At 38.0% G+C, this 72,089-nt stretch overlaps 2 protein-coding genes and 1 pseudogene across 4 annotated transcripts; 1 reads left to right on the top strand and 2 right to left on the bottom strand.

The window, feature by feature from the left end:
* Positions 1-25,622: 25,622 nt before the first annotated feature.
* LOC143617878 (uncharacterized) lies at positions 25,623-27,822 on the bottom strand. Of its 2 annotated transcripts, none has more exons than XM_077090284.1 (2): positions 26,460-27,822; positions 25,623-26,391 (listed from the first exon to the last, which is right to left on the bottom strand). In XM_077090284.1, the coding sequence occupies exons 1-2, from the start codon at positions 26,564-26,566 to the stop codon at positions 25,833-25,835; spliced, it is 666 nt and encodes a 221-aa protein (XP_076946399.1). In that variant the 5' UTR covers positions 26,567-27,822; the 3' UTR covers positions 25,623-25,832. Both variants share the same exon structure in this region; 1 of them encodes a protein (XP_076946399.1).
* A 9,264-nt stretch (positions 27,823-37,086) lies between these two features.
* LOC143617877 (uncharacterized) lies at positions 37,087-41,902 on the bottom strand. Its single transcript, XM_077090283.1, has 3 exons — positions 41,681-41,902; positions 41,404-41,598; positions 37,087-37,182 (listed from the first exon to the last, which is right to left on the bottom strand). Exons 1-3 carry the CDS (start codon positions 41,900-41,902, stop codon positions 37,087-37,089), a joined length of 513 nt encoding a protein of 170 aa, XP_076946398.1.
* A 3,077-nt stretch (positions 41,903-44,979) lies between these two features.
* On the top strand, positions 44,980-47,076 carry LOC143617879 (uncharacterized; annotated as a pseudogene). Its single transcript, XR_013150909.1, has 2 exons — positions 44,980-45,643; positions 46,046-47,076. The product of XR_013150909.1 is annotated as an uncharacterized LOC143617879 (transcript).
* The last annotated feature ends 25,013 nt before the right edge of the window (positions 47,077-72,089 follow it).

Raw genomic sequence — 72,089 nt, 5'->3', positions numbered from 1 at the left:
AATCTTTGGTCGAATTACTTTAGTCAATGATCGACAAGGTAACCTTTGGTCGATAAGTATATGGTTATCGTGGTCTCCGGCACAAAAACCCCCGGACGGTGAAAACTATCACCGTCGATTATATTAATAAGCAAAAGGTGTTTACAAATGCGGTGGAGAATATGATCGAGATTACAAAGTATGCTAGTGTGTAGAGAGAGTATTAATTTCTGCTCTAGTGTGTGTGTAAGTACATGTGTTTTCTAACTGATCATAATCTCCATTATATATCAAAGATAATAACTCAATGGAGTTATTAATATTAATGACTATTAACTAATTTTCCTAAAAATCCGCCTTTATCTTGAATGTAAACGTAACAGCAACTTTGACCACGTGCTCCATCACTCAGGCTGCGAAATAGGTGGTAGACCAGGTCTTCTAGCCATTACACTTGATAAATATCAGCCTTCATATAAGAAACAATCGTTAACAGCACCAAATACCGAGGATTCATGATCCTGACATAGCTGTGGAACTCTTCAGAAGGATAATTGATCCAGACATGTCTTCAAGAATAACATATCCTCAGTACTCAGTTATTTGTGACACAACAAGAAGTCCTATAAATCCGCCACTTCTACCACTAAACGTGTTACAACCATTTGACCACGTGTTTGACATGTCCAATAGCGAGATATCCGGTGGAATAAGTCTTGGAGCCGTTATACTTATTAAATAACAACCTACACACAAGAAAAAATTGTTAATAATACCAAGTACTGAGGACCACCAATCCTGACAGGATCTGTCTAAGGATAACTGATCCAAGAACATATGTCAGGATAACGTATCCACAGTGTCAAATTTTCGTGCCCTAACAAGAAGAGTTAGCGATAGGAGTTGGTCCTCCAGATTCTATGGTCTGAACGGGGATTATGTCTCCTTCGTTTACTTCGGAGGATCGTTGATGTTGGATTTCTAAGGATCCTTGATTTTGAAAGAAGGATCCTTGAGTTTGAGAACTATAGGATCAATGAGGATATGCCCCAGTGGATCCTGGTGGACGGATGGTTGATCCTTGTCGATAATATGAGGATCCTTGATTCTGCTGAGTCATGGATCCTTGAGGGAAGGTAGATGACATTAGCTGATCTAACGAGAATCCTTGAGCCTGTTGACTCATGGACCTCTGTTGAAGGATAGATAATCCTGACTGAAATAGCGAGGATCCTTGAGCCTGTTGACCCATGGACCCTTGTTGAAGGATAGATGATCCTGGTTGAAATAGCAAGGATCCTTGAGCCTGTTGACCCATGGACCCCGGTTGAAGGATAGATGATCCTTGCGGAAGCTGAGCCATGGATCCTGGACTGGTGAAATCCAGCATCTTGGGCATTAGGGGAGTGAGATCCTCTACTGGCCTCTTGTTCTTCTTAAGATCTTCTATCTCACGGAGGATCCTCTGGTTGGTCTTGTTCTGCTGCTCCATATATGCTTTAACCTGCGAAAACATAGATGAAACATCACTGTTAGTATTAACCACCGGGGCAGCAACAACGGTTTTCGAGCTCTGGAAGACTGGTAGTTGCGTCTTGCTTCCAGCAGCAGCAGTTCGTTGTGCTCCCGTGATTGGCGGAGGCATCGGTGGCAAAGTCCTTGATGAGAGAGAAACTGATGATGGCATGGTTGATGAAGCAGAGGTTGATTGAGAGGCCATTGATAGTGATTTGGGTACGAAAATTCGGGAATTGATAGGAATAATATAGATTATAGCACCAATTGTCCCACGGTGGGGCCGAATTGTTTTGGACAAAAATCTGCTAAGGATCGAGTATCTAAATCTGTTAAGTGAGGTAAGGTGCTAACTCGATAATGACAAGTGTGTAATCGTAATATTGGTGAACACAAAGGTTTGATCACGAGGGAAAAAGCCCTTAACCAAGATAGTCTTACTTCGGTCAAAACTTATCAAGGTAATCTTTGGTCAAATCTCTTCAATCAAGGATTAATTAAGTAATCGTTGGTTGAATCTTTTCGGTCAAGGATCAACAAGGTAACCTTTGGTCGATGAGTATGTGATTATCGTGATCTCCGGCACAAAAAACCCTCGGATGGTGAAAACTATCACCGTCGAGTTTATTAATGGTGAAAACGGGTTACAATGGTGGAGTTTTATGATCAAAGAGTACAAAATATCTAAGTGTGTGTGTGTATGAACTGCTAGAGAGAGTTCTTGAGATAGTTTATGAATGTGTGCAGCCGTCAATGAGTGTATCTATGTGTCCCCTAATATTGATCATAAACTCAATATAAATAATAAAAGAAAATAACAACTAGCTCCTATTTTTAAGGAACTACTCCACTAGCTGCTCCCATAACTTTGACCCCGTGCATAAAGAAGTCTTGTAGCGAAAGTTTAGGCAGACTTGGTCATACAGCCGTTATACATAGCTCTGGAACTCTTCTGGAGGATAACTGATCCAGACAAATCTTCAAGGATAACATATCCTCAGTACTCAGTTATTTGTGTCTCAACAAGAAATCCTATAAATCCGCCACTTCTCCCACTAACTTAGTCTTCAGCTTTGACCACGTGTTGCAGGTGTCTTGTAGCGAAATATTAGGTAAACCACGTCCTATAGCCGTTATACCTATCAAATATTAACCTACACATGAGAAACAATCGTTAGTAATACCAACTACTGAGGATCCTTGATATTGACAGGATCTGTCTAAGGATAAATGATCCTAGAACATATGTCAGGATAACTTATCCACAGTGTCAAATTTCTGTGCCCTAACATGAATAGTTGGTGAATTTTCCACAAGTTTGATGTAATATAATATGAGTCAAAATCCATACAAATCTAGGAGACAAGTATGATAATTCAAGCATAGATGAATTATGTAATAATAACAAATGAGACCCTTTTATAACTGACACTAAATCAAAATAGTAAGGGTAGCATATGATCATACTTATTGAGGATGAGAAAGAGGATGATATACCAACCAACCATAAAAACTGTAAACACATAAGCATATAACATTTAGCAAGTAATTAACACAAAAGTCCATGTATGAAGTGTAGTTTTTGAGGCAATAAGGCTAAAATAAAGTGTTTTTCTAGGTTATATATGCTACCCCAAAAATATGTAATATAGTAAAAAGGGGTGTGAGAACTCACATGTTAAATAAGCGAGACGAACAAATAAGCGAAAAATGTCTTTAAGAAAGTGAACCGACAAAGTTCGGTTCAATGAGCAACCCTGAAGATCGATACTCGAACAAAAAAGAAAGGGTTCTTGAACGGCTGACTTTAAAAGTGAAACTAAGACTTTAGCAAAAGTCCATTAGCAAGAGAGCAATTGAATGTGAATTGGGTTGACGTAAAGGCTTTTGCATAATCTTAGAGGTGGTTTATATAGGCCAATAATCATTAATAACAAGGCTAGAGAGAGTTAATTACAAAGCTAGTCATAAAGGTAGTATTTGGGGAATGGATCAAGGGAATTTAATAACATTTGAACAATTGGTTGATCAATGAAGGTTCTAGCAAGAGGCAAAAGAGTCCATGTTCAAAATACATGAAATGAAACTTGGGATAAATTTTGTAACATCACAAATAATAGAGTTAAGTGCCATTTTAATACTTGTGGTTTGCCAAATTACGCAACTTTAGTATCGATTTTAAATTTATTGCAAATGACCACTTCACTTTTCAAAAACTTGCAATTTTAATACTTTTTTTTAACCCTGTCTATTTTTTTCTTTTCTGTTAAACGGCTTTCCCTTTTAATTCCTTCACAATCCCAAAATTTGTAACACCTGACATCATTTCTTAAAATATACTATCAAAAAACACCAATTTACGGTGACGTCAATGATTTCATATACATTCTTTTAACCATCAAGAAAATCGAAATAAAGATTCACCAAAGCCCTAAAAGAATAACCTTTCCTCACTCTTTACACACCTCGCCTAAATCTTGACGGAGTTGCATCGTAATCGATGACCGACTGACCAAAACCCAACTCCCAAAAACAACCTTTTGACTTTGCCGACAAAAAAAATAAAATCCTTAGGCATGCCCATCTCCAAAATCCTAAATTATCAATTACAAATATTTTGATTCAATAGTTGAACTCTTTAACTCATTTGATGTTTTCTTGGCTTACCAGGTTATAATTGATAATTTGATATGTTTCCGGAGATATTTGGTAAGACGTTTTACAAAAAGAAGAAAATGATTCTAGTGGATTTACGGTAAGATGGGGATTAAAAAGAGGATTTTGAGATGGGTTTTTGTTCTTTGTTGTGGCCAAGTAAGGGGACTTGTAGTGTGGTGAAAGTTGGGACATTTGAAGGGGTGAAAGTGGAAAGCATAAAGGAAATTTTTTTTGAGATGGGGTTATTTCATGTCCGATTGGTTTGAATTAGGTTTATTATAGATGCTTGGTCATTGATAATGGTGAAATATCATTTTTTCGGTTTATGTTTGGTAGAGCTTGATTTTGTTGCAGGTGCATCCATGGAGGATTGAGCTTGTGGAAGAAGGAAGCTCGAAATTCGAGGCTGATCATGAGTTCTCTACTTGGGTTGACCGAGAACCCATGGTCAACCAGAGAACACATAGTTCTCGGTCTGGTTTGATCGAGAACTCATGGTCAGATCAAGAACACATATAGATGACCGAAAACTCTTATTATTGACCGAAAACTCTACTTATTGACCGAAAACGTTCACTTTGGATAACAAAATTCATTTAATAGATTAAAATAATTATTATTTGGACTAAATTTTAATAAGGGGTTTATAGTTTCATCATTTTAAGTTTTGATCATTTTAAGTTTTGGTCCCTATAATATCATTAGGTTATAAAACTTAAAAGAAAATCAAATCTAAAAGAAGATTGATCATGGACATAATTTAATAAGTATCTAAGTTGACTCGTTTGTTGCAGTCATGGCTGATCAAGCACCTCTCAAGTTTGTTGACTCGCACAATATCGTTGGATGCATGTTTGATCTTCCTCCACCACACAAAGAATTCAAATCCATGATCGTTGGGCTGAACACACGCAGGATTTCTCACGCATTACGAGAAAAACCCGTAATCTGCAAGAACATTGTGACGGATTTCTGGAACAAGGCTTCTATAAATCAACGAGTTGCAGGGGGGTTGTTTCTATCGAGTCGACGATTCAGATGCTATCTGTGGCGATTACTAAGGCAATAATACGTGATGTCCTTCTGTTTGGTGATAAACATGAATACCCTAAAGAGTATTCAAGCGAAGCGGTGGCTGGAATTGCTAGAAAATTGGGATACATGAAAGACTATCCACCAGCTATCAAGAAACTGTTTCATCCCTACTGTAGGTTTAATTCACACGTTCTTTACGTGTAGATCCGACGAGATTAGACACACTCAAATGTCGGTTGTAGTTGCTTTGATCATGTATTGGAATTACAATTACTCGAAGTTCGTGTTCAATGAGATGATAAGCAACCTGATGGGGAAGAAAAAAGAGATGTTTTTAATGTATTCGAGGTTTCAACACATTTATTTACTTATATTATTTAATTAATACGTTACATATTATATTTAATTAGTTATGCATTATTATTAAAATAATTTATTTATTTATATATTCGTATTTTGTTTATTCGAATAATTATAAGCATATCTTTTATCTTAATTGTTTAAAATTATTTTAGTATTTAATTATATATTTTATCATGAATAATTAATGGTGATTTATAATTAATAAGACTAATGATTCTAACAATTGATTTAATCGTTCGATCAATAACATTATAATCTCAAACATAACTCAAATCGCATCTAAATCATAATTCATTAGATCATGTTATATCTTTTCTAATTAATTTATGTTGTATTATATTTAAATAGGAAATACTTGTTGGTGCTTTCCGAAAGGTTTAACTGATTACTATGTATGGCCCCGGTCCCGGTGCCCTACTTTGACGTTGGATTTACTCGTAAAAACAGTTATAAATATCAGAGTTAATTAAACTTTTCGCGGAATAGATATAAAGGTCAACCATTCATTACATAAGTCTTAATTTAAAATAATATAAAACATGTCTTTTAGTTAAAACATTATTATAGAAGTCTTCTGATGCCAACTTCTTTATTCATCTTCCATGTGTCCCTCTTCAAGCCAACTATCTCATCTTACTCACCTACGTGCATATTTAAAGTCAGCTACGCTGAGTGAGTTCTAGTTAATAAAACAACATACATTCATACACTTACTTTCATATACGTATCCGAAGATACATATTATATACTTTACGTGTTACCTTTCTTTCGTACTTTCATACATTCATTCATACGTTCTTTCATACCATCACACTTTCATACTTTCATACTACATGCATAACTATCAATACCATCTCATTTATTAGTAGGGTATGGTCCCTTTCTTTTCTATCTCAGATATTATTAGGGTCTGGTCCCTCCTGTCTCAGATATTATTAGAGCCTGGTCCCTTCTATCTTAGATATTATTAGGGTCTGGTCCATTCCTTCCATAAGACCACACATACGTTTCTTTACATACACATTTCGTTATATACTTTCGTACATACTCTTAACCTCTTACATATATCGTTCATACACATTTACAAATTGTACACATTCACATATCATACACACTCACATATCATACACTTACCACTTAAGGTAAGTGTATTAACTATTCACATTGAGTATGCACACAGCCCCAAAAACATAACAAGGAAATGGGACTAGAAACTCACCTGAACTCAGTTCCTCTCAGAGTCAATGGTAACTCCTTTCTTTAACTGGGCACGACTAACTGTATAACAATTACACGTATCAATTAACTATCACTGCCCATATTGAATTTCTAGTTCAATATAACCCTCCACGAACAGCGGTCCGGGGAAGCGCCCCTGGCAGCGGGGTCTAGGGGCGGCAGCCCCTAGCAGGGTCCAAGGGGCAGAGCCCCTGGATGGGGTAATACGGGTCATTAACTGGCTATTCGTTCATTAGAATTCTTAAATTATTATTTTATTCACTATCCTATTCGTTATACCGAATGGTCTTTGGTTAAGCCTTATTCGCTACATCATTCGTAATAACGAATGGTTCCTTTCGTTATCTCATTAGGGCGAATGATGAATAACGAATGAGTAGTCCATTCATGACCTCTATTAGACGAATGAAGGGTTCATTCGTTATAAAGGCATTCGAGTGTATCTTATAGCGAATGGCATTGATTCGTTGTTTTTAACATGGCGAATGAGTGTGTAACGAATGACGGAAACCATTCGTGACTTCTATAAGACGAATGAGTGGTCCATTCGTTACAAGGTACGCAAATGTTGTTAGAAAGATACACGTAATAATAATAAATAAATAAATTAAAAGATCACTCAACATCATTTCCATATATGAAGGATTTCACTATGTCAATGCCAGCAAGAAAGATCAGACCATTAGAGCTAAATCAAAGGAGCAATATCTTTTTATTCTCTTTTCCATGTATAAGTCAATAATGCTTGTTATTTATTAGTTTCTTCTTGCTCTTGTACAATATACAAAAAGAACAGCAGATCAATAAACCTTTTATGTGAAATTCATCAATTCCTACTACCAATTGAAAACATGGTATCAGAGCAGTGTATACGGTCTTAGATCAGCCTGCCCAAACCGCTCGTCCTCTTATCAATCTCAAACCTGTTTTCTCAGACCGTTCAAACCTTTATCCAAACCTTCAATACCTGTGAACGAATATCATGGCTGGGAAAAATACCACCAGTGATGAACTCGCTTTACAGATTACCAATCTACTCAAAAACAGCCTCAACAACCAAAATCAAAGTAAAAAACAAAATCTCTCTGATAGCTTGAAAATCAGTATCAAACTTAACAGTCAAAACTACGCCTTGTGGGCTCGAATGATTCAAGTAGCCATCGGGGGGAAATCCAAGTTACTTTTGGGCCACTTATCGGGAAACCCGGCGCTACCGAAACCAACAGATGAAGCATACGAACAATGGGAACAAGATGACTTGGTCGTGTTCTCGTGGTTAATACAAAATATCGAACCCGCTCTAGCAAGCAACTTGACTGAATTTCCCACAACCAAAACTTTGTGGGACGCTTTGGTGGTCACGTATAGTAGAGAAAAAGATAAATTGCAAACTTTCGATTTACACATGAAGACAAACGAACACGAAGGCTTAGGATTTCTGTCTAAAGGTCGGTCGGGTCATAAGAGCACGAGTAGTTCATCATCTCTGGTTAATAAAACCAAATTAAAATGCAATCATTGTGGAATGATGAAACATACCAGAGAAAAATGTTTCAAACTCGTAGGCTTCCCCGATTGGTGGAATGACGGGCATAAAAAGGATTACAAAGAAGGGGCAAAAGCGGCTGCCGCTGTCCGCAAGTCAGAGGTTACCGAAGACGACGACAACCAACACAATATTAGACAAGAAGATGGTGGATTTGGCGGCATGGCATCCGCCGGAGAAGACATCGTCGAACAGTTAGGAGACGGCAGAGGAGGTAACGGGGTTGAGAACTTATCCTCAAACCCCATTATTTGCAATCCTTTATTTATTAACCCATTAGTTTTAAAACTATTAAATTATACCTTTAAAGAAACTATAAATTCAAAAAACCATTCTAAAGGCCATGGCAATTACGATACTGGCCAAAAAAGGGTTGGGTTTGTAACAAATAAAGTGTCTCAAGATTCCATTTCTTTTCAAAATAATACAAATAAAATTATAAGAGAGGTTAATATGGCCGAAACATGTGAAAAAAATAAATAAATCATGGATTTTTGATTGTGGTGCTACCGACACCATGACTTTTGAATTATCCGATATAATTTCAGAATCTAAGCCTAAAATTAACTATATAAAAACTGCTAATGGTGGAACAGTTCCTGTAAAGGGAGGGGGAACTATTGAAATATCACCCACTTTAAAACTTTCAAACTGTCTTTACGTTCCGTTACTATCACATAAATTATTATCTATTAGTCATGTGACAAAGGAATTAAACTGCTCAGTTTTAATGCACCCAACCTTTTGTATACTACAAGATATCAGGACGGGAGTGATTATTGGGCGTGGCACTGAACGTCACAGATTGTAGTATGTGGAAGAAGTGACTCAACATGGTACTGTGATGCTAGCTCATGGAACTATCAATAGAGAGGCTTGGTTGTGGCATAGAAGATTGGGACACCCATCTGTCGGTTATCTCCACCTTTTATTTCCAAAATTATTTCTTATAAATAAAAATTTAAGTTGTGAAACTTGCTTTTTAGCTAAAAGTCATAGACATGCTTTTAAACCAAATAAAACAAGAGTTAAGTTACCATTTTCCCTTATCCATTCGGATGTATGGGGACCGGCAAAAGTTGTCGGTGGACAAAATTATCGTTTTTTCGTACTCTTTGTTGATGACTGCACTCGTATGACATGGATTTATTTTTTAAAACATAAATATGAAGTTTTTGATAAATTCTCTATGTTTTATGCGATGATACAAACACAATTCAAAACAAATATTCAAATTCTCCGATCCGATAATGGTGGGGAATTCATAAACGATTCAATGAAACTTTTTTGTCAAACAAAAGGAATTACTCACCAAACGTCATGCTCACACACTCCAGAACATAACGGCACTGTCGAACGAAAAAACCGAATCCTTTTAGAAATAATCGTGCCCTAGTAATTGAATCTCAAGTCCCTACTTCTTTCTGGCCCGAAGCTCTTGCTACTGCTACGTATCTTATCAACCGACTACCAACAAAAGCTCTTGACCTAAAAACCCCTCTTCAAGCCTTTCAGAATTTACCAATATACCACCCGCCCTTACATTAAAACCACGAATATTTGGTTGCTCTGTGTTTGTCCACATACCAAAAAACAATCGAACAAAACTTGATCCATGTGCTGAGAAGTGTGTATTCGTGGGCTACGGTGTCAACCAAAAAGGGTATCGTTGCTATAGTCCAAAAACTCGTCATATGCATACTACCATGAATTGTGACTTCCTCGAAGCCGAGTTCTTTTATACCTCCCAAAACAGTGGTCAGGGGGAGAGAGAAAAAGACACACTGAGTTGGTTAGAATGGGTTCCAAAATGGGTTGCATCATCCGAAGAAGTCAATCACGGTACCCAAGATGAGTCACTCACTTCACAACAATCTAGTGGACCAACCATTAGTGCTCCAGACCAAAATCCTCCTGACCTAACTTCTGAGGTAAGTAATTCTCAAACATCAAAAGATATAGTAGATAAAGGATCTCATGAAAATATAAATATTAACACATCTGACAATGATGAGATAGTAGTAGAGCAAACAGTGCAGGAGGAACAAGAAGAACCAATACAAGAAAGGATAAGACAAGAAGGAACGACCAAGAGGTATGTTCTTCCCCCAAGAGTCAACAGAGGCATCCCACCAAAACGATACTCTCCAGAAAAACAGTCTAAAAGCTCTAGGTATCCCATAGCAAATATAGCCAAAGGGAATTTTTCCAAAGAAGCTAAGGCCTTTACTTCATCTATATACCCTGAAGAAATACCAAATTCTATGGAACAAGCATTAGAATCAACGAAATGGAAGAATGCAATGGATACCGAAATGAAGGCATTAATAAAAAACAACACATGGGAAAAATGTGATCTTCCTACAGGGAAGAAACCAGTGGGATGTCGTTGGGTATTTACAATCAAACACAAACCTGATGGAACTATTGAAAGGTATAAAGCGTGGTTAGTAGCTAAAGGCTATACTCACACATACGGGGTTGACTACTCAGAAACGTTCTCCCTGGTAGCAAAAACTGGCACAATCAGAGTACTTTTCTCAATCGCTGCAAATGAAGGATGGCCTCTTCACCAGTTTGATGTAAAAAATGCATTCCTACATGGAGAATTAGAAGAAGAAGTTTACATGGAAGCTCCTCCCGGATTTACAAGAAATTTCAAGTCAAAAGAAGTATGTCGGTTAAAGAAAACTCTCTATGGGCTCAAACAATCTCCTCGAGCTTGGTTTGGTAGATTCACTTTAGCAATGAAGAAATATGGATACCAACAAAGAAACTCTGATCATACATTGTTTCTTAAACGAAGAGGTAAGCTTGTAACTTGTTTAATTATATATGTTGATGACATGATCATGACAGGAAACAATGAAGAAGAAATGATAAAGTTAAAAGCAAACTTATTCATGGAATTTGAAATGAAGGACCTGGGAAGACTCAAGTACTTCCTTGGAATTGAGGTACTAAGGTCAAAACAAGGGATTTCCATATGTTAAAAAAAGTATATTCTTGATCTTCTAGCCGAAACGGGGATGGTTGATTGCAAGCCTGCTAACCACAAACTTCGCATGGAAGAAAAATCCGAGCTAACAAACAAAGAAAGATACCAACGCCTTGTAGGTAAACTAATATATCTTTCACATACTCGTCCTGACATCTCATACGCAGTTGGAGTGGTTAGCAAGTTCATGCACCAACCTCAAGTTACGCACATAGAGGTAGTAATGGAGATTATCAGATACCTCAAAGGAACAACAGGCCATGGAGTTCTCTTTTAGCAAAACAAACATCTAAATGTCCAGCTATATACCGATGCGGACTGGGCGGAGATCAAGACGATCGAAGATCTACACCGGGATACTTCACTTTGGTTGGCGGAAACTTGGTGACCTGGAGAAGCAAAAAACAAAAGGTAGTAGCGTTATCTAGTGCTGAGGCTGAATTCAGAGGGATTGCACGAGGCTTATCAGAGGTCATATGGATCAACAAACTCCTAACTGAGATCGGGTTCCCTCCAAGTGAAGCAAGCAAGATTATGTGTGACAACAAAACTGCTATACAAATCTCAGAGAATCCTGTCCAACATGATCGTACAAAACACATAGAGGTTGACCGGAACATCATCAAAGAGAAACTCGAAGCCAGAATTATAGAGTTACCGTTTATTCGATCAGAAGACCAATTGGCAGATATATTAACAAAAGCTGTCAACAGAAGAATATTCAACAAATGTCTTGCCAAGTTGGGCATCGGAGATCCGACTACTCAACTTGAGGGGGATTGTTAGAAAGATACACGTAATAATAATAAATAAATAAATTAAAAGATCACTCAACATCATTTCCATATATGAAGGATTTCACAATGTCAATGCCAGCAAGAAAGATCAGACCGTTAGAGCTAAATCAAAGGAGCAATATCTTTTTATTCTCTTTTCCATGTATAAGTCAATAATGCTTGTTATTTATTAGTTTCTTCTTCCTCTTGTACAATATACAAAAAGAACAGCAGATCAGTAAACCTTTTATGTGAAATTCATCAATTCCTACTACCAATTGAAAACAAATGTGTCTTATTCGCTATGACTGCCTAACGAATTGTTAGCCATTCGTTTGACATAAAGAATGAACGTCATGCTTATCCAATCTTTGACCTAAGAGGTCAAACTCAAAATCGTCAAGAACATAAGTATTAGATATCATAGTCATAGTCCATTATTAACTCCAACCATATCCTATGTCTCATGTTCAACTCTTTCTGCTCGAAGAAGTACTTCAAACTCTTACGATAGGTGTAAATAGTACACTTGGTACAATATAGGTAATGTCTCCATATCTTGAGAGCATGCACTACTGCTTCTAGCTCTAAGTCATGCGTCGGGTAGGTACTCTCATGAACCTTCAACTGTCTGGACTCATAACCTATCACTTTGCCTCGTTGCAAAGTCAACCCTAAGAAGCTGCGTATATTAGTCAGGTTTTGCGGAGTTTTCCAATTCATTACCGCCTCGATCTTAGTTGGTTCCACAGTAATTCCTTCAGGATTGATTACGTGACCTAGAAACTATTCCTCGCGCAACCAGAACGCGCACTTCAAAAACATAGCATACAACTTCTCTTCATTCAGTTTCTCTAATACTTCTCGTAGATGTTCCATGTGGTCAGACTCACTTTTTGAATAAATCAATCTAGCGTCAATGAACACGATAACTGATTTATCTAACATCTGCCGACATACCCTATTCATCATGTCCATAAATGTTGCTAGAGCATTCGTTAGACCGAACGGCATCACGAGGAACTCGTAGTGTCCATACCACGTCCGAAACGCTGTCTTAGGGATGTCTGCCTCTTTCACCTTCAGCTGATGATAGCCTAATCTAAGGTCTATTCGTGAGAATGAACTCGAACCTTGTAGTTGATCAAACAAATCATCAATTCGTGGCAACAGATATCGGTTTTTCACCATAAGCTTTTTCAACTTACGATAGTCTATAAACATTCTTATACTTCCATCCTTCTTCTTAACAAACAACACCGGTGCGCCCCACGGGGAAACACTCGGTCTTATAAAACCTTTATCACGGAGTTCTTATAGTTGGGATATTAATTCCTTCATCTCAGATGGCGCCAGGAGGTAAGGTGCTTTCGCGACGAGCTGTGCTCCTGGCATTAAGTCTATATGAAATTCTACCTCTCGCTCCGCTGGCAACCCTGGAAGGTCCTCAGGGAACACTTCTAGGTAGTTGCACACAATAGGAACATCATTCATTTCTTTCATCTCAGCCGTAGCTTTGACAACATACGGCAGGTAGGCACCGCACCCTCTCCTTAACAAACTTTCGGCTTTTATCATCGAAATGACATTAAGCCCTGAACTTTCTTTATCACCATAAATCTTCACTGTAACACCATCCAAGGAATTTAACCTTATCAGCCTACTCTTACAGGCTATCTGAGCCTCGAACTCAGATAGCCAATCCATCCCCAAAACCACATCGAATCCTCCAAAGGTCATAACATACATGGTAACAGGGAACTCACGTCCCTTTAGCTCTATCTTACAATCCTTAACCATTCTCATTATCCTAACCGAGGTCTGATCACTCACAGTTTCTACTTTAAAGGTTTCAGGCACACGAAAACATTTCGTTTTTGCTAACATACTAAATGTCGTAGCTACAAAACTCCTATTTGCACCTGAATCAAACAAAACAGGGGTGGAAATACCGATTACTAGAAATGTACCAATCACAACATCTGGAATCTGTTTGGCTTGCTCCTGAGTCAGTATGTAGGCCCTAGTCCTTGGCCTTGCTTGCTCAGCATCTTTCCCTCCTCTTCCTCCTGCTTCATCAGTGCACTCTCTAGCCATATGACCCGTATTACCACATTTATAACATGCGGGCTTTGTAGTGCAATCTGGAGCATAGTGCCCTATTTTTCCACACTTGTAACATGCATTCGCCCCAAACCTGCACTATCCACCATGAGCTTTACCACACTTGTGACAAACATCTGTACCCTTACCCCATTTGCACTCACCACCGTGCATCCTACCACATGTCTTACATGATCTCTTCTCCCACACACTCTGCTTCTTATCCCTAGGGTTCCACAACTGAGTACCGGGTCGTTTAGTATGAAAAACCCATTTCTTCTCTTTCTTCTCTTCCACCACCACCTCATCCACAGCTAGATCATCGTAAACCATCTCTGCGAGTTTAGCCTCATAATCGAAAGAAGCAGGTTTACCTGTGTTGACAAAAGTGCAGACGTTTTGTGGTAGTCCTCTTATATAACACTTGATCCTTTTGGCTTCAGTATTCACCATGTCAGGAACCAACCTAGACATGCGATTGAATTTAGTCGTGTACTCGCGGTGTGTCATCTTTCCCGCCTTTAAATTTAGAAACTTCATCTCCACCCTTTCAAATTCAGCATCAGCACAGAATCACTTCATCACCAACTCTTTCAGATCTCAGCCTTAATCTCTTCTCGACTCTTTCTTTGTTCCACAGTCTCCCACCAATACATAGCCTCTTCACCAAATGATTGGGTGGCATAACCCACTGCTTGGTCGGGACGGCAATCGCTAATTCGGATAACCTTGTCGGACAAGGTTTTCTGAATTATCGAATGCCTTCTCCTAAAACAGTCAGCTTCGGCGGGTCTCAACCTTTGAACGACTTGGAGTTACACCCCCTCGGCCTCTCTTCCTCTCATTAACTTTCACAGATCAAACCTCACTCGAATCACCTTCCCCATCATCAGCTTTCTTACCGTCATCCCCTGCCCTCTCAGCGGTCCTCACATGGGTTCCAGCAACCTTTTCAGGTTGTAATTTTTTCACAACAGCAGCCACAGCCTGACCAATGGCAGCTTGAATAGCAGGGTCGAGTTGATACCCTTCATTGTTGCTCGGATTTCGTTTAGCTGCACTTTCTTCTTCCCTTGTGTTGGTAACGGGTTCTACAAAAGGTTCTCGAACCGTACGTTGCCTACTACGACGTCCCGTACGACCTCCTTGACCAACAACCTTTTTTCTCCAGCCATTCGTATTCTATAAGAAAACAAAAACGTCATCACTCAAGGAAATATTTAGTACAAGGATAGTATGGTGAACAGGTAATAACAGTGGCCAGCTGTGATTAGCTGATCACCTTACTCTCCATGTCCTATACACTTCCCTTTGTGAGTCCACTTGTACTAGCTTTTACTTTTAAACAATTAATCATGCATTCAAACAATCCACAAACAATCAATAGATCTTATCTCTAGAAATTAAGCTAACTTTCTTACATTATACATGAAATTAATCAAGTACCTTACCCATACTTAGCTTGCTTGAGTGACACTTGGCTTTCTTGAACTGACATGTTCTTTCTTTTCTTACTTTAAGTCCCATTCTCTGTTCGAGTCTAAGCATGTAGGATGCTTATTTCTCTCTAATTTATGCTCTGATACCAACTTGTAAGGCCCCAGTCCCGGTGCCCTACTTTGACGTTGGATTTACCCGTAAACACAGTTCTATATATCAGAATTAAATTAAACTTTTCACGAAATAGATATAAAGGTCAACCATTCATTACATAAGCATTAATTTAAAACAATATAAAACATGTCTTTTAGGTCAAACATTATATGCCAACTTCTTTATTCATCTGTCATGTGTCCCTCTTCAAGCGAACTGTCTCATCCTACTCACATGCGTGCATACTAAAAGTCAGCTACGCTGAGCGAGTTCTAATTAATCAGGCAACATACATTTATACACTTACTTTCATATACACATCCGAAGATACATATTATATACTTTACTTCGTACCTTTCTTTCGTACTTTCATACTTTCATTCATACCATCACACTTTCAAGCTTTCATACTACATACATAACTATCATTACCATGCAGATATTAGTAGGATCTGGTCCCTTTCTTTTTTTATCTCAGATATTATTAGGTTTTGGTCCCTCATGTCTCAGATATTATTAGAGTATGGTCTCTTCTATCTCAGATACTATTATGACCATACATAGTTTTCTTTACATACATATATCGTTATATACTTTCATACATACTCTTAACCTCTTACATATATTCATACACATTTACAAATCGTACACATTCACATATCATACACTTACCACTTAAGGTAAGTGTGTTAACTATTCACATTGAGTATGTACACGGCCCTAAAAACATAACAAGAAAATGGGGCTAGAAACTCACTGGAACTCAGCTCCTCTCAGAGTTAATGGTAACTCCTTTCTTTAACTGGGCATGGCTAACTGTATAACAATTACACGTATAAATTAACTATTACTACCCCTATCTAATTTCTAGTTTTATATAACCCTCCACGAACGGGGTCCGGTGGCAGCGCCCCTGGCAGCAGGGTCTAGGGGCGGTGGCCCCTAGCAGGGTCTAAGGAGCAGGATCCATTGCTAGGGTCGAGCTACCAAATCAGCTTGAAAATGATTAATAAGTAGACCATTCGTGACCTCTATTAGACGAACGAAGGGTTCATTCGTTATAAAGGCATGCGAGTGTATCTTATAGCAAATGAAATTGATTTGTTGTCTTAACATGGCGAGTGAGTGGGTAACGAAAGATGGAAACCATTCGTGACTTCTATAAGACGAATGAGTGGTTCATTCGTTACAAGGCACACGAATGTGTCTTATTAGCTATGACTGCCTAACGAATGGTTAGCGATTCGTTTGACATAATGAATGAACATTGGGCTTATCCAATCTTTGACCCAAAAGGTCAAAGTCAAAATCGTCAAGAACAGAAGTAGTCAACAGACACCAGATGCTCAATTAAACCTCAAATCTGGATGAAATAACACGAAATTGGTATCATAAGGATCATATACTCATGGCATACAAACCCCAATCATCCAAACATCAAAACATTTCGTTTAAATGGTGCGTTTGATCTATATATATATATATATAGAGATCAAACGCACTATATATATGTGTGGCTTATTGTTTGATTAATTAACCCATTAAACGTTAACGAATTTCAACAAGAGTCGTAGTGTTTGATTCATTTTTACCATTTATATATAGATTTAAGGATTATTAAACAAACCGAGTATAAACGAACAAGTTTCCGTTATAAACGTACCTTTACCGAATCATTTCACGAACCCGATCTAATCTTGATGGCGGTTTCGGCTCGTTACGACGTCCTAGCACCAACAAGCTCGGGTTTTCACCTTCGGGTCTTGGCTCGGGATATAGGAGGGTGTTTGTGTGTGTTTTTGATACTGTAGGCTATGGTGTGGAGATGAATAAAAATGGAAAGGTTTAGGGTTTAAGGGGTATTTATACTCCCTTAAGCCCATGGACCTAAGGCCCATTCCATCCCTTATTCCATCCTTTAATATCTAAGCCCACTCTCTAATATTTTATTCATTAAACTAATTAACGGAACGCCAATGATGACCGAAATTTCTTTTATTAATATTATCGAAAGTAGGATGTTACATACTATCCCATCATCATCATCACTTGTACTTCGTTCATCTAATCATGTGAGTATCTCACTCCCCTTCTTTTACTCGTTTTCAATGTTTTGGGTACATATGCGTATTTACAGTACTTTATTATTATTATTATTGTTGTTGTTGTTGTTGTTATTATTCACTTTAGCAACTGTTATCCTTGTGTGTATATCAGTTTATGCCTAACTTGCTATTTGCTTACTTGCTTTATATTCCGCATTCATAGAGGTCCATACTAATAGTATGATCATACGACCGTCGTAGTGGCCGACGTCCAATCGCATGATATTGGTTTCATCGCGAACTCATTTTTATTAACGAATGCCCGATTCGCATGGCAACGGTTTAGCCCTTTCTTTATTATTTGTTTGAATTGTGTATATGCTAGGGTTAAGTTGTTATCTCACATGAACAGTTTGTACTTTCTTTATATATTATATTATATCTCACTGTACTGGTGTTCTACTCACTCAACCCCGTGTTGACAAAAATTCTTTTTATTTTGTATGCATATGAAGGTTACCGTTTAAACTGATTTGTTAAGATTTATTGAAGAACTTAGGAATTGCTATGCTAGAGAAATATTATCAATATTGAAATTTAATTTGGATTATTTATTTCAGTGTTTGCTTTTTTGTGAATGATGTACTTGCTTTATTTGAATTTTGTTTGAATATTTAAATTAAATAAACAGATATTGTCATTTTAGTTCTTGCATGATAGTATATTGAGAGTTGTGAGCAATCAGCTCACGCCCCAACATTTTTGCTTTAGGTTGGGGGTGTGATAGAGACCGATTCAAGATGGTCAATCTCCCAATAGACCCGTAGAGTGGGTTAGGCTCCAAGAACAAAAGAGAAGAAGAGAAACTAAACTTGAGACTATTTTTCTTGATTATTTTTCTTCTTAAAACGATTACAATTTATAGGAAAAGAAAACACATAAAATAGGAAAAGATAAACAATAAGGAAACATAATTAAACTATAATAAGGAAACTAAATAATAGATAAATTTAATAGATATTTATTAAACTCAATTAATATTTTGTTATGATCGTATCAATTCTTCGTCCCTTCAAAACATTCTTGTCCTCAAGAACGGAGCTATTTCACCATGGTGGTCGCCACTCTCGTCTCGTTGTGGTACATGCAACTGTTGTCTTAGCATCACGGTGTCGTTTGGCCGAAGCACAATGTGTTGTAATATTTGACGACATATGCATGGTAAAATCTTTGATTGAGAATATGGATATCAAATGTTGAGAACCCTTGTAACGCTATAATTTTTGAAAATATGTGACAAAAATCAAAGGTAACAATGGCGTGCGTTTCTTTTTGATGTAAACACATTATAGCCTTTGTTAGGGAAGGTCCATGTATGGGATGGAAATAAAGGGTTTGGCTAGTGATGTGGGTTTTGGGGTTGGGGCTGCATCATAATCTGTAAGAGGAGATGATGGTGACTGTGGTTTTTCTGGTTTCGGTGTTGGGATTATAGGTGGAAGATCTAGTTTTGTGTCGGTTATCGGCGTGGAGGTGTTAGAAATTTTGGTGAGGGCGGCGGTAAGGTTAGCGGTGATTTGGTTCATGGTGGTAGTGAGGGAGTCAAACTACAACTTGGTAAGGGCGGCACTTGATTCTTGTTGGATCAATAGCCGATCAATTTTGTCAACCAAGGCCATGATCATGTCTTCACGCGACGAAGGAGGCATGAGGACGATTGATGAAAGAACCAAATTGATAGAGACCGATTCGAGATGGTCAATCTCCCAGTAGACCTGTAAAGTTGGGAAAAGATTACAATTTATGGGAAAAGAAAACACATAAAATAAGATAAGATAAACAATAAGGAAACATAACTAAACTATAATAAGAAAACTAAATATTAGGTAAATTTAATAGATATATATTAAACTCAATTAATATTTTGTTATGATTAGGGTGTGACAACTGTTGCCTTGATTTGGGGCCTCTAATTTTGCATGTGTGTATATATCGATAGCCATTCATTGTAATTGAAGAACCTTTGACCATAACAAAATTGTTATTTTTTATGAGTTGAGCTCATATTCAAGTTTCAGGGCTCCTTTAGTTAAATGAGTCATGCGAGCTTGGTTAAGAGAACTAGTTTAAAGTGGATATTGTAAGATCGTTTTACTGAAAACAAAGATTTTCTTAAACAAATTTAATTTAATTTTTTTTCTTATTCTTCAATGTAGTGTGTCAATTATACATTTACTAGAAAATATTGATTATGCAAAATCTAGAAACAATTTGTGTCACAAAATCATACCAAAGAAAAAAAAACATTTTTTTCTAATTATACTATAGATAAATATCACTTGTCGGTGCTACAATGTCTTTTACTGCCCCTTTTTTGATCTTTTGTGTAAACTATATAAGCCATCAAACAGTCAACTGATTTGGTCTTATGGTTGAGTTTGTCTTCTTATAAGACTTTTTTTTTGTATTATGTATTTCAATGTGCGCATTATCAAGTCCACTTTGCTACTACTGATTCTAGAAATTTCTTTCTTTTTATGAAACGTGCAAGCCAAAAAAACTAGTAGTTGACCCGTCCAATAAACGGGAAAATCAACTTAAGAATGTGATGACTTCACTAATTTAGTAACAAATGCGTCTGTGTGGTTACCTTCCACTACATTTTGGGAGGTACTGGCTCACGAAGTTAGCAAACAGAACTGTATTACTTCATATCATATTTATGTGTTGCAATAATGGGATACACAATGCATGATGTACCAACTTGTTGACATTTGTCAACTTCTGTTTGGGAGTAAAACATATTATAGTATATAATATATAATATGATACGCATCACTCAAATCATGTTAAATCGTAATATATAATATAGATATGAAAACAATTATCATAGACATTTATAAAACACTTGATATACCAAACTTAAACGGGTAACATAGACTAAACTAAAAAAAGCATGCATACATTAGGGATGGCAATGAGTCGGGTTTAGGTATTCTCATACCCATACACGATTATTATAGTCCGTACCAAACCCGTCGGGATTTTATTGGGTAATTACCCGTCGGGAGTTTTTGGTATTTCCATCAGGTTTCGGGTTTCTTATCGGGATTTGACAAAAAAAACCGTCAGGTTTTTATCAGGTTTTGACAAAATTTAACTAACCAATTACAAACAATAATTGCCATAAAAATAAAATGTCTCAACCATGTAGTATTAGAAACCATGAACAACTGCCGAAGTTAAAAATAAAACTAAATATTGAATATCCACTCATGTCTTAACGTACCGAACATTGAAGTCCGAAGAATTCCTTGAATGACTGATTGCGTGGAGGAAGTTGTCAAGCAGAAGTGAGAAGATCGTAAAATTAAACTATGGAAAAAGAGGTTAGAAGAGTGGATAATGGCGTTTAGATTTAGAAATATGTCGAAGCCGTAATTAAGAGATTGATATCATATGATAGGATTTATGTTAATACATGAGATTTAGAAAATTTAGATGGAAACTAAAACATATTGACTTTTTATTAATTGAATTAATCATCATCATCGTACTTAGTATATTCCACCAATAGCAAAGCTGTGGTAGGGTCAGAGGATGGTAAGATACAAACAGTCTTACCTCTACCCCATAGGGATAGATAGACTGCTTCCGGTAAGACCCCCGGCTCGATAGTAGTTTTGCATCTAGTCTTGGACATAAGGGACATAGCACTCAATTATCGGGACACCGGCTGATTGGTGCATGTGCCATTTGTCTTTCGGCTATCAACGCCACCACATGATGGCTGATTAAGCTTATGTCACTTTTAACGAGATTTTCCCGCGATTAGTAAAATAACATCAAAATTAGTACAATTTCACTTTTCCCCGCCCGATGGTTCATACATTTGTTACTTGAATTATTTTGGAAAATAGAATATACAGTATACATTTATTTATAACATTAATCTCCATATTCTAATAAAGTAAAATAACTGTGCACACTTGTCATCTTTTGGTTAATTCTCACAATATATTTCCCTCAAAAACTAAGATCTTAATTAACCCTAATATATGTAATAGATCAATAATTATTCACTTTCCTTACACTCTATTTATATGATATCATATTTAAGTTCTTAGTTTTTTTTTAAGAATTGTTTTAGGTTTTTTGTGGAACTTAAGTTTGATTCTTTTGGGTCAAAAGTTGGTAAATAGATTGTCTGGAATATATTAACTACATTTAGGTCAAAAATGAGAAATCTGAGTATTTTTAAAAGTTTGAGAATACAAATAGATTTATTGTCAATTTTTTTATAGGTTCAAAGCGTTGACTTAAAAATATAAAACGTATGAAAGTTATAATTTTAAACATGATTCGGGTTTCAAATTTATTTTCACGGGTGTTTTTAAAAATAATTAAAATGTTCGGAATTTTGAAAATTGACTATTTTTCCTTTGAATATTAAAATTTAACAAAAAATCGCGAACACTTTCGACATGCCACCTCCCGGTCTATCAATGCTTCTAACTTTTATCAAATTTGAAATATTTGTGTCAACATTAACTATCCTTCAATTGTGATCAGAACGTTGTATGAGAAGCATGACATGCAAAACTATGCTCCAATGAAGCATAATATTTACAAAATTGAATGGGTTAACATGTTATTTTTATTTTGTCATTATGACAAAGTCGAAAATCCCCTTGAAACTTATCAAAATCTTTTTCATGGTTTAGCTTAGAAAAACATAGTTCTTGAAAAATATAGGCCATTACAATTTAATGTTCTTCTTTCCTTCAAAGAGTGGTAACTAATAAATATTTCAATAAAGGTAATGCTCCTTCTGTATTTAGGATGAGTGGTTAAAACCACGCACTAGTAGAAAAAATGCTTTTAATGACATGTGCACTATAACACGCAGTGATTTATGACGCGTAAATGTGTGTGTCATTAAAAACGTCATATATTATAAAAATTAGAAAATATATGACACTTATTTTTGTGCGTCATAGAACCAGTGTCATAAATTTAAAAACTAACCATGTGTGTCATGTTTGTAGGTCATCTTGAAATCAAATTACAAAAATAAACACCCGCCCTTCCTCTCAAAGTAGCGCCCAACACACTTAGGGGGTGTTTGGTACAGAGAATGGAAATGTAGAGAAAATAGAAATGGAAATGGAATTGTAGAGAAAGAGAATTGGTATGGAGAATGAGAATCATTTCTCTTGTTTGGTACACGAGAAAATAAACAGAGAACTCTACCATACCCAACCCCACCTCCACCCAACCTGACACCACTCACCACCGCAGCCCCACCACCACCAGCACCACCACCACAGCCCCACACCACCAGCACCACCACCACAGCCCTTTCTTCAACCACCGCCCACCACCACAGCCCTTTCTTCAACCACCGCCCACCACCACCGGCTGCCGCCACCAAACCCCCTTCTTCAACCACAGTACACAAGAAATTAAAAAGATTCAAATTTTTGGAACATAAGATATAGAAAAAGGAGGCTCAGATCTGTCATCACTGCCTCTTTGGAGATTTTGTGGTGGTGGTTGTGGTGGCGATGATGATGATGATAATCAGAAGCCACCTGCAACCACCGCCGATTTCCACCACCACTGTCACCCACCTGCGACCACAATCACCCGACCATCTGAAAACCCTAACCTACCACGAACCACCACTTGAAACCCTGATCTCCGTTCACCCGTACCACCTGCAACCTACAACCGGTTACCATCTCTATGTTCACCACTGCGAACGGCGGAGACGGGGTCGTGGTTGCAGACTTGGAGACGAGGTGGCGGTTGCAGACTTGGAGACGAGGTGGCGGCCGGAGACGGGGTGGTGGCCGGAGACGGGGTGGTGGCCGGAGACGAGGTGGTGACATGCTATGAGGAGGCTGCCGAGAAATGGATTTCTCTTTGTTTTAAAGAGAAATGGAATTCTCTAGTTTTAGAGAAATTGAAAGAGAAATAGAAATGAAAAGTGGAAAACAAACAATTGAAATATTTCTAATTCCATTTCTCCTCAATCAATTCTCTGAGTAACTTTAATTCCCTCACAGTTGAACATCAAACCCACTACATCACCTTCCAACTTCAGCAAAGATCTTCACCATCCTTCCAACTTCAGCAACAATCTTCACCATCTTGTGGTCATCCACGCCATCTATTGTTCAGGCACAATTTCGTTTAATTTCTGCACACGAAGGCATCTAGGGTTTGCTTAATTATTTGAAGTAAAATTTTTGTTCAATTGAAGAATTATTTGCAGGAGTTCAACTACTATGAGGTATGTGCCTCTAATTTTACCGTGTTCTACTGTCAGTTTTACCTTCAATTTTGTTTAGGGTTTAATGGACTGTTAAGCTTCTTTGTTTTTTCTTTTTCTTTTTTTGGTGTGAAATTTGTGATGACTATTAAAGGACATTGGACTGCACTAGATTATGGTGTAGATATCACTACTAAATTGTTATTATGATCTTTTAGGGTTGTTTTTTCGAATAGCTGTGGTAGATAAAAAAACACTTGTCTGAATCAATAATGTGTGTTAAGGTGGGATACTTGGATATTGGTGTTGTATGCTTGCTACATGATTATCCTAAAATGTAGATTATAGAAAAATATGTTTTGTTTCTGATTTGCTACATGGTGTTGCATGCACTGTCTATAAATTTTATAATTTAGGTATAAAGTTTGTTTTTTTTTCCTGTCATTGTTTCAAAGTAGAAACAAATGGTCATCGATAAATAATGGATTTCGTCTGATAAATTATCAAATGCATATGAGGAAGGTCTGGACTTATAAAGTAGCTTTTTAGATTAAGCTACTCGTTAATAACCATCTAACCTAACCGTTTTTGGGACATACATAACAGAAAATGATGATTTTGTTTTAATAGGTTTCTGTATCATTCAAAAATTATAGGCTGATGAAATTCTAAGACTTAACTCTTGATTCTCCATTTACACACTATTTTATTATCTCATGGTATATTAACACTGTCACCAATAAGGTACCTAGCAGCCTCAACAGAATGAATTGTATGAGCATTATGCACAGCTAGACAAAAACAAAATATTTGACACGCATGAACTGGTCGGCATGTGCAGATCAGCGCGCGTGTTCAAGTCAGTGTGCATAGATCAGTGTGCGTGTGCAAATCGGCGTGCGTGTGCTGGTTTTATATTTTTTTTATGTTAAACTATCTTAACGTAAGTAAATAAGTTCTCGGCTTGTAAACATGTATACTAAAAAGAATTTAAGTAACATGTACAATTTTGACAGTTTTGACTTTTTAAAGTCAAAACTTCATCCAAATGTATAAGTGCCCTTGAATAGATATGACAAACCTGTGTGCGCGGGCTGACATATTTTTGTTGATAAGAGTTGACGTGTGCGCGCAAGCTGACCTTCACGCGCTGACCAGCACGCACGCACGATCTACTGCGTAGACCTGCACACATGCTAAAGCTGACAAGTTACTTTTTTTCAAGGCCTGTTAGGACATTTTGTGTTTATCCACTTGCTAATTCTGGATAACTTTACTTATATATGGCATATTTTTGTTTGGAGATCTTGTATAAAAGCCAAATGGGCCTAAACCGTTTGACCAAACCGTTACTGTTTTGATTCGGTTTAAGGATTCTATGGTTTGGTTTGGTTTGGTTTGGTTTGGTTTGGTGTATAAAATTAAAAACCATTACTAACGGTTTGGTTCATGTTTTGACATAAAAACCGTGAAAAATGGCCGTGAACACCTATGTAGCACGGGAACAGGTACGGGACCAGGAAACGGGGACGTTACGGGTACGGGAAACGGCAAAATTCAAAAACTCAAGATACGGGTACGGGAAGGGTACGGCAAAAAAATATAAAAAATACCAATATATTAAACAAAGTCCAAAATATATTTATATTGATATAAATTTCAAACTCCAAAAAAAACTATCTCAAACATAGGTTTATATTACTTATCATATATCAATAATCAAATCGTTTTCAAACTCCGGTTCATCTAGCGAGAGATCGGCAACCTCCAAAAACCCAACATTTTCCATTGAATCAAATGCGTCTCCACCCACATCCCACATATTTACATCATCATTCGGGTTTCTTGACAAAAGACGAAGATTATTGTGGACATAAACCAAGTCTTCTGCACTACTTGTAGTTAATTTGTTCCTCCTAAGTGATTGAATGAATGCATAAGTACTCCAATTACGCTCAGCACAAGAAGAAGAAGTAGGCTGTCCAAGTAATTTAAAAGCCACAGTATGGAGAAAAGGAGTTTGAGCACCAAAGTTAGCCCACCAATTCTTGGGTTCCATAATACCCATCAGTGTAAGGCATGCTAAATCCTCAAAAGGACTACTCTTCAATGAAAACTTTGCATACTCATCAAGAACTTTGTTATGCTCATCATCATTAGGAAATAACCTTCGAAAACATTTAGTACTTTCATTTGAAATTTCTCCGTCCCTATGTGGAGCCATTCTTTTAGAATCCACAATTAGCCATGCATCACTATAATATCTACAACATTCAAAAGTCAAAACATAAGTACATAATAGAAATCAAGCATATAGTTTAAAATCATATACCTTGGATTTAAAGAGTGAGCTAAACAATGTAAGGGAGTGTTATTCTTCGCCCATCGAGCCTGTAAAATACCATTCACAGCATCATAAAAGGGACTTTCTTCAGACATCCGACGTTTTCTTTCTTGTAGATTTCAATCTTCACTTTCTCAATCATCGAATCCCACATCTCATACACCAAATGTAAACATGGTTTGTCGGTGTCACAAACTCTAATCATCTCATATATAGGTCCAGTGAAACTAAGAATATATGATACTTTTTCCCACCATTCATCATCCACAATCTATTCTTTAATAAAGCTTGCTTTCACACTGCGTCTTCTCTATAAGAAGACCATTCTTCGCTTATAACCATAGCTTGAAGACCCCTTTTGATAAGTTTCAATCTCTTTAGCATCACAATGATGGAGGCAAAACGAGTATCGGCAACCGAAAGCAGTCTAATATGTGAGAAGTTGTTGAGAATCGAGAGTCTCATGTTATGGTTCATGATGAAATTTTTTGTTACAAGCGCATCTGTGTGAACTTCTTTTATCCAGTTGCACTCGTCATATGGCATTGTATTTGTTTCCACATACCTTGGTGAACAAATGTTCTTCAAGGAAAGATTAAGCGTATGAACAACACATGGTGTCAAATAGATGTGAGGAAATTGACTCTTTATAATCTCTCCAGCCACCTTATAATTTCCTGCATTGTCAGTAATGATTTGCACAACATTTTTGTGACCAATTTCATTGATGACTTCCTTCATCAAATCAGCAATAAAAAATTTATCTTTTACATCCCCATAACAATTCACTGCCTTTAGAAACATAGGACCACTGCATGAGGTAGCCATAAAATTGATTAGAGGTTTTCTTGTAGGGTCACTCCAACCATTACTCACAATAGTCACACCTTTTTCTTTCCATGAAAACCTAACTGGTTCCAATAGCCGGTGAACATTCTCTTTTTCTTTTTGTAGTAACGTTGTTCTAAGCTTATTATAACTAGGATGTACATAACCAACAATTTTATTATCAGCAGCAACCTGAAAAGCCCTAACAAAGTGTGGATTTCTTGCAAGATTAAAATGTAAACCTCCTGTATAAAACATTCTTGCTATTTCTTGATCAAGTTGGTCCTTTATTTCAACACCAAAAAGTCTTTCAATAGGTGATGAAATACCTTTTCTTTTCTTAAAACCAACACCAGCTTCACATGGCAGCGCGACTTTTTTCGCTTTTGATTCGGCTTTCTTCTCTGCATACGCTTCTTCTAGCCGTTTCATCTCAAGTTTGTCACTCGCTGTTGATTTCTTGCAAACACTAATCCCAGTACCTGTATATATAGAAAAACGAAATTGTTCACCGACTACTACAATTATGTTTTATGTATTATACTCTAACCACAATAATTCTAAATCTACAATAAACAAACCTACATAAATAATAGAATCTAGATTCTAGAATACAATAACTCTAAACCACAAAAACTAATCTACAATAATTATCATTCTATAAAAGTATAAAACACTATAAAGATTACCTATTATACCAAGCACATGTGCTCTGACCCTCGAATAAAATCCTTGTCTTGTTTCACCGTAAAGTTTGCACTTAAATTTCCATGTTCCTCCTGCCGTACCTTGCTTTTCATTTTAGTTACGTAATCCCACAATGGTGGTTCATCTACGGGAACCGTAGTAGATGATGCTCCTTGTGTTGTGTCTTGGGAAGCCATCAGTAATCAATTATGAAGAAGCTAATAAGCTATGAAGTGAGAAACTGATAAATTGATGAAGAACAGAAGAATTCGATATTTGATAATAACAGGCATAATAGAGTAATAGGTCATTAGGTCGTAAACCTTTATAGTTTATAAAACATGAAACTTCCTGCCGTCAATTAAATTAATAGGCCCATCAGTTGTTAATTGTTTTATATTATAATAACTTATGTTTGGAATTAAAAAAATAAATATTAAACCCTAAGGCAGCAGAAACGTCTCTGAAACACCACGTCAACCGTCTCCGATCTGCCGAAGCGGCCGCCGAAACGTTTCCGGCCTTCCCCCCGGCGTTTCCGTCCCCACACCGTCCCCGGTACGGGGACTCTTCCTTCCGTCACATTTCGGTGCTTCAGAGGTGAACACCCCTATCTACTATATTCTTGTCTATATTCACTAGAAGCTTAGGGCATAATTACTGTTTGTAATTGTCTAGTGTCCAACTCCGCAGGGAAGTAGGGAGTGTGGCTATTATGTCTTAAACTTCATGAAGGAGATCGTCCGTGAAGGGGGCAGTTACGCATCCAGTGCCCCATCTTGTTGTACTTGTAGCATTGGCGCTCCTCAAGAGGCGGCGGCGGTGCCTTTGCAACATTCCTGTTGGTGGCATGCTTGGCTGCAACAGTAACCTTTTTCTTGCCTTTACCGTTATAACCCCGGTTCTTGGGTTTAGGTTTTTTGACACCGGCAGATCGAATCATCAGAACTTGATTAATTTTAGCAGGAATGTTCATCTCAGCCGTTTTGAGCATACCATGAAGCTCCGGCACTGTCTTCACTCAGGCAGTCATGTTAAAATTCATTACTAATCGGTCGCAAGAGCTGGGGAGAGAGTTCAAGATGAAGTCCGCTGCCATTTCACCTGACAGGGGATAAATCTAGCTGAGCTAACTAAGAGGAAGACCAATGGTGAAGGCTCCTCTAAAGGTATTTCCATATACGTTACTGAACTTTTCACTGTTTCTAGCAACACATGGGTATGATGTGGTTACCACATCGTTAATGTCTTGCAGGAACCTGAGAACTGGAAGAAACAGAAACAAGGCAGCATGGAACTCATCGTTGATGATGGGAAGAGAGTCCTAGTTCTTGAAACTGGCACATATCATTTTGCTTGTCCGTCTGGCCTTGTAGTTACTTTGAATAAATGTTTGTTTGCACCTGGTTTAACCAGGAACATTATTTCGGTTTCTTTAATTTTTGAACAAGGATTTAAGTACGCTTTTAATGGTATTGCTATTTCTGCCTACTTGAATAATATCTTTTATTTTGAGGCTAAACCTCGAAATGGTATTTATGAGATTGATGTTCAAATTAACAATAATGTATCTAATCTTTCAAAACGTATCAGATCTGGCATCAATGATATGTTTCTATGGCATTGCCGACTTGGCCACATAAGCAAGGCACGAGTTAAAAGACTCCAATCCGAAGGGATTATTGAATCCACAAGACCAGACTCTTTTGACGACTGTGAGTCTTGTTTAGCTGGCAAACTCGCCAAGGACTCCTTTACTCATAAAAATGAACGAGCAAGGGATCTGTTAGGACTTATACATACTGATGTATGCAGCCCTTTCAGAACTATGTCCAGAAACCATGAAAGATACTTCGTTTCTTTTATTGACGATTATAGTCGATATGCTTACGTGTATCTTATGAAACACAAGCATGAAACTTATGAAAAGTTCAAAGAGTTTCAAAACGAAGTGGAAAACCAACTCGGAAAAACTATTAAAATGCTTCAATCAGATCGAGGTGGAGAGTATCTCAGCTCAGAGTACATCAATCATCTAAAAGAGCGTGGAATTGTTTCACAGCTCACTCCACCCGGCACACCCCAACATAATGGTGTGAGCGAGAGGAGAAATCGAACCTTGCTAAACATGGTCCGATCGATGATGTGTAGAACTAACTTGCCTCACTCCTTTTGGAAATTTGCCCTTTTGACCACAGCCCGCATTGTTAATTTGGCTCCAACTAAAAAGTTAAACAAAACCCATATGAGATATGGCATGAGCGTAAACCCAATTTGTCTGTCCATAGAGTATGGGGATGCGATGCATATGTCACCAGTGATTCTGATGACAAACTCGATCCTCGCGGCGTAAAAGTTGTTTCGTCGGATACTACAACCAAAGCGGATATTATTTCTTCCACCCTAATATAAATTTGATTTCTATCAAAATGAAGGGCCACTTACTCGAGAAAGAAATTCTAGATCTAGGAACTGGGAATAATATTGTCGATCTTGAAGAAATTTAAGAACCACAAACAACCGTTGAGAAAGTTGGAGCGTCTGATCAACAATGTGTTGTTGCTGATACATCAGACATAAACACGAGCGTTCGCAGAAGTAGTAGGACTCCCATACCAAATCCTAGATACCTATGGCATCTGGATGGTCCCGAAGTCCTGTTAGTAGCCGAGTCAAATGACGAACCTAGTAACTACAAATCCACTGTCTTAGATCCGGAATCTGAGAAATGGCAAGAAGCCATGAACGCCGAGATGCAATCTATGTATGAAAATCAAGTCTGGAACTTGGTTGAGCTACCCCCGATAGTCGGGCAGTAGGGAGCAAGTGGATTTTTAAAAGAAAAACTGGCATGCATGGAAATGTACAGACCTATAAAGCATGGCTAGTAGCGAAAGGTTTTACTGAAACTCACGAAGTTGACTATGATGAAACCTTCTCGCTCGCTGCTATGACTAAGTCAATAAGGATATTACTTGCCATAGCCGCGCATTATGACTACGAGATATGGCAAATGGATTTCAAAACCGCTTTTCTTATTGGACACCTTTCAGAAGATGTCTATATGGTTCAGCCTGAAGGTTTTGTCGATCTCAAATATCCTAATAGGGTGTGCAAACTGAATAAGTCCATTTATGGACTCAAACAAGCATCTCGCAGCTGGAATCTATATTTTGATGAGAAAATCAAAGAGTTTGGTTTTATCAAAAATGAAGATGAGCCTTGTGTTTACAGAAAGGCTAGTGGGAGCACTATATCATTCCTCATCCTGTATGTGGAAAATATACTGGTCATTGGAAACAACATTCCTATGCTCAAGGAAGTTAAGCATTGGTTGGGATCCTGTTTCGCAATGAAAGATCTTAGTGAAGCTGCTTATATTCTGGGAATCAAGATCTACCAAGATAGGTCAGCGGCTTCTAGGGCTAAGTCAAAGTAGAGATGGGCAAAAAAACCGGTTGGTGAACCGGTTCAACGGTTTAAACCGAAAACCAGTTTTTACAAAAACCGGTTATTTTAAAAACCGGTTTGACCGGTTTAGTAACCGCTGGTTCGTATATCGGTTACAAGTTCTAGAGAAAAAACCGGTTACTGAACCGGTTATGGAAAAAACCGGTTAATTTTAAAACTGGTCATTATGAAAAAAACCGGTTATTAACCGGTTATTTTAAAAAAAAAAACCGGTTAATTAAAAAAACCGGTTATTAACCGGTTCTAACCGGTTTCTAAAACCGGTCCTAACCGGTTAGACCGGTCCAAGTTTTGCACCAAAAAAACCGGTTAATAAACCGGTCCGGTTATTTAAAAACCGGTTTTTTTCCAGGCCAAGAAAAACCGGTCCGATTATTAACCGAACCGGTTTTTTTAAAAAAACCGATTTGTGCACCTCTAAGTCAAAGTACATACATTGACAATCTCATGGCACGCTTCTCAATGGACAACTCCAAGAAAGGAGCTATTCCTATTGCTAAAGGAACCGTGTTAAGCAAATCGCAATCTCCAGCAACGGACATTGAGACAAAGCCCATGCAAGAAAGTCCATATGCTTCAGCGATTGGCTCTATCATGTACGATATGTTATGTACTAGACCTGACGTCTCGTATGCTTTAAGCATGACTAGCCGTTTTCAGCAGAGTACTGGCGTTGCCCATTGGACTGCAGTAAAGAACATCTTGAGGTACCTGAAAAGGACCAAAGACATGTTCTTGGTGTTTGGAGGAGTGGAAGAAGAGCTCACTGTAAGGTGTTACACTGATGCTAGCTTCCAGATTAACCGAGATGATTCTCGCTCACAGTCAGGATTCGTTTTCACTCTCATCGGAGGAGTTATTTATTGGAAGAGCTCCAAGCAGAGTGTAGTGGCGGATTCGACCACCGAATCCGAATATATAGCCGCATCAGATGCCGCTAAGGAAGTTGTTCGGATGAAGAAATTCATCACCAATCTCGATGTGGTTCCGAGTATTCGCAAACCAATCGAGGTATTCTGTGATAACACAGGTGCTATTGCTCAGGCCAAAGAGCCCAGATCTCATCACAGAGCCAAGCACATTCCACCTCATACAGGAGATACTGGAACGATGTGACATCATAATAAGCAAAGGAGACACATATCAAAACCTAAGAAACCCGTTCACTAATCCAATGACTCAGGATAAGCATGACCAACACAGGGATGCTATCGGTCTTAGATTAGCTAGTAATTTATTTTGATGTAGTATTTGGATGCATGAACATTTAAACAGTTATACTTTTGAGTTCACTTTTGATTTAATGGTTAAATGAAAACATTAAATATTATAACTGCGTTCATTTTAATACGTTTAATCCATGAATATTGTATTGTAAATTATCCGTAGTCGGTCAGACTCGTGGGAGCGATTATGAATTAAGACTATTATGGCTTTGGACTCAAGGGGTTGAATTCCAAACTCACAAACCTCATTATGAATGACGTTGGATGTAACTCTCATCAAATCATCTTCATGGATCTTAGTCATAAGATGCATTTGTTTTGGTATGCTCATTTAGTATCCTTAGCCTGAGATACATATTAGAACTTTCGTTTACTAAAGGTATTATTTTATCAGTGTCAACCGCTGTCGTGTAACTTCCAGTCATAAAGGCATTGGTTGGGAATATTCTGAAGTTCAGTGGGAGTTGTATGCAATCAAGATGGGATTTTGTACTCTTACATGATATGTAACAGTTAGACATCTTGGCGTCTTCGTTGATTCAAATTGGTAAAGTGTGAGGCCTCACCCAAACTTACTGTGTGTTTGATTGGATCACTTTGACTCGAGAACGGAAACGATAATGATTGAATGTCATATGAGATTGATTTGATCCATGTCTCATTGTTCAATAGGTGTCTTGTACGGAAAGGATAGATGATAACGATTACTATATTTTCATTATCTTGCAATAGTGTATTCCAAGATCTTTTGGTTAATGAATTTAAAATGTCATAACCTGTTGGGGGCAGCCATGTGTAGCTAGAGCACCGCTGGTTGTCTGCGTTGAGAAACTTAACTGAATCCGTCCAATGGGAGACTGTTGGAAATATGGACCGGTCCGCTTAAGTCAACACGGCCGACCGGGTTATGACCTGTAAGAGTTACATCGTGGGAACCTGATATAGACCGCTTACACTGGTTAACCGGTAATGACTAATAAACGAGATATGGACTTTTAATGAGATTGGGCTTGATATGGGCTGACATGATTAACTAGTTATTTTAACTAGTTAATATGTCATTAGATTATTTATTCAAGAAATAACAAACCTTAGCCACCATCTCCCTTCCCCTCTCTCTCTCTCTCTCGGCTCCACCAAACCACCGCCGCTCCTCCACCAAATCACTGCAACCAAGCCGCGACCAGCCACGACTAGCCGCAGCCAGCCGCAGCCTCGCCACAGCCGAGCCGTAGCCTCAAAGCAAGCCGTCGTCGCCCCAGACTGTTCTACCACCGCTGCCGGTCCACTCGTGCACCGCCACCGTCGTTTGTCCATCTCGTTTGGTCACTTAGCGTTGTCCGTTAGCCCTCGGTGTCTCAACCGGTTATTCATTAACTGAGGTAAAATTAAATAATGTCTTGTATATTAATATTTACTTTGGTTGTTTAGACTCGTACTCGTATTGTTTGTAACCGAATCCTGTATGGTTCCTAAAATTGGTGATTACTCGTTTTTGTATTATGCTGCGTATTGATTTATTAACCTGATTAATAATTATGAAACCAATTTAATTAAATCGGGTTTAATTGTTAAACCGTTGACTTATCACCACTGGAACCCGACACCTGCAACTCTTATCATTAAAGTGTAGGCGTTTATTGAATCAACGTGGATACTAAATATAATTATTAAACTGAAGGCATTTATCGAATCGTCGTTAATGTATTTTATTCGACCCGTTTGGTATGATCTAAATTATATTATTTTATCGTTAAAGAAATAATTTGTTTCGGGTCGGCCCGCAATCAGGGGTGAGCATCAGGTCAGCCCGCAAACACGAACATGAGCGAATTATTATCAATCTCATAAAGTAGGAAATTACAATTCTTCGAATAATATTTTGTTTTTGTAAATTTGTTAAAACATCAGCCACAATTTTTGACATACATGGAGGCTAGAACCTTTATGCCCTGAAAAGAAATCAATGTGGCATAGATAAATAGAATGACTTTTATGTGTGACTGATAAAAATTTGTTTGTTTTTTTCAACAAACATGATAAAGTAGATGAATTTCTTAGATGGGGTGGTAACTCGGTAAGCTTAGTAAACATTCCTCCGAGTACATTATTTGCAGAGCGAGAAGAAGCTAAGGATGTGTTGCACATGCTTTTGGCAAATCAAGGTATGAGTTGTGTAACTGTAGCCCGAAAGATGAAGAAGTTAGACCTTTTCGTTAACCATCTTATGACTAGACTTCACCCAGTTTACAAAACCTGTAAACCCCGATTTATATGAATAAATTTGTAGCTTAAATCAATTTGTAGCACATAAATTTGCGAATTGTCAAATGGATAGGTGGTGTAAAAGGTTTCTTTATAGATGTCAGGTCCCCATTTTACTCACTCAAACAGACAATAATCAGTCTCGTAACCAACACCGAGGTGTTTGTCAAGACGGTTACAAGATTTGCGTTTGTGAAGATTCAATGAATATTAAAGGCGGAAACAATAATACTCAAATTGTTGCTAAACGGACAGAATTTTAACAAACACGCAAAGTAACTCAAAAGATTTCCATTAATATTGTGAAGGGTAAATTGGACAAACATTAAACTACCTTGACTATAGAGAACAAAACATTAGCTCATATACACTTGAAACTAAACTCCACCCAATAATAAATGTAGCCCATCTTAGTGGCCAAAAAAAAATTTCAGCCAAAATGACATTAAAATCGACATCCAAAGTTTATGTAGGTTAATTAAATTAATATAAAAAATTATATATCCGAAATAAAATTTTAAAAAAACCTAAACAAACTCATGTTGCACGCGGGCTAAAAGATAGTATACATATAGAGAGAAAAGATAGAATACAATAATTGATTAACGTACATTAGGTACAAGAATACTTATATTTATGAAATCGATCCATGAAATCACATTACAAGATATCGAAATCGTCAATACATATCCAATTATTCATTGGTTAACCGAAATTAATAGTATTGGATCGTTAATCAATCAAATTTTTACCTTTCTTCATGAAAACCGTTTTTGAGCGTTTTAGGTTTTGGCTGAGCGCTTTAGTTTTTGGCTGAAAAAGCGTTTTAGTATTTTTGTCTTTGAGTGTTTTTGTTTTTTTTTTTAATGTGAGTGTGTCGCGTACCTATCGTACGTTAAACAATTATTGTACAGTAAGTCAGTAACCTCACTCTATATATATGTGTGTGTGTGTGTGTGTATCATCATCATCGTACTCAGTATATCCCATCTATAGCAAAGCTATGGTAGGATCTAAGGAGTGTAAGATGTAAACAGCCTTACCTCTACCCCGTAGGAATAGAGAGACTGCTTCCGGTGAGACCCCCGGCTCGATAGTAGTTTTACATCAAGCCTTGGACATAGGACTCAATTATCGGGACACCGGCTGATCGGTGCATGTACCATTGTCTTTCGGCTATCAACACTACCACATGATGCCTGATTAACCTTCCGCCACTTTTAACGTTATTTTCACGAGATTAGTAAAATAACGTCAAAATTAGTGCAAAAAATTAGTGTAATTTCACTTTTGCCTACTCAAGGGTTCACACATATATGCATTGTATGCGTGAAGTTTATATTAATGGTTTTTTTTACTTATACAGGGACCTTGAGGGTCACACATTCCTATGATCGAACGACCTTGTGCACTTTGCGTCAGACCCATAATTGCATGACTTTGAATAGTAAAGAGATAATAAATCCATCAAAACCCAACATAAGTCATAACACTAAATTGTGTGTTATTCAATTAAATAAATAGAATATTAGTTCTATTTAGTTATGGAAATTTAAATGATATATTTCTTTTTATTTATTATACATATGCTTAAACCTATTTGCAAAATCACTACTACAGAACATGTTTCTTAGAAGCGGTTCTAGGGTACCTTAGAAGCGGTTTTGGACCGCTTCTAAGCTCATCGTTTCTAATGAATTTTTAGTTTCGTTTGAAGCGGTTTTGTCTATTCAGGTATGTTTTGAAGCGGCTATTGCTTTGAAGCGGTTTTACCCTAAAAACCGGTTCTAACACTACTCAAATAAATCACTGATTTGCAGAAATTACAGCTTATATATACAAATAAATCCATCTTATACAGCTCTGATTATATACCAAAATTATACAAATCTGGATAGTAAACTCAAGAACATTAAACAAAATAAACAACTGCATACATATATATATATATATATATATATATATATATATATATATATATATATATATATGATTTTGTATATATATATATATATAATGTCTCCAAAATCATATATATATATATATAATGTTTCCAAAATCATATAGCATTTCCAAATTAGATCAAAAGTACTTAGAGGATACAAGTTTTCGAAATTCAACATCAAAGGCATACAAATCTAATTTAAAGCGGGCTTGTTCGCAGACGGCGGCATTACTCCCATTATGGTATCATCAATCTCCTTGAGCTTAACAAATCCCGATTTATACCAAATCTAAAAACAAATAAATAAAGTTAAAATAACCGAACAAAACCACACTCTTATATATAAGAACCCGACAAACGTTAACAAAAAACAACCCATAAACGAAAACACGGAACAAAAAACATGGCCTTCATTTTAAGTTTCGCTCTAAAACCGAACCCGACCCAAACAAACCCAAGCCGGAATAACCAAACATATATTGTTACTAATCCCAATTAACTAGAATACCCTTGGTAACCAAAGTTAACCTAACAAATCCCGACCCCGACCCAAACAAACCCAATCCCGAATAACCAAACATCTATTGTTACAAATCCTAACTGACTAGAATACCCTTGGTAACTAAAGTTAACCTAACAAATCCCGAACCCGATCCAAACAAGCCTAAGCCCGAATAACCAAACATATATTATTACTAATCCCAATTGACTAAAATACCCTTGGTAACCAAAGTTAACCTAACATGCAGTTATAGAAATATTTTGTACATACTACAACTAACAAACACATATAAGCAATAAAACTACTACAAAACATGTGGATTACTACTAATATAAGAAATATTATACAACATATGCAAATAATAATAAGCAAATATAAGAAATATTTTGTACATACAAACTAAATATGATCATGATAAACAAATATATATATATATATATATGTATATATAGGTATTGGATCATTTCAGAAGTTTTTTACAGCGCGAAGTGCGAGAAGTGAAGGTGTAACTCCATTAATCCCTAATTTCCCTCCATTTCTTATGTGTAGGTGCGTTGTGTAGGTGCATATGTATGTGTGTAATCAATAAATAATTAGAAAATGCTTACATTGTTGGGGAATTGATTATGATAATGATAAACAAATTCGAAAATATGCTTTATGACGATATATCCACATTCCAACTGCCTTGTTGTTGCTTGCACTACAATAAAAAAAATACACTTAACTAGAAACCAATTAGCAAAAACTTAAAAAAATACAAAAAAATAGAAAGCATACCTGAACCATTTTCCATGTAAGCATTTCCCCAAAAGCTTCTCTAATTATGTTCGTAAGAAGATAATTTTCTTGGTCCTTTACGCCTTTTATAGAGTCTAAAATTTATACTTCTTTACGTTTGGGGGAAATTATAAACAAAATCCAATGACCCATACAAAACAAAACGTTATAGAATAATTAGATAAAAATGTAGTCATAAACTATATAAAAATTAATTAAAAGACGTAAAAATAAAATGTGTAGTATTCTGCCAAATGGGGAGCAAGCAAATAATATTTATCTTTATGAAGAGTTAATATGTCAATAATGTGACTTTTAACTTTTTCTGGTTCAAGTTGGCATAAACGTGCGGTGATAAAGTCTGGGCTTAGAAAACCGCACAGCCTGCCTAAACGAATAGACTCCTCGTAAAAGTACCTTAAATCAAGAAAAAGAAACATTATAAAATTAATAAAGTCAATAATATATAAAGCCGGTATATTGTAAAAAAAACTTACATTTCAAACCAACTTATGATTGTGATATCAACCCACCCTTTTTCAAACACTTTTAACATCCCCTCGTACACGAGCCAATTTGATGTTACCGTGGAAAACATCCCGTCAGGTGTAGAATACCCAACTGGATTAGATTCCCGTCCAACATAACGATGTAATCGATCAACCAACGTTTTAATCCTTTTTGATCGATTTTTAATTGCCTTTAAGACTTTATCAATTTCTTTGGACTGTCTTTCTTGATCGGTTTGAGCGGTTTTCTTCACTTGTGGGTGTTCAACCTTAACTTTTTTTGGAAGTGGTTGAACTCGATCATCTTCCAAATTAGCCCCACTAAAACAGCAAAATTATGTTATTATCTAAACACGCACACACGCATGTATGGGGTTGTAAAGGAGGTGGTTATTAGCTTACGAGAGAGCGACTAAAAAGTAACCCAAACCCAACTAACTCGAAACCCGATTAACCAGAACCCGACTAACCCGAACCTTAATAAGTTCGGGTTGCTGGTTAGTTTTCTTTTTTAAAAAACCCGATTAACCCGGCACGATTAACCCGAAACCGGATCGGGTTGACCCGATTAACACCCCTACACACAGACCACAGTATGACTAAAGTGAAGTGATTAATTACCAGAGTATCGACCAGTTCATTATTATCAAAAGTAGGATCATACAAATAATCCGTTTTTCTATATTGATCGTCTTGAGGTGAAGATGGTATATAAGGTGATACATATCATTGTGCCTCGAGTCACTTGCTGATTGGTGGGTAACTCAACGCCTTTTATCTACAATTAAACAGGGTAATATACATTAAATAATAATAATAATAATAATAATAATAATATAAGAAAATATATACAACTATTGATAAGTATAATATACCTTTAAGGCGTTTATGGGCCACTGAACACATTTACCAAGGGTGTGACTCATTACACTAACTTTATTGGTGCATGTCTGATTGGGGACCGGGAAACCCACATACTGTGGCATGATGGCATCTACTTTTACAATCAAACAACCCTCGTTTATAAGAATGTCTTGTACGATACTATCCTCTGAAGTAGGATATACCCGTCCTTCAGCAATGACTATTTTTGCAGACACATCAAAGTGCATAAGCAATTCACACGCACGTAGATCTTGCAAAAACAAATAAAATTTAAACAGACAGTAAACCCAAAAAAAGGATAATCGGACCAGCCCTAAACCGATTAAAACCACACCAACTTTCGGTTCTTTGTTAAGTTTAAACTTAATGATTTTGGTTCTGTTCAATTTCGTTACTTTATTATTCGTTAATATTCAGCTTTCAGACCCTTTTATATATATATTACCTGAATAACTGCATGATCGATATAAGATGCACAACTAGAGTCACGAGAACATGGGGTCGCATCTACACTTTGGCTCTCTTGATTCAAGTTAACCCCCTCATCACATCCACCTTTAAACAATCCTCCAACAATGTGCGATGCACCTAGAAAATAAAATAATATGCTAAAATAACAGTATAATATTTAGCATTAAACTAAATTACCCTTACATATGAATGTCATTACCTAATACGCATGAATATAGTCGTGTTCGGCCCGCCGTGCTCTGGTCCAAAACATTCCGTTATTGGATCGGATCTCCTTTCATAATATAGTCCGTCTTCTTTCATCCGATTCTCAGTACGTCCCTTTGAAAAATCATAAATGTTATAACATAGAATAATATTTTATTTAAAAATGTGTGTGTATAAATTTACCAATTCGTCGACTACGTCATAGATTGTATCAATTTTATACAAGCCAGTGTCGTTGTCTTTTCATGCTCTAGCTGCGGCAAACAACTTAGAACGAGGATCTTGCAAAACTTCAAAATGTGGATTAACTGACACGAGTTGAGGCCATAAATGATCAATGTTATCCCGCAATCTACTCAATCCGCCACGTCCTGTTTTAGAGTGGTTTTTATGTGCTTTTGCTTGTTTTTTCATGTTTTTTCTACACAAAAATCAACAAGTAATTACTAATTTTGCAAAAAATATAACAATTAATTACTATGCAAAAAATATAACTATTTCATATTCTATGCAGCAAATCACTAACTTGACATTTTTAGAAAAAGGCCCATTTCGACCTGTATCTATTTAACGAGTTGAAACTTTCAAACGACGACTTATAAGTGGTTTTCAACTTTGCATATTTGATAATCGCTCGTCCTCAACTAAGTTCCATAATATCACATCTTAAACAAGCAAATATGAAATGTGTCATACATCAAACATGAAACCATCTAGCATTTAAAACATACATTTCCCAATCTGCACAATTATTTTTGTGTCATACATCAAACATGAAACCATCTAGCATTTAAAAAACGAAAAATTAATAATATAAAATGTGTAAATAATCTTGATTATAAAAGTTTAGTGACACTAGTACAATTCAGAAAAAACATTCAGTTTAGTGACACTCTCTTCAATCGCAAGCAGTATCCAGCAGCCAATTTAGAAAAAAACACATTCAAGTGACACTACTACATATACACCACAAACTGCAATCCTTATATTCAGAGTCGCTAAAAAATCCATCCTTATGAACCAAAATTCTGGCTCATTTGTATACCCGCAGATATGTTTGGCTAAAAGTGTCTGGTTCGGGCCAACGCAGGTTGACTCGTTCAGTTTTATAGATATTTTAAGGTTGAGTTTGCAAATATAAATCACTAACACGTACCTTGAATTCCTCGCTCAACCTGTACTCTTTGAACCCTTGCCACTTTGACTTATCAAGAAAAGGAAACTTTGTAAAAGGGTCGAGCCCCGTATACACGAAGTTTCGTGTAAGGAAACTTCGAAAGTTGGTACAATTTTTCTTGGCTCTTCTAATCATGATCTTCTTTGGCTTATCGTTTTCAATTTTCCAATGAGCCTAATCATTTAAAAATCAAATGTTCAATGAAATAATAACAAATATTTCATGCTTACAAATTTACAAATACTAATTACAATACCTTCATTTCCAACCATAGTTTTTCCCACACTTCCTTTCGAACATCTTTATTCTCAATGTTAAACGAAATCCTTGATCTTAGTTCTCCTCCAAGCCAAGTAGCAAATGGAGAGGCATTGGCACCGCTCGTTAAATAGTTTTCATCAAATTCAAGTTTTAAATCATCATCGCCATCAAGTTTCTTTGATGTTTTTGCAACACGTCGTTTGGTATTTTTGGACATGTGTATAAAACGCAAACTCGAAAGAGCAGGATGAAACAACTGCTGATTTATTTCTTAAATGGTCAACTTGTAAAAATGTACACATATCCTAAACGAGATATAATATCCCAAAAGCAGTCTCAAATGGGGACAATCCAAAATTTATCTCTATTAGATAAATTTTGGACGGGTACATACTCTAAAAGGTTATCCTATATGAATGCATACAATATACATAAAAATACACACAGACACAAATATATATATATATATATATAGAGAGAGAGAGAGAGAGAGAGAGAGAGAAAGGGTTCAAATAAAAAGAATAAGTTTCCTAAGACCATCCACAATGTAACATGGCCCTTAGTATGTGCCCTTCTCACACATAAGCTACCCAATCAAAACTCCTCATTTGCAAGAGACCATTATCATGTGGGTCCCTCCTCTCCACATCATCAAGGGCATGTAAGGGCTTTAATTTTCTTTGCCATTGGATATGGTCTAAGAATGGTAAGAACCAATAGAATTTTGACATTTGGCATTAAAACGTATGGTGAAAGGATAATTCTAGGAAACTATGTCGGTTATAATGCTGAAAGAGTATTTCTAGAAAACTATGACGGTTTTTAGTAATTTTAAATCTCAACCATTGATTGATATGATCCAATGACTATGATTTATTCTTAGTCTTCCTAGGAATCTACTTGTTTTTAGGATAACGCTCCTATATATATATATATATATATATACACACTGAAAAAGTTAAAAACTCTTAGGAACCTTTAAAAACCAAACAATTATTTAACTTTTTTTATATATTAACATTATTTAAGAGTAGTTTTATCATATTTTATATAAAAAAATTTGATTACATATATTAATCACAAGTTTACATATATGTAATATTTATCTACAAACAAATTTACATATGTGTAAAACAAAACATAGATATGTATAAAAACTAATTTTCAAAATTGTAATCGTAGATATAGATATAGAAAATGATAAAACTACTCTCAAAGAACGTTAACATACAAATTTTTTATAAAAAACGTTAGTTTTCAATGGTTCCTTCAAGTTCTTAAGTAATTTAACAGTTCTGTAATGATACTCATCCCATATATATATATATATATATATAAAGAAAGGTTCAAATAAGAACTTTGCTTTTCCTAAGAAGGCTAGGAATGAGGGTATTTTAGTCTACTACATAATATTGAAAACTCACTTAATTTAATTACAAAAACCCACTTAATTAAAACTCACTTAAATTTTCACTCATCTCCTACAACCACCACCGCCCACCGCCATCCACCGCCACCACCTTGCCGGAAAAGTCTTCGGAAATTTCACCGAAAAATAAAACACAATGGAAAACACTATGGAAAAACACAATGGAAAAAACACTAAGAAAATAAAACACAATGAAAAACACAATTAAATTACACAATGTAAAAAACACAATACAAAAAACATATGAAAAAATAAAACACACTTGTATAACACAATTTTGGTAAAACACACCTTGTAAAAAACCCACGAATTTTTTTTTATTTTTATAAAACAATATGGTTCTCATATAAAAGATAAAAAAACACTCGTTTTTATGGTGAAATTGTTTTGAAAAAAAAATGTCGTATAAAAAAGTTATGGACGTTTTAAAATGATGAGGAATTTGACATGTGCCTTGCATGTGGAGAGAGAAAGTCAACAAATGTGTTATCCATATTATGCCATTACCCTTGTTTTACAATTGATGATCTCTTTAATCTAATCTCAACCATTCAATTCTCAAATGAATAGACAAGATTATTTTCTATCCTTCTTAGAAAAACTAATCTTCTTATTATAACTCAACCCTATATAGGGTAGGGTTAATGTAAAAAACAATTGTTTTGTGAGAAACATAAGAATAAATGTAGACCCTTGGATCTAGAATCTAGTGGTTGAGATTGGTAGTTTTCCAAAAGTTGTATAGTTTCATATTTACATGGTATAGTGTCCTATTTAGGTGGTGTACTTTATTTTAAAGGCTTCTCACACTTCTCACAAAACAATTGTTTTTTATTTGAACCATTTTCTATATATATATATATAAACCATAATTAAAAAACCAATAATACTAAACCGAACCAAAAATATCCCGAGAAAACCATCTCAACCATTATAACCATAAACCGAACGGTTTTGAAAAAAAAAACACATATTTTATTTGGTTTAGATTTAGCACAAAATTAACTACACCGAACCGCATCGCACCGCACACGCACCTCTAATATATATGTATACATATATATATACATATACATATATATATACATATACATATATATATATATATACATATATATATATATATATATATATATATATATATATATTTAATATACATATATCCAAACACTTGAACAACTAAAAAATTAAACAAAAACACTTTTTTAGATAAGATAAAACTCAAAGTTTTTCATACCTCATAAATGTGTGTATTGAAAGCTTGGATGAGAGTATTAATGGAAGTTGATTAATTTGAGAAGATGTATTAAATTCAAATTCACGCATGGAAAGGGGGATCTACCTCATAAATGTGAGAGCCGTTTGGACTTTGGAGGGGCATTAATTTCAATTTCTCGCAGCTGTTCGGAAGCTTTGAAGCGGTTTTCAAAAAAAACTCCCTTCTAATATGTGCAATGGAAGATTTGAAGCAATTTTAATGCAAACCGCTTTAAATTATTCAGTGTGAACCGCTTCTAACCTATATGTTTTGTAGTCATGAATTCTCACAATATGTTTTGTCAATATATCTTAGATATTTATTAAATGAAATCCTATAAGTTTGTGCAAGTACAGCAAAAATGTAATTATTTTTATTTTCTTTTCTTAAAGCCGATATATTAAACGAAAATAAGCGGTCACTTACAAGAAGGAAGAAACCCGACGTTATAACTACAAGAAAAATTTTCCTTGCCATTCTCTTACTTATCTTTCATGGAATGATGCACATACTATATAATATATTTATATATAAAAAAAGGATAAACTTAGGATTGGCTGATCCCACACCCTATTAAACTAGGTGTACGTGTTCGTGTTCGTGTTCGTGTCCGTCCATGTTGTGTGTGTCTATATATATGCAAACATCATGTACACCTTCTTCTGTGAGAAAATTTGAGTTCTCTACATTTGTGAAACTTAGAGAGGATGGAGAAACTTCTTTTTGAAGCATCACTAGTTGGAAACGTAAACATCTTGCTAATGTTGCTTCAAGAAGATCCATTAATTCTTGATAGAGTTACCCTAAACCGCCACGGCGACACTCCTCTACACATTGCATCCATGCTTGGGAATGTGGATTTTGTCAAGGAGGTCATTACCCGAAAGCCCCACCTCGCTATGGAACGTGATGCACAAAATCGTGTGCCTCTTCATAACGCATCAGCAAAAGGCCACACTGAAATAGTTAAACTGCTGATATCTGCTAACCCTGAGACATGCCTTGTGCGTGACGGCGATGGGAGGAACCCGCTTCATTTTGCAGCCGTTAAAGGATGGTGTGAAGTTGTGAAAGTGCTTGTGCAAGCTCAACCTCATGCAGCTAGAGCCATGGTGCAGCAGGAGACTATTTTGCATTTGTGTGTGAAGTATAACCAACTTGAGGTTTTGAAGATTTTGGTAGAGAATGTGGGTGATCATGAGTTTGTAAACACTAAAGATGCTGATGGCAACACAATACTGCACCTAGCTGTTGCTGACAAACAAATTGAGGTACGTAATTCATGTTAACAGAATTTGTTATCTATAATAGTTTTTATTATTGATTTATTATTTATTCTCATGTTCTTTTTGTTACTCATTCCTCTATATCTAGTTTGAATATTAGGATAGTTATTGACGTTTTAACATTACCATTAGGTGGTTAGTTTTATCATTATCTTTTTAGCATATAAAAATATATGAAATTTAGTTATTTGATGTATAGATTATATTACTCATCAATACAATTTTTGGTGGTTTTAAATTCTTTTAGTACGAATAATAACATACATGTTATCCATCATAATCATTCTTTTTAAGAAAATAAAATACAGTTCATAAATTTATTAAGTGTGGAATAGTTGTTTTGTTGTAGTGATTATGACAAATTGCTTCCATCTTGAACATTTTTAGACCATAAACTTCTTGGTATTGAGTACAACTACAGAAGTGAACGCATCAAACATAAATGGGGAAACATTGATGGATATATTGGCTAAAGGTCCAAGAGATGTGAAAGATCAACAAATCATGCTCGCCTCAAGGCGAGCACGAGTGGTTGATGTTGACACTAAAAGTTTGTTAGAACAAATTCCTCAAAACTCTAGAGGCGAAATCTACAAGAAGAATATGAAGAAGAAGAAGAAGAAGAATGATGGTGATTGATTAGACAAGAAGAGAAACATTTTGATACTTGTTGCATCATTGATAGCAACCATGGCCTTTCAAGCAGGCATTAATCCTCCTGGTGGCGTTTCGCAAGAAGATAAACAAGAGGCTAATCGGCCATCCAATATGGTTGGATTTGCGGCCATGGAACCTAACTATAATACAACTGGATTTGCGGCAACAGAACCCAAGTATAATACAACTGGAGCTGGATTTGCGGTCATAGCACTTAGGGGTGATAAGGGGATTTGGCATACTTTCCTAATATGCAACGCTTTGTTTCGACTCTTAGCATTATCTTGTTGCTGATTAGTGGATTACCCTTTTTGAAGCGTCCGTTTTTCATGTGGGTTCTAAGGGTTATCATGTGGGTTGCTAGCGCCTCTATGTTGTTCACTTATTTGACTTCCATAGTGGCTTTGACACCAACTAATTCCTATTCAACCACAAAGTTAACCCCAGTTGCGTGTATAATACTTGGTATCGTGTTCGTATGGCTTGTCTTGACGACTCTTCTAGTTGTGGGACACACCATCCGGCTTTTAATACGCGTCATAAGGTTAATAATCAAAAGAGTCAAAAGTGTAATCAACATGTGTTGTTGATACATCTAACGCATGTTCTGATCAGACGTTCTTAAGAATCTATATATGTGTTTATTTCAGAATAAATTTGTACTCTTTTGAATTACTTGGGGGCTTGTTCTCCAAACAATATTATGTATCTTTCTTTCGCAATGTTTATAGTGGATCCTTATAAACGTTTTATATCTATAATATTCTTCTTGATTGATGTGTCTCATAATTGAACTAGTGGTTAAAAAGATCGATTAGCTTCTATGTTATTCATATAAGCACTTAAATTTTTAGCATATATTGTATTGAGGATATTTTATTTCTAGTAATGAGTAAGAAATTTCTTCAACAATCGATGTTTGAAATTCGTCTACGGGCTTAACCTCGGCTGTTGATGTACCACAGAGTTAAAAGGCCGTTTCAAAAGATATTAAACTTTTCTTTATGCCTATTATTTATGTGAAAATGACCCAAATAGCCATATTGACCACCCTAATCCCAAAAATAGCTATCACTTTCACAAAATCCCCAAAATAGCCATCCAACCGGGATCCGACGAAAATTTTAATGGATCCACCGCATTATGTCGGTACATCGGAACTCGTTAAAGAAGGGCTAGATCTGACTGATACAAACTGAATCGTTAATCAAATGGTCCAATAAAATAAGAAAGATTCCATATCAGAAACTAGGGGTGTGCAAAATTAGGGTCGGCCCAAAAAAACCCGAAAACCGGACCAATCCTTCCCGGGACCGAACCGACCGCAAATTACAAGACTGAAATCAATCCTAGTTTATTTTCAATATCGGTTTGTGGTCGGGTCTTCGGTCATTAGAACTCACAATCCGATGAAACCTGACAGACCCTAGGATAAAACTAATTCTTTGATGCTGGATTTGAAAATTTTAATACAATGTAGTTTAATGTATTTTTATTGGATTTTCAATCGGTGCTGCAGTGTATTTCCAAGTCCCAAGCATAAGAAACCGGACCGAACCGGGTTTAACCTGGCCCGACCTGAAAACCAAACCCATATGAAAACTGGAACCGAAGACCGGACCTAAATATTCCGCTCGGGTATCTGCTGAGCTCAGTTCGGTTAGGTCTTCTAGCGGATAAAGGACCGAGACCGAGAAAATGATGAAGATGATAGAGGTACATGACCAAACTACCGGTAAAACAGAGTAACCAAGATCAGATGGTTCAATATATGAGTTCAGGCAGCTATGCACGGATTCATGGTGGTGGTGATTTCATTTAAGACATGGAAAATTACCCAAATGATCCTTTTTAGGAGAGAGATTCCCAAAATAACCCACCAAAATTGAAAATTCCCAAAATGATCCATCCAAATCCGTCTTTCACGTGACATTGAGAATTTCCCTGTGATATTTCAACAACCAATCAAAATTTAACACCTTTCAATGCCCCCACCTACCACGTGATTTTTTAAATCCAATCCGTCTTACACGTTTTATATCACATGAAAACTTACATGAGGAAAACAATCTTTAACGTGATGTTTCGGCCGGTTTCTATCTTCCACGTGAGTTATCAAAAAAGTTGTTTTTAGATTTATTTTGAAATTAATCTCCAAATATAAATTTCATATGAATTTCGTCTTTTAAAAAAAAAAAAAAAATCTTCTTTATCCAACTCCCACCATTTCCTCTGCCACCTAATGCTACCAGACTCCACCACCACCACCACTATCTGGATGGGCGGCGATAACGAAACCTCATCATGGTCACCCACCACAACCACCCATCACCACCAAGTCGTCACCCATTACACCACCACTTGCTCTTCTCTCACCACCCTCAAATCCATGCTCGAAACTGACTTGTGTTTGATCATCACCGGTCGATTGCTGACAAACCCTCATTTCTATAAACATAGTTGGAGAACTTCCTAGGTAAAAATTCTGAATCACAACTTCTTTCTATAATAACATATTACTTATAAACTTTACTTAATAATTATTAATTAATAACCAAAAAGAGAATTTGCAACAAAATTCAAAAGGTTAAAGAAAATCAAGATTCATACAACAATCCATGGTTTATATTTTTTCAAGAAAAAAGGTTTCATCGTGATATGGTGGTGGTGGTGGGTGGTTGTGGTGGTAGTGTCCTGTAGCATTATGTGGTGGAGAAAATGGTGGGAGTTTGGAAGAAGTAGATGAAGAAGATGATAAATATGATTTTTATAAAAGACGAAATGTAAGGCCAATTTTAGTAACTTTTGATATCAAATTACGAAACCCGTTAAATATATTATGGTCAAGTTAATAATTAATACCGGTGAGAAATTCGGATACGAGACGATAGCTTCGGTGCGCGCGTTTAGCTTCCACGGGAGAAGATCTTCTAGAATGTTAGTTGTTGGGTTATAAAAGTAACTTTGTATTTCATTTTAGTGTGTGTTTGAAGGTGTAAACCATCCACTCAAGGGGAGCTCACCTTGGGTGGGTCGGTTCTTTGTTTAATGTATCAAATCCCTTAACCGACAATGAGATCGTTCTTGTATCTTATCTTTATATTATCTATGTTCGGTCGTTTGATTTACCACACCTGTCTTGAATATTTATCAAGTGCAAAACCGTTCGTATGGTCATTTTGGAACCTACAATTGGCATCAGAGTGAGTCGAATCTTATGATTCAACTTTGCTTTTGATATTCGGGTTCCATTTCCGCTATTACCCGAACCGAGACGTTAAAAACCCATTGAAGTTTTGAAAAAAAAGTTTGAAGATCTTGAAAATAAAATGGGAAAAAAGCGTGTTTGAAGCATTCTCCTTGTAGATCCGGATGTTCGGCATCTACAAGTGCCCGATCCGGGCGTTTCAAGACCTTTCAGCAGACGCCAAAATTCCGGCAGTTGCAAATCTGGAATGACTTTCCGGCGACTGCGAGAAAGTATGATAGAAGAAGAGAATATTTCGGCGGCGGCGGCGGTTTTGATGGTGGACGTGGCGGCGTTTGGATATTGGGTGCCGCAAGTCGTTTTTCTGGCTGCCGGAAACTGTGGTGGCTACAACGTTTTTTCGGAGGTCGAGGTCACCGGAATTCGTTTTTCGGTGGTCAAAATGGTTGATTGACGGCTTCATGTTGATGGCGGGTGTGATTTTTGGCAGTTTGATGTTGGAAGAACATAACTGCAGCTAAAGGCGGTGGCCGGATGACGGTTTTCCGGTGGCTAGATGTAGATGTCGTGCTCTAATAAAAAACAAGTATTTATAAGACTTAAATACCTATAACTAGTATGGGTAAGTAAGGTCGTCTTCACAGGGAATCAGTGGAAAGTGCAAGTAAGTTCATAATTATTAATTATTATATTAAGTGGACATACGATATCATGCGGTTTATAAAAGATGATTTAATAAGAACACACGATTATAACTTAAGGGTTGTAAACAATTATGGGAAATGATTCACTTTAGGTTCAATAATTACTAAACCTAACAGTTGGGTTGTGAGGATAAACGATACCCTAACTGAATTGTTGACACAACTGAACCCCGGTTTACACAATTACCAATTTAATGTATGAAAATCAGTTATAAGAAATGACTATCGATTATTGGTTCAATGACATAAGAGCTAACCATACATGTGATGAACACAATCAGAAAAGTTATGAAAAGTTTGATAATCAAAATCATAAACTGTTTAAACAATCAATTCGAATGTAAAACAAGATTAAAGACATTCAATCAAGTTCGTAATCATTCAAAACATAGAATCTGATCAAAGTTAGTTTACACAAAACCCTAGCCTAAAGCGAATACAATGGTTTAGCCTGACATCGGTATCACGAAGGATTCTCTTATCTAATGAAAGGATGAAAGCATGCGATGAACGGACAGACTAGAGGATTCGGAATGGTGCAAAATCGTCCGAGGGCTTGTACCTGGTTGGTGGAATGAAGGATAGGTCGAAATAGGGGCTCAAAACTGATTATATCAAAGTTAGGATAATTTCTTGTCATGAAGGAGTTTAGCGCGGCGCTAACAACCAGGAGGTGAGACCTTAGCGCCACGCTAAGGTCTACTTTCCTAATTTCATAATTTTGACCTTAGAGGAGCTCTAAGGTCACACAAGGGCCCCTTAGCGCCACGCTAAGGGTGTCTTACACATCCTTTTTATTTTCTTCTTTTATTTTGCATCGGAAAGCTTGCCAATCGTCATGAGTCTTCTACATCTTCGTTCCAAGCCCGTAATTCATCCCGATAAGCGTCCTTAATGCCAAGTATCCTGAAACACATAAACACGCTTGTGACACCCGGTAATTTCCCAACCCCTTAAACCAAGTAATCAACCTAATAATTAGGTGATTGATAATAATATGCGCGCTATATTAGAATCAGCGCGGGCATTTGTTATATGCGCCGTGCGCAAGCGCGCCATGTTAGTCAGAGCGGGCATGTTATGTGCGCCCTGCGCGAGCGCACCATGTTAGGAACCTGCGTGGGCATATGTTATATGCGCCATGCGCGAGTGTATTGGTTTTATGTATCCATAACTTAATGTTGTCTATTGGGTTGACCGTCCCGCATGATGCTAAGGCGGGTGCATCCCAAATCGTTTATGCGCGTGCGGAAGGGGAACTAACCTCCCCGCATGGCGGGAACATTGAGAGTTAGTTTGTCTGAAGCTCCAAGATGGAATTGACTTCAACATGACTGATCACTATGTTGAAATACCAAGACCACCTGGAGAATCTACAAATGAAACTCAATGTCCCTGACTGCGAGAAGGTTACGCACCTACCCGCAGCAAAGAAGTGTCCTTCACGCAGAAAGCTATGCGCACAAAGTTATACGCGCAGAACACTTAGCCTAAATCCCAGATATAAGGGAATTACTCCCGCCCAAAAGGAAACAGTAGCGTGTTTCAGAGATTTTCCACTTTTTACTGTACACTGACAAAAGCATCTGAAAAAGCATACTGTAACATGAAAAGTCAACTGTCAGCCACCCTACTCCCACCAACCACAGACCTGCATGTCCTGTCCAAATCAAATCAAAATCTTTTATCCACTACTCCACTTTTAAATAAATAATAATAATTTCCATACTTTATCATCATTACACCTAGATATGAAAAGATTACAATCCCCTAAAGCAAGGGATTGTGTTCCCTTGAGTTTGCCTATAAATATGTAACCTAAATTATCACCCAAAACACACTTCAAACTTCTCTCTTAAAGTTGCACGCACTAATCATCGCCCAAGCATCCGTTTGATTTTCAATACCGTTCCTGTTACTAGGTAAGCCGAGATTATAACCTTGAGATCTACTTTCCAACCCTTATATTCTCCTATTTCTTATATACTTCTTGTTATTCTAGACCTTCAATTCAAAGGCTAACACCAAGAAAACCCGAATCTCGATTAATCCCTTAACAAGAACCACAGGTGAGTCTCACAGCTCCTATTTTCACTGTTTTCACTACTTTTAAACTGTTTTCGGGGCGAGGGACACGTACTTAAAACTATGTTTTATGTGATACTCTTACAAGCAATACAAGCAATTATGTGTTTAAATAATGTTTCATTATGGTGTATTTACGAGCAATGCAAACGGTATCTATGGTTTTCGATGTATGTGAGCTAGAATTCGAGTAAGTGATCACTTTACCATTGGAACTCGAAGGGTAGGGACTGCTGGTTTGATCCACCCACTCGTAGGGGTCGCACCTCTTTGCATGGACGAGTGCCTAGTATGGTCATGGGGCAGTACTACGGGGTTGAGCCCGCTCGTAGGGGTCGCGCCTCTTTGCATGGACGAGCGCCTTGTTTTCCGGCACAACGTCCGCGCGTAACCCGCGGGACGGAATTTATTGATTAGCTCGTAGGGGCAACGCCTCTTTGCATAGACGAGCACGGTTTTTCAGAGATGTCCACGCGTAACCCGCGGGACGGCATTACATTATTTAGCTCGTAGTGGCAGCGCCACTTTGCATGGACGAGCACGTTTTCCAGAAACGTTCGCGCGTAACCCGCGGGACGGTATTACTTATTTCGCTCGTAGTGGCAGCGCCACTTACACAGACGAGCACGGTTCCCAGTAATGTTCGCGCGTAGCCCGCGGAACGACTTTTATCAGAAATATGTGTCAGATCTATGTTTTCATACGGATTATCAAGTATATGTTTAGACATGAAATCAGAAATGTGTTTCAATATGATTTTTAGCAAGACTATGATGCAATGCGATTTATCAAGTTACTAAAACTTGTGAACTCACTCAGTTTATACTGATTCAAATGTTTTTACGTGTCTTTCAGGAGATAACTAGGTAGCGCATGGAGTCACACTTAGAGCACCTCACGCTGAACATCTAAAACTAGCTTTTTGGAAGATTTTAGTTCTATCCCTTCGATGCGCGTGGTTGTTCCCGCCGCGCAAGGGGATATGGCGTGGAAATCTTCAACAGTTTTTATACTTGGATGTTTTTATGTAGTTCTTAAACAATGTAATGTATTTGAATTAAACATTTCATGCGCAATGAAAATCTTACTTTGAATGTTTGCAATGGCCCGTGCTTAATTATCAATCCCCACTCGCGCGCGCCCGGCTGTTTCCGCCGTTCAGGGCCGGGTGTGACAGATTGGTATCAGAGCACTGGTTATAGCGAACTAGGAAAAGAAGTTTTAACCTAGACTATAACCGTTGGGGAAATCGCATGAAATATTTTTCAAAGAAAATATTTTCAAAAGAAACTATACACACACTTAGGAACACGGGTCACACAGTGTCTAGTAAATAAAGATAAAAACATTATGTGCTCAGAGTACATGCGCTAAGTTGATATGTTTTCACTCTTTTAAAGCGAGAATGCCTCCAACTAAAGCCCAAGGGAATTACCATGACGCCCGAGGAACTCGCGGAAATAATCGCGCAAGCGATCGCAACACATGAGGCCAGCAAGGCCGAATCAAGTCAGGGTCGTCAGAATGAGACCCCAGAACCCGAATCAGGAGCCTTGGACAAAGGATGCTCCTACAAGACATTTATGGCCTGTAAGCCTTGGCCATTCAAGGGTACCGAAGGGGCCATTGGGCTCTACAACTGGATTGACAAGATGGAGACAGTTCTCTCCATTAGCGGATGTAGTGAGAACCAGAAGGTCCTTTACGCGACCTGCATGTTCCAAGAAGCAGCTTCGTCTTGGTGGAAGCTTCAAGTGAAGACATTGGGGCGAGAAGTTGCTCTCCACAAGACCTGGGAGGAGCTGAAGGAAATGATGATAAGAAAGTTCTGCTCTCGCGCAGAGATTCAGAACCTGCAACAGGAATTCTGGAACCACACCATGGTAGGAACGGATATCGACGCCTACAACAACCGGTTCAACGAGCTTTGCCAGTTGGTGCCAGACATGGCAAACACGGAGGAAAAGAAGATCGAGAGGTATATCTTTGGGTTACCTCCTGTTGTTAGGGTTCCGCTCAACGCCGCAGCGCCTCCAACCTTTGATGAGGCGGTAGCGCGGGCCATCACCCTTACAAGGGATACGGTCCGTGCGGGTATGTTGACTACGCGCGGAATCGAGCAGCGAACCTCTGATCCCAAGAGGAAGTGGAACTCTCACCACCGAGGGTCCGACTCCAAGCAGCCACCGTTCAAGAAGCAAGAAAGCGCAAGGACTTATGCGATTCAGGCCGCGGAGCCACCACGAAAAGGATACAGCGGGCCTCGCCCATGGTGCAACAAATGCAAGTATCACCACGAGGGTGAATGCGCAAGAATCGAATGTGCCAAATGTGGCAGACCAGGACACAAGGCGATGAATTGCCGTATCAGAGAAGCTGGAGCAAGCGACAACTGCTACGCATGCGGGAAGCCAGGGCATTTTAGTCGGGATTGCCCGCAAAAGGGAAACCAAGCTCGCGGGAGAGCTTTTGTGATCGGCGCAGGCGAAGCTAAAGAAGAGCCGAATGTGGTAACCGGTACGTTTTTGCTTAACGGCCATTTTGCATCTGTCTTATTTGATACTGGCGCTGACCTAAGTTTTATATCCGCCGAGTTTAAAGACTCCCTAGGCCTAGCAACCAGTAGGCTAGACACACCTTATACTATAGAACTAGCCAATGGTAGGCAGTTATGCGCGAACGAAAGAACTGAACAATGTGTAATAGTCATGGGAGGTCACGGGTTCAATATTAACTTGTTGCCAATAGACTTGGGAAGTTTTGACATTGTAATAGGTATGGATTGGTTAGTCAAGAGCCACGCGGAAGTTATTTGTCATGAGAAGCAGGTTCGGGTCCCACTGTTGAACGGAGAAACCTTGGTGATTCAAGGGGAAAGAAGGGGAGTTGCGACGAAACTGATTTCGTGCCTAAAGGCGCGCAAGTGCCTAAGGAAAGGGTGCTACGCCTTCCTGGCGCATGTAGTAGAGAAGAAAGGAGATGAGCGAAGAATTGAAGACTTACCAGTAGTGCGCGAATTTCCAGAAGTTTTTCCTGAAGATTTGCCCGGATTACCGCCACCGCGACAAGTCGAATTTCGTATTGATTTAGTCCCAGGAGCTGCGCCTGTAGCTCGAGCGCCTTATCGACTAGCTCCGTCTGAGATGCAAGAGCTATCCAATCAGTTACAGGAACTATTGGATAAGGGTTTCATACGCCCAAGCTTTTCACCTTGGGGAGCTCCAGTACTGTTTGTTAAGAAGAAGGATGGTTCGTTCAGAATGTGTATTGACTACAGGGAGCTGAATAAGCTGACAGTCAAGAATCGGTACCCCTTACCGAGGATTGACGACTTATTTGACCAGTTGCGGGGATCCAGTTATTATTCGAAGATAGATCTACGGTCCGGATACCACCAACTTAGGGTCCATGAGGAAGATGTGCCGAAAACAGCCTTCCGAACTAGATACGGCCATTATGAGTTCTTAGTGATGCCTTTCGGGCTAACTAATGCGCCGGCTGTATTCATGGATCTGATGAACCGCGTGTGCAAACCATACTTGGACAAGTTTGTGATTGTATTTATAGATGATATTCTGATTTACTCTCGGGCCAAGGCCGAGCATGAGCAACACCTGAGATTGATTTTGGAATTGTTGAGGAAAGAGAAGTTGTATGCGAAGTTTTCCAAGTGCGAGTTTTGGCTTAGAGAAGTTCACTTTCTCGGTCACGTTGTAAACGAGAAAGGAATACACGTTGATCCTTCCAAAGTCAAGGCCATCGAAAACTGGGAAGCGCCAAAAACCCCAACTGAGGTGAGGCAATTCCTAGGACTAGCTGGCTACTATCGACGCTTCATTGAGAACTTCTCCAAGATAGCTCTACCTCTGACCGCGCTAACTCAGAAAGACAAGAAGTTTGCTTGGGGCAAAAATCAGGAAGCAGCGTTTCAAATGTTGAAACAGAAGTTATGTAGTGCACCAATTTTGTCTCTGCCCGAGGGGACGGATGACATCGTCGTTTACTGCGACGCTTCACATCAAGGACTCGGATGTGTCCTTATGCAGCGAGACAAAGTCATAGCGTATGCCTCGCGCCAACTCAAGACCAATGAAAAGAACTACACAACGCATGATCTGGAACTTGGAGCGGTTGTCTTCGCGCTAAAGATTTGGCGCCATTACCTCTATGGTACAAAGTGTATAATCTTTACGGATCACAAGAGCCTTCAACATATATTCGATCAAAAGGATTTAAACATGAGGCAACGAAGATGGGTTGAATTGTTGAATGATTATGATTGTGAAATAAAGTATCACCCTGGAAAGGCGAATGTGGTAGCAGACGCGCTAAGTAGGAATGAGCGAATAAAAACGCTACGAGTCAAGGCTCTAAGGTTGACCATTCGCGCAGATCTCTCTACCCGCATCCGAGACGCTCAACAAGAAGCCTTGAAACCAGAGTTTGTTAAAAACGAATCCCTAGGGGGTATGATTAAGAGTTTGGAACTTAAGAACGGCAATCTATATTTCGCTAACCGCATATGGGTCCCTCTCAAGGGAGGATTGCGCGAGCAAGTATTAAACGAAGCTCACAAGACGCGGTATTCCGTACATCCTAGCACAGACAAGATGTACCAAGATGTTAAAGCGCTGTATTGGTGGCCCAATCTTAAAGGCGCCATCGCGATGTATGTCAGTAAGTGCCTGACGTGTTCGAAGGTAAAGGCTGAATACCAGAAGCCGTCGGGGTTACTTCAGCAGCCAGAAATTCCCATGTGGAAGTGGGAACAAATCTCTATGGACTTCATCACCAAACTGCCAAGGACACCTGGGGGTTACGACACAATCTGGGTTATTGTAGATCGGCTAACTAAGTCAGCGCACTTCCTGCCGATCAAGGAAACCGATAAGATGGAAAAGTTAGCCCGATTGTATATTCGAGAAGTAGTTTCAAAACATGGAGTCCCAGTGTCCATCATTTCTGATAGAGATAGTCGGTTCACCTCAAGATTTTGGAGATCGTTACAAGGGGCTTTAGGTACTCGTCTTGACATGAGTACGGCATATCATCCCCAAACGGATGGGCAAAGCGAGCGAACAATCCAGACATTGGAAGATATGATGCGCGCGTGCGCCATCGATTTCGGAGGTAGCTGGGATACTCATCTCCCATTGGTTGAATTTTCTTACAACAACAGTTATCACACAAGCATCAAGGCTGCGCCGTTTGAAGCTTTGTATGGGCGCAAGTGTAGATCCCCACTGTGCTGGGCTGAAGTGGGTGACAAGCAAATGACTGGTCCAGAATTGATCCAAGAAACAACAGACAAGATTTTTCAGATACGGGATCGCCTTAAGACAGCGCGTGACAGACAGAAGAGCTACGCAGATGTGCGAAGGAAACCGTTGGAGTTTCAAGTAGGGGATAAAGTACTTTTGAAAGTCTCTCCATGGAAAGGAGTCCCCCGTTTCGGCAAGCGAGGAAAGTTAAATCCGCGCTACATTGGACCATTTGAGATCCTGGAAAGGATCGGTCCGGTTGCTTATAAACTCCGTTTACCCGCCGAACTCAGTGGAGTTCATGATACGTTCCATGTGTCCAACCTCAAAAAGTGCTTATCTGACGAAACGTTGGTTTTGCCGTTGGACGAGATTCACATCGACAAACAACTGCACTTCGTAGAAGAACCTATAGCAGTAACCGATTGGAAAGAACAAAAGTTACGCAGAAGCAAAATCAAGTTAGTAAAGGTTCAATGGAACTCAAGGCGTGGGCCTGAATTCACTTGGGAAAGAGAAGATCAAATGCGCCAGAAATACCCACACCTCTTTGAGAGCATGGCTTCTGCCAGCGACGTCTCCTAAATTTCGGGACGAAATTCTTCTAACAGGGAGAGAATGTGACACCCGGTAATTTCCCAACCCCTTAAACCAAGTAATCAACCTAATAATTAGGTGATTGATAATAATATGCGCGCTATATTAGAATCAGCGCGGGCATTTGTTATATGCGCCGTGCGCAAGCGCACCATGTTAGTCAGAGCGGGCATGTTATGTGCGCCCTGCGCGAGCGCACCTTGTTAGGAACCTGCGTGGGCATATGTTATATGCGCCATGCGCGAGTGTATTGGTTTTATGTATCCATAACTTAATGTTGTCTATTGGGTTGACCGTCCCGCATGATGCTAAGGCGGGTGCATCCCAAATCGTTTATGCGCGTGCGGAAGGGGAACTAACCTCCCCGCATGGCGGGAACATTGAGAGTTAGTTTGTCTGAAGCTCCAAGATGGAATTGACTTCAACATGACTGATCACTATGTTGAAATACCAAGACCACCTGGAGAATCTACAAATGAAACTCAATGTCCCTGACTGCGAGAAGGTTACGCACCTACCCGCAGCAAAGAAGTGTCCTTCACGCAGAAAGCTATGCGCACAAAGTTATACGCGCAGAACACTTAGCCTAAATCCCAGATATAAGGGAATTACTCCCGCCCAAAAGGAAACAGTAGCGTGTTTCAGAGATTTTCCACTTTTTACTGTACACTGACAAAAGCATCTGAAAAAGCATACTGTAACATGAAAAGTCAACTGTCAGCCACCCTACTCCCACCAACCACAGACCTGCATGTCCTGTCCAAATCAAATCAAAATCTTTTATCCACTACTCCACTTTTAAATAAATAATAATAATTTCCATACTTTATCATCATTACACCTAGATATGAAAAGATTACAATCCCCTAAAGCAAGGGATTGTGTTCCCTTGAGTTTGCCTATAAATATGTAACCTAAATTATCACCCAAAACACACTTCAAACTTCTCTCTTAAAGTTGCACACACTAATCATCGCCCAAGCATCCGTTTGATTTTCAATACCGTTCCTGTTACTAGGTAAGCCGAGATTATAACCTTGAGATCTACTTTCCAACCCTTATATTCTCCTATTTCTTATATACTTCTTGTTATTCTAGACCTTCAATTCAAAGGCTAACACCAAGAAAACCCGAATCTCGATTAATCCCTTAACAAGAACCACAGGTGAGTCTCACAGCTCCTATTTTCACTGTTTTCACTACTTTTAAACTGTTTTCGGGGCGAGGGACACGTACTTAAAACTATGTTTTATGTGATACTCTTACAAGCAATACAAGCAATTATGTGTTTAAATAATGTTTCATTATGGTGTATTTACGAGCAATGCAAACGGTATCTATGGTTTTCGATGTATGTGAGCTAGAATTCGAGTAAGTGATCACTTTACCATTGGAACTCGAAGGGTAGGGACTGCTGGTTTGATCCACCCACTCGTAGGGGTCGCACCTCTTTGCATGGACGAGTGCCTAGTATGGTCATGGGGCAGTACTACGGGGTTGAGCCCGCTCGTAGGGGTCGCTCCTCTTTGCATGGACGAGCGCCTTGTTTTCCGGCACAACGTCCGCGCGTAACCCGCGGGACGGAATTTATTGATTAGCTCGTAGGGGCAACGCCTCTTTGCATAGACGAGCACGGTTTTTCAGAGATGTCCACGCGTAACCCGCGGGACGGCATTACATTATTTAGCTCGTAGTGGCAGCGCCACTTTGCATGGACGAGCACGTTTTCCAGAAACGTTCGCGCGTAACCCGCGGGACGGTATTACTTATTTCGCTCGTAGTGGCAGCGCCACTTACACAGACGAGCACGGTTCCCAGTAATGTTCGCGCGTAGCCCGCGGAACGACTTTTATCAGAAATATGTGTCAGATCTATGTTTTCATACGGATTATCAAGTATATGTTTAGACATGAAATCAGAAATGTGTTTCAATATGATTTTTAGCAAGACTATGATGCAATGCGATTTATCAAGTTACTAAAACTTGTGAACTCACTCAGTTTATACTGATTCAAATGTTTTTACGTGTCTTTCAGGAGATAACTAGGTAGCGCATGGAGTCACACTTAGAGCACCTCACGCTGAACATCTAAAACTAGCTTTTTGGAAGATTTTAGTTCTATCCCTTCGATGCGCGTGGTTGTTCCCGCCGCGCAAGGGGATATGGCGTGGAAATCTTCAACAGTTTTTATACTTGGATGTTTTTATGTAGTTCTTAAACAATGTAATGTATTTGAATTAAACATTTCATGCGCAATGAAAATCTTACTTTGAATGTTTGCAATGGCCCGTGCTTAATTATCAATCCCCACTCGCGCGCGCCCGGCTGTTTCCGCCGTTCAGGGCCGGGTGTGACACGCTTGCAGGACCAAAGTTCACATAGTATTTAAACTAAAAGTACACAAATAATATAATAATATATATTGCTTTTACCCGACAATCACATCCCCACCCTTATGTTTTGCTTGCCCTCAATCAAACTATCATGCAACACATACACCTGGATCAATAATTCAACAATTACAACGATTAATACTAGTAAGGTATAAGGTTATACCCAATTCCTAAGAACTGATATTGTCAAGGTTGATAACCCACCAAATAATTTGATGTTACAATTTAAAACTATGGAATAGCCAAAACGAGTGTACTTTGTTTCTGGTTAAGGCACACATGATCACACCCCTCATAATATAACATCTCTCCTCTCGGTTTAATATCGGGACCAACAAAAATGTGCCAGTATCTCTTTACCCTTTATACCAAGTATGAACACAGTGTAATAAGCTTGGAAGCAAGTCATATCTCCACCCATTACCCACTGGTTGCATAAAGAATAGAACTATGGGTTTTGTTGTGGCTTAGGTTAGGCTGTAGAAGCGGATTTATTTAGTGACTTATGGTGGATGAAACCCAATTTATTCAGCAAACAAACAACTCACTCATTGACTCAAAAATCAACTCTTTTTGAGTTTTTCTTTGCTTTTCACTTTTTTATAACATCAATATATACAAAAAACTGACCATAGACATACGCACATTTTGTACTATGGTCGACAAACAACTCTAAATACAATTCTTAACTTACCAAATTTCATCCACATGGTTTAAAATAATAAAGGCCAAGGCAAACACGGATTGTAATGTGGTTAAACAAACGAAATAGAAAAGACACAAACTTGGCTCCTAAGGGATAATGTAGGGTAGGGAGTATTATTTTATTTTTATTTTTTTGTGTAAGCCCAATATAAAATGGGTTTTCTAAAGTCTTATTTCTCCATAAAGTGGTGGTATTAAGATCTCAAATTGCATGAGACAACCAAGTTCTAGATATCATGGACATATTGATTACTCTCTATAATGACACTCATATGACATGTGTATATACTATATATTATATGTGTATTATATATAACGCAAATCTCACACACGTACCGGAGGAATTAGGCTGCCGATATGAAACATGTGTACCCGTCCCCATGACTCGTTATCCCCATCTAAACGGTCCATTTTAATTTTCATTATTTGAAAAGCATTTGAATGGGAAGACTTTCGAGAAGCTTAAAAACTGATCATGACCAAAGACCTCTACTTGGCATTAATAATAGCACTTAATTATTTATAATTCCAGCTTTTGCGCACAATCAAGGCACTCTAAAGCAAAAGTTTTAATTGTTCCCACATCCCCACACTTGATTGTCTTCGATGTTTATAATTTAGCAATCAAAAATATATTATTGAAGACGGGATTAAAATTGACTGATAATAAAATTTAAAACCGGGCTTAATGTGACGGTCCTAACGTACACTTTATACAATATACAATTACACTTTTAACAATAAAACTAATAAAACAAAAAGAATTATGAAAACGAAATCACCTGTTAAGAATAATAAGCCACTCAAATATACTCGTGTTTGCGCTCAACGAACCCGGCTCCTCAATTCACTAACAAAATCTGCAAACTATCACACGTGTATAAGCACGCTTCTCACAACTGTTAGGATACGTCTTTTACACCGTTTGCAAAACCGTTAATTTTAATTACCAAGCCAAGTTAAATAAATTTCATAATTAAATTTTTTAAACTAGTAAAATTGTTAAAAGACCCAACTCACTTTCGTAGGAATCACGATTGCATTTAGCGTATGCAACAAGCCCTTTAAACCCCCGTAGCCCGGGTGGACGAGGGAGGTCTCGTGAGGGTTTATAGTGAACAACACCCATAAAGTTCAAATACAACAAAATTTACACGTACCTGAATTAACCATAGCAAAAGGAACATGAAAGCACGTCAGATTGAACCATGTAACTTATAATTCTTTCACCGAAACAATATAAAAGTCTAACTGTTCCGTGTGGCATCCCCACACTTGGCTTTTCCTAGAGTGGCATGTTTGAAATAAAATGGTTAAACAAACTATAAAAGTAAAATAAAATAAAATAATATAGAACAAACTTTAAATAAAATCCGGGTTGCCTCTCGGTTAGCGCTAAGTTTTTATAAAGGTCTTCAACCAGACCATTACCTGATTTGGCGGTTAGGGTGGTCGAATGAAACACTTACCAACTGAGTTTCCTATAAAAGCTCGGTAGTTGACACGCCTCGGCTCTACTTACTTCTTCATGTTCAGCATGTCTGATAAACAAAAACAGGCCGATATAAATGCACCTTTACCTTTAGAATTTCCAACATATGCCCGATAGTTAACACGTCTAGCCTGCACATTATTTTTTATCTTTAGAGCGTCAAATGTTGATCGGGGGCGAACTGAAACACCGAGTTTCCCGTGTAAGCTCGGTAAGTGACATATCGGACGCACACCTTATTTCTCATGGTTAATACTCGTGTAGGCCGAATACAAGGTCCGGGGGCAGCGCTCTTGGCAGCGGGGTTCTAGGGGCGGCATCCCCTAGAGGGGTCCAAGGGGTAGAGCCCCTGGCTGGGGTTAAGCTGTCAAGTCAGCTTGGAAAAATGTTATTTTCATTAACAACCCTTTAATAAAAGTTCATCAGAAAATTCTAAGTCTGGATTAATCTAATCGAGTACTCAATTCTAATCGAATGACCATTTCTAATCGAATGAGCCTTCTATTCGAATGGCAGATTCTATTCGAATGGACCTTCTATTCGAATGGCAGATTCTATTCGAATGAAACATCAGTTCTAATAAAACTCCCATTCGAATGGACCCTCCATTAGAATCAACCCTCTATTCGAATGAAACCTTCATTCGAATCAACCTCTATTCGAATGAACCCTCTGTTCAATTTAGACATTCTATTCGAATGGACCCTTTGTTTGATTTAAACATTCTATTCGAATGGCCCCTTTGTTCGATTCAAACATTTTATTCGAAAGTACCCTTTGTTCGATTCAAATGGTATCTGCACCTTTTTCCTTCTTTCATCTCTTTTATAATCGAATGCTTTCCATTCGAATGTTTGCTTTTCATTCAAATATACCCACAGTAGGGTATTAACACCTTCATCATCATTATTACCTCATATATTAACACTCGTTCTCATTTTTCAGTGTTGTATCATCTCAAAACGTTTTCCTTTCTATATTAGGCCAAGATCTAGCTTACTTATCAATAAAGTTTACACATTTATTGATTTCAAATTTGTTTAAGCTAGATCTAGGGTTATTATATGAACCGTTTATACTAACGAGTCCATTAAGTCCACTTTTAACATCAATTTTATATTTTTATGGCATAAAAATACCCGATTTGCCTTAGTACCAAGTCTTAGGACAAATAGTTATTTAAAACACAATCTTTATACATAAAACGTACCTTTTGACGTATGGTAAGATACATGTTAGCTTCTCGTATAGCTACGGACTTGTTCTTGCCTGCTCGGCTAAAGATTTAACAAATATGCATGGTTCTTGGATTTCGAATCTCGGCCGTAAGGTTGAGAGCGTTTGTGTGTGTTTTGAGTGTGTAAGAAGGCTTATGGATATGAATGAGAGATTTTAGGGAGGTTTAAAGAGTATTTATACTCTCTTAAGCCCATAGACCTAAGGCCCATCTTCATCCATTATTCCATCTTGCATTAATCAAGCCCACACTCTATTATTTTATTTAACTTAATTAAATATTACAGTAGAAACTCTATAAATAATACACTTGGGACCACCAAAATTTATTAATTAAAAGAGTTACTAATTAATCGATAAATTAATACGTAACATCCCGAAATTTCCAAAATAATATTAATTATATTATTTAATATTGAAGGGAAAGTTTACTCGGGTTAACAGGAAATAATTAAATAAAGTAGGATTTGGTACGGGTCGGGGTAGTGTTGGGTAAGGGATATGGGTTATGGACTTGGGTTATGAAAGAAAGAGGGAAGGAACATGGGCCTAAGCCCATGATCCATAATTATATAAACCTTAGATCACCATTTAATCCTTCATTTCTCATATTCCATACACCACCAAAACACACACTTAGCTCTCTCTCATCCTACCTTCTCTCTCTAGCCGAAATAGAAGAAGAATTGATTTCCGACCCGAGGTAATGATAGTATGATGTTGTTTATACTCAAACCTGTTAGATTTAGTCATGAAACGACGAGCCGACACCGTTAAACCGTTGAAGTTACGAGATCCGGGTGGAATCGGGTATAAACTGAACCTAATATGAGCTTAGGAATCACCCTAGCTCATATCTGGATCGAACGGGACGAAAAAAGGTGAAAACGGTTGTGAAACGGCTGAGATATCGTTTTTCCGGCGTGATTTCGGTTTTCCGGCGAAGACAGCGCCGGAAAGGCGGCGCCGGAGTTGGGTGTACGAGGTAAGGATGTCAGAGAATGTTCTCTGACATTCTAACCTAACCCTAGTTCGTTAGTGGATGACTTAGCGAACCAGAAAGCAATTCGTTAATCCATTTCGTTAAGAGGAAGTAACGAACTAGAAGCAGTTCGTTATGCCATTCGTTAAGGATAAGTAACGAAGAAGCTCCAATTCGTTAAGCAGTTCGTTAAGAGGAAGTAACGAAATAGTGATTGCCAAGTGGTTGTTAGTGTGTATGAATGCTATGATGTGACTTGTTTATTATGTAAATAATGTAAATGATCTGAAGTGTGTTGTAGACAAGTAGAGGTAGGGTGTGTTAGAAGTGGCAAGAGTCTAGTAAGAGTGTTAGTGGCATGACGATAGTACGTGGTAGGGTAAGCCTATACGTGACTTCGTCATTAAAGTGGCAAAGTGGCATAACGTTGTACGTTATTAAAGTGGCAAAGTGGCATAACGTTATTCGTTATTAAAGTGGCTAAGTTGTAGGGGTAAATAAGAGGTTAAGTGGTAAGGTGAGCAGGTTAGATAGTGGGCCATGTGTCTTCGGATACGTATATAATTGCATGTAGTGGTTGTATGATACATTGCTTGATTAACTAGAACTCACTCAGCGTAGCTGACTTTTAGTATGCACGCAAGTGAGCTGATTATAGAGTTAGCATGAGGACGGCACATGGCATTGATTGAACGGCTGACATCCGAAGACAGAATAAAAGATGTTCTAAATATAATGTTTTGGGTTATGGTATCAAAGAAAAGATTTAATGTTTTGTAAAGAATGGATGATGTTTTATATTCCGCGAAAAGTTTTAATTAACTCTGATTTGTAAGGACTGTGTTTATGAGTAAATCCGACGCTAAAGTAGGGTTACCGGGAACGGGCCTTACAAGTTGGTATCAGAGCAAAGTTCGAGAGATTTAAGCATCCTACATGCTTAGACTCGAACAGAGAATGGGATTTTAGTAAGAAAGAAAGAAGATGCCAGTTCAAGATAGCCATGTGTCACTCAAGCAAGCTCAGTAACAGTAAAGTATGCTAAATATTGTATAAAGATGTTCGCTTAATTGTTAGATAAAGGATATATGCATGTTAGGGATAGGATTTCTGAGTGTTTGATTGATTAACTGTTTATAAGTAGAAACTAGCACAAGTGAAATCACGAAGGGAAGTATGTAGAACCTGAGGAGTAATGCAAATAGTTAATTACACTTGATCAATGTCATTAGCTACTTACCTTACGAATCACGTGCTAAATAATTCCTTAAGTGATGACGTTTGTGTTTTCCCTTTTAAAATACTAATGGCTGAAGCTGGAGAAATTGCTGGAACTAGAGGTCGCACCGGGCGTCGTGGTAGGCCACGAATGGTCCGAGAGCTCTCTGTTGAATCGGCTGCTAACGCCGGGGGAGAAGAAAGTGCTGGTGAGGGAAATCCGAGCAACAATGAAGGACACCAACTTGACCCTGCTGTTCTAGCCGCCATTGGCCAAGCTGTGGCAACTGCCATGAAGAATTGGAATCCCGAAAGATCTGCTGGAAGAAGTGCTGAAGGATCAGGAGAGAATGGTAGGAAAGATGGTGAGGGAGTGAAGGGTGACTCGAGCGAAGGCCAATATGTGAATGTTGATGACAGGAAGAGAGGCCGAGGTGGGTACAACTACAAGTCCTTCAAAGGATGTGACCCGCCGAAGCTGACTGGTCTAGGAGACGCAATCGCTACTCTCCAATGGATAACCACTATGGACAAAATTATCCGGATTAGCGAGTGCTGTCCCGACCAAGTAGTGGGTTATGCCACCCCAGTCGTTTGAAGATGAGGCTATGTAATGGTGGGAAACTGTGGAACAAAGGAAGACCCGAGAAGAGGTTAAGGCAATGAGGTGGAATGACCTGAAGGAGTTAGTGATGAGAAGGTTCTGTGCTGATGCTGAGGTTGAGAGGGCAGAGATGAAGTTTCTGAATCTGAAGGCGGGTGAGATGACACACCGCGAGTACACCACTGAATTCAACCGCATGTCTAGGCCGGTTCCTGACATGGTGAACACTGAGGCGAAACGGATCAAGTGCTACATTAGGGGGCTTCCCCAGGAGGTCCGCACGTTAGTCAAGGCTAACAAACCTGCTACCTTTGAGTCTGCAGTGGAGTTGGCAGAGATGGTTTACGATGATCTGGCGGCAGAGGATGTGAAAGTGGGAGATAAGGAAGGAGGGAAACGAACCAAACGAGCTGGGGATGTCGTGGAGTATGAGGAGAAGAAGACGCCGAGGATTGCTGGCAAGGAGACATGCAAAGTGTGCGGGAAGATGCACTTGGGAGAATGTAAAGCTGGTCCAAACCAGTGCTACCGATGCCGGAAGAAGGGACACATCTCTCGTGAATGCACCGAGGACCAGAAATGTTATAAGTGTGTTAAGTCAGGCCACATAGCCAGAGAATGTGGAGAAGCCGTGGCAGTGGAGGGAAGAAGGGGAGACGCGTGAAAGGATGGTCTACTAGCTACTGAAATGGTTGCAGGAGAATAAGTGGCTTCACACAGTTGTTTTATGTTAGTACTGTTAAGGAGTGTTTTATGTTACAGTTCAACCTATGTTTGATTTCCTTTTTTATGTTTTATGAACTACTTGCGACTTCTTGTGATCTTGTATGAATGACTTATGAAATATCCTGCATGCATGTTGGTCATGATAAATAGTTGTGTGGTGGTAAAGCGTCGCCTTAGGAGTTAGCGTGATTTTAAATAAGACAAAGTTTCTCGGAAAGACGAGACGAGACTTGATACATCGAGGGCCTCATGGACAAGCTACCTTAATAGCTAAAACACATGATCACCGCTCTATGACTACAAGTCAGAAGTAAAAAAGATAACTCATAAAGTGAAGGCGATTCAATAAAGTGTGTAAATATAAGGAGTGTTCCTTTTACAAGGAATAAGTTAGGTTTTGGGGACGAAACGTCTTTAAGGGGGGAAGACTTGTAACATCCCGAAATTTCCAAAATAATATTAATTATATTATTTAATATTGGAGGGAAAGTTTACTCGGGTTAACGGGAAATAATTAAATAAAGTAGGAGTTGGTACGGGTCGGGCTAGTGTTGTGTAAGGGATATGGGTTATGGACTTGGGTTATGAAGGAAAGAGGGAAGGACCATGGGCCTAAGCCCATGATCCATAATTATATAAACCGTAAATCACCATTTAATCCTTCATTTCTCATATTCCATACACCACCAAAACACACACTTAGCTCTCTCTCATCCTACCTTCTCTCTCTAGCTGAAATAGAAGAAGAATTGATTTCCGACCTGAGGTAATGATAGTATGATGTTGTTTATACTCAAGCCCATTTAGATTTAGTCATGAAACGACGAGCCGACACCGTTAAACCGTTGAAGTCACGAGATCCGGATGGAATCGGGTATAAACCGAACCTAAGATGAGCTTAGAAATCACCCTAGCTAAGATCTGGATCGAACGGGACGAAAAACGGTGAAAACGGTGGTGTAACGGCTGAGATATCGTTTTTCTGGCGATATCTCGGTTTTCCGGCGAAGACAGCGCTGGAAAGGCGGCGCCGGAGTTGGGTGTACGAGGTAAGAATGTCACAGAATGTTCTCTGACATTCTGACCTAACCCTAGTTCATTAGCGGATGACTTAGAGAACCAGAAAGCAATTCGTTAATCCATTTCGTTAAGAGGAAGTAACGAACTAGAAGCAGTTCGTTAAGCCATTCGTTAAGGATAAGTAACGAAGAAGCTCCAATTCGTTAAGCAGTTCGTTTAGGGAGAACTGACGAATGAACCCCCAGTTCGTTAAGGGTTCAATTCGTTAAAGGTTCAGTTCGTTAAAGGACCAGTTCGTCATAAGGGTCCAATTCGTTGTGAAGGAGGACGAACTAGTATAACGAATCAGCTAAGGAGAGATAAGGAATTAGACTGTGATGTGATAACGAATTAGGCTTCATTCATTATGGAAAATGTGATGGTGAATAAAATAATAATTTAAAATCCTAGTGGAAAATGTGATAAGACAGCTCGACCCCAGCCAGGGGTTCTTCCCCTTGGACCCTGCTAGGGGCTGCCGCCCATAGACCCCGCTGCCAGGGGCGCTGCCCCCCGGGACCCACGTTCGTTGAGGGTTGTAAATAAAGATAGAAATAGGTTATGGATAGAAATAGTTAACTGATACATGTAAATATTATATAGTTAGCCGTGCATAGCTCAAGAAAGGGATTACGACTAACGACGAACGTAACCGAGTTCAGGTGAGTTTCTAGCCACATTTCCTTGTTATGTTTTCGGGGCTGTGTGCATACTCGATGTGAAGTGTGAATACACTTACCTTAAGTGGTAAGTGTATGCTATAGATGTCATACGAGGTAGCTATTATATAATGCTTGTCGGTGCGTGACCGATCTTCGGATATTGCATGTATCGCCAAGGATAGTGATTGCCAAGTGGTTGTTAGTGTGTATGAATGCTATGATGTGACTTGTTTATTATGTAAATAATGTGAATGATCTGAAGTGTGTTGTAGACAAGTAGAGGTAGGGTGTGTTAGAAGTGGCAAGAGTCTAGTAAGAGTTTTAGTGGCATGACGATAGTACGTGGTAGGGTAAGCCTATACGTGACTTCGTCATTAAAGTGGCAAAGTGGCATAACGTTATACGTTATTAAAGTGGCAAAGTGGCATAACGTTATTCGTTATTAAAGTGGCTAAGTTGTAGGGGTAAATAAGAGGTTAAGTGGTAAGGTGAGCAGGTTAGATAGTGGGCCATGTGTCTTCGGATACGTATATAATTGCATGTAGTGGTTGTATGATAAGTTGCTTAATTAACTAGAACTCACCCAGCGTAGCTGACTTTTAGTACGCACGCAGGTGAGCTGATTATAGAGTTAGCATGAGGACGGCACATGGCATTGATTGAACGGCTGACATCCGAAGACAGAAGAAAAGATGTTCTAAATATAATGTTTTGGGTTATGGTATCAAAGAAAAGATTTAATGTTTTGTAAAGAATGGATGATGTTTTATATTCCGCGAAAAGTTTTAATTAACTCTGATTTGTAAGAACTGTGTTTATGAATAAATCCGACGCTAAAGTAGGGTTACCGGGAACGGGGCCTTACATAATAATTATTAATTTATATATTGATTAATATTTTATTAATTTATAGTAGCTGCACAGTTGTTGACTGATGAAGAAATTATTGAAAGTGTTATTGGAATTAATAAAGATGATATCAATGAAGAAGATGATGAAAGTTCTACAATGAAGCCTCCTTCGCGAAACGAAGCTATTAAAGCGGCAATCACATTGAACAATTTCATGTTGAGCTATGAGAAAACAACACTAGAAGTTCTTACCATGCTAAGGAAATTTAGAGACGAGATTCAAGGAGAAATTGATTTCAACAAAAACCAAAATACAATTGAGTCATTTTTCAAGAAACCTTCATAAATCATTCATGTAATATGCTATATACAAGGAATTATTAATTTATATTGAGTCTAAAGAAATTATCAAAAATGTATTATCTTATAATTTTAGCGAATTATTAATTTAGCACCATATCCCCGAGTCGGGACCGGCAAAAAATATTATCTTAGAGAGTTTATTAAATAATCGAGTATTAATTTATCGAGTTTCTACCGTATCACATTTTTAAACAAACACATTTCCTTTTATTTATTATCAAAAGCAGGATGTTACAAAGTCAATCTTACCTTAAACTCTCATTTTATTTGTTATCAATATATGGATTGAAACATTTATAAAATAGAACTGGATGATACTATATACTTTCACAACTTTTGTTATCATGCAAATAAAAATTTAACAAAAGACAAATGAGACCTATAAAATTCATCCATTAAAACCAAATTTCATGAGAAATCATGACATGGTTGATGAGAGTGATTTTTCATATAATGTCATTTTAGCGATTTTAAATTATGTGTTAGATGCCCTAAACATTACTTGGCATAAGAAATAAGTATGGGTCCACCTGAAGTTATATTTCACTTATATTCGTGGAAATTATTCAAAGGAATATTCAGACATAATTATTTTATCATTTAAAATGCTATTTACTTGTATCTAATATGTCTTCTATGGTCCACGGTCTTAAAGAGATCCATTCATATATACTAAATACGATTTCTTATACATATGTCCCCAAGTTTATTATGACATCCGGACGTTAATGAAATCAAATCAAGTCTAACATATATATGATCACTTACATCATTGAAACTTCTCTTGTATTTTTCCTAGAGGTATTAAAAATCGGTGGGAGCCTTAAGTGTCTCAATCATAAGTTAAAAGATTTGCAAGAGGTGGGGGAGTGAAAACTTGATATTATCTTAATTACACCTATTGTACAAGACACTGTTCCATCACAACACTATTCCATTAAAACGTATCTCTTTAGAATTTACTACTACTCTTATAAAAGTTTCATTGTTGCTTAAACGTGGGCAAATTCAGATTTCTTACTAAACTAATCCTCGCCAAGAGAAATTGCAACAACTTATACTATAACTTGTTTCTTTGTTAGAATCTATTGGTTTTTCATGCTAATTTTCTAAAGGTTTCTAAGGTCAGTGGGAGCATGTAACACCCCGGCTAAAGCGGAGACGCCTGAGTGTGATGTACAGATTGCTCAAAACACATGTGACACTATTAAGTGACAATATTATCATTAATTCATTCCAAAGCATCAAGTACACAAATTATTTCAACTAAACAAACACAAAGAAGAAGGAACAAAACAAATGTCTTCTTGTTTATTATTTAAATAACCTAACTTCTAGTATCTTCGCCAATTCATCCACTAACGAAAGTACCTGTAGCATATATATAAAATAAAGTCAACTAACTGAATAGTTGGTGAGTTCACACAGTTGAAAAATAATATATAAAAACCATGCAATTCCATGAAAACTTGTGAAAATCACATAAGGGTTCTTTACACTAGAAACAATGGTCCATTAATGTAAAGAATAAATTAAGGTCTTTTCCAGTTGGGATTGTGCACCAACGTACTCAGATCGGAGTCCCTTTTTCACTAGAAACAAATGGTCCATGGGTGCAAAGGGGGGC

The sequence above is a fragment of the Bidens hawaiensis genome, unplaced genomic scaffold (genome assembly GCF_021521415.1).
Source record: "Bidens hawaiensis isolate Kalapana, Puna unplaced genomic scaffold, B.hawaiensis_p1.1 tig00059825_1, whole genome shotgun sequence".
Lineage (NCBI taxonomy): Eukaryota > Viridiplantae > Streptophyta > Magnoliopsida > Asterales > Asteraceae > Bidens > Bidens hawaiensis.
The sequence above is the reverse complement of the archived record's forward strand: the minus strand, read 5'-3'. Positions and strand labels throughout refer to the sequence as shown.

Coding starts and splice junctions, on each gene's coding strand:
- LOC143617878 (XM_077090284.1), bottom strand. CDS start 26,566: ATGTCTGAAGAAAGTCCCTTTTATGATGCTGTGAATGGTATTTTACAG. Junction 26,392..26,459: donor GCTCACTCTTTAAATCCAAG/GTATATGATTTT, acceptor TGAATGTTGTAG/ATATTATAGTGATGCATGGC.
- LOC143617877 (XM_077090283.1), bottom strand. CDS start 41,902: ATGTCCAAAAATACCAAACGACGTGTTGCAAAAACATCAAAGAAACTT. Junction 41,599..41,680: donor AACTATGGTTGGAAATGAAG/GTATTGTAATTA, acceptor TTAAATGATTAG/GCTCATTGGAAAATTGAAAA. Junction 37,183..41,403: donor GGTTGAGCGAGGAATTCAAG/GTACGTGTTAGT, acceptor ATTTGTTTTTAG/ATTTGGTATAAATCGGGATT.